This window comes from Cibotium barometz, chromosome 3 (genome assembly GCF_041138505.1).
Source record: "Cibotium barometz isolate CiBa-2024 chromosome 3, ASM4113850v1, whole genome shotgun sequence".
In the NCBI taxonomy this organism is placed as follows: domain Eukaryota; kingdom Viridiplantae; phylum Streptophyta; class Polypodiopsida; order Cyatheales; family Cibotiaceae; genus Cibotium; species Cibotium barometz.
The window spans coordinates 44143513-44215601 of NC_141048.1; the positions used below are offsets into that span (position 1 = coordinate 44143513).

The window sequence follows — 72089 nt, forward strand, 5'->3', positions numbered from 1 at the left end:
ATTGTCCTTTGTGATGGGAGGTTTGGTCCTTTGACAATCATCACAATGTTTCACATATTCTTCGGCATCCATTTGTAAGGTTGGCCACCAAAGCCCAGACCACTTAATCAACTTAGCTGTGGTATTGCCCGAAAAGTGTCCACCCCCAACACCTGCATGTGCATGAGTTAAGATTTTCAAATAGTCAGCTTCACATACACACATGCGTAAGTTGCCATCCTTGCCCCTCTTGTAGAGTTGGCCCTCTATCAGCATATAGTTTGCCGCTTCAACTTTAATAGCACGCTTTCGATGTTTAGGAATTTTTTGATCCGTATGACCATGCTGAAGATAGTCCACAATATACTTACTCCAACTTGGTGTAGTTGAAATTTGGAATAATGTGACATTATGAATTGGCTGTTGAATTTGACATGAAGCACAGTTACGAACAAATGTTTCAGCATCTGCATGCATGGTAGGCCACCATTGCCCATCCTGAGATATACGTCGCACACAAGTAGTAGCTGATGCATGGATTCCATCGATACCTGCATGTGCCCATTCCAAAATTTCCTCATATTGGTCTGGGTTAGGTATAAGCCGCAACACTCCATCATTACCCTGACGATATAATCTCCCTGAGATTAACTTGAATGGTCGCCATAGGTCCACATTAGGACCCGCTAGTTGTATCTGCCCACTTGTCAAAATTTCTAAAATGGATTCAGACCATCTAGGAGCTGTCTCTACAAGGAAAAGTGTTGAATCTAACATATCATCATCCACACCCACAGGAGCTTCGCCAGAGGTGATTCGAGACAAATGATCTGCCCTTAGATGAGTTGTTCCTTTTCGAACTGCCACTTCAAAATCAAACTCAAGAAGGATGATAAACCACCTCACAATCCTTCCAGTTGCACAAGGTTTATTCACCAAATATAGCAATGCTTGATGGTCCACAAAAAATATGAATTTGTTTACCAAAAGGTAATGGCGAAACTTTTTCACTGCATATATCATGGACAAACCTTCTCTTTCTGTTGTGGTGTAATTCTTCTCAGCATTGTTCAACTGTCGACTAGCATATGATATTGGGAAATCCTTATTATGTTCTCCCGATTGAGCCAAAATACATCCAATTGCAAAGTTTGAAGCATCAATATGGACATGAAAGATTTGGTTCCAATCTGGTGCCCGTAAGATGGGTGCAATCACTAATGCTTGCTTCAACTTTTCAAAGGATTCCTCACACTCATCAGTCCAATTAAACTTTACAAGAAGAGCATATAATGGTCTGGCTAGGACAGCGTACATGTAGATGAATCTACGGTAATAGCCACAATGTCCCATGAATGTTTGTACCCCTTTAGGGTTGATAGGCCGAGGTAATGAGACAATGACATCAATTTTATCCATATCTGTTGAAATCCCATTGCGAGAAACAATATGGCCCAAAATTTTCCCTTGTCTTACCATGAATTTGCACTTGTCAGGATTCAAGCATATACGATAAAGTTGACACTTTTGAAACACAAGTCTGAGGTGTTCTATATGATCATCACGCTCTTCTGAGTGAACACATAAATCATCCATGAAGATCTCAAGAAATTGCCTAAGGTACTCCTTGAATACATGACTCATTATCCGAATGGCATAACACGATAGGCACAGATGCCATCTTCAGTAGCAAAGGCTGTCTTGTGTTGATCCTTTGGATCAATTGACACTTGATTGTAACCGGAGAATCCATCCAAGAAACTATATGCTTTTTTCCCTGCAACTCGTTCCAGAACATGATCCGTGATTGGAAGTGGGTAATGATCATGCACAGTAGCTGCATTTACCTTCTTGAGGTTTACACATACTCGAAGTTTTCCATTTTTCTTGGGCACCACTACAATAGGGGAGACCCATTCAGTGTGTTCAATCTCATAGATAAATTTTGCCTCTAAGAGCTTGTCTATTTCTTTCTTTATCTTCCGTGCAAAATTTTCATTGTAAGTATAAGGACGTTGCTTGGAGGGTTTTGCATCCTCTCGCAATGGAATTGTATGCTGACATATGCTTGGATCAACTCCTTTGAGGTCTTTATAACTCCAAGCAAAAACATCGCGATACTCCTTTATTGTTTATATTAATAACTTCTCCTCATGTGGCAATCCACACATAGCGAGGCTCTTCTCCTGGTTTAGCAATATCAATCTTTTTTGCATCTTCTAGACCATCATATGAAACCCCTGGCACGCTTGGTTTTTGTCGCATGGGCTGTTGAAGAACAATCTTCCGATCTTGAAGAGTGTACTGTGTGAAATTGGGAGGAACATTGAGACCTTGTTCTTGTCCACTTGAGTCTTCACTCATTGAAGACCATGCGGTTTTGAGCTCTCCTTTGCCATCTTGCATCGGATTTTTTTGTTCAACCGTTGTCTTTGCACTTCCGACACTCTCTTTTGAATCGGTTTTAGACTTGAGTTTTGGTTTTTGTTTCTTCGTTTTTTTACGATTTTTGCTAACATTATTTAGCTTTTCTCCTGCTTGGAATCCATCTGATCGTTTTACTTGGTCTTTGATACTATCTTGTGCTTGGACATAGTATAGAGTGTTCACTCTTAGACTCCTCCTTTTCTTTTTGTAGTCTCTCACGTTGTTCCCGCTCATCTTGTCTACTGATTCTCTTATGGCTCTTACAACATTTACGTTTAGGTCGGCTTCGAGGGATCTCTACTTGAACCTCCCTTCCTCTCAAGAGTAGGCGTGCCTTTCCTAACTCATCCTCAGGGATTATCACATTATTATCAAAATCAGAGTCCCAGCCATCTTCCTTATCAGCATCATTAGCAGATTCGAGTGTTAAATCCTCCACTGAGACTTCCTCGACATGCAGAGCTGTTGTGGATGTATCCCTATAGTACAAATCATCTAGAAGGGCACGTGGTTGTACCATTCGTATAGGAATAATATCATATCCATCTGAGTCACAAAATTGAATTGGCTTCAGTAAAGCACATGTCGATAATGTTGCAAGGACATGACTCCATTCTAGTGGATCAATTAAATGCTCAGGGAAGGGTTGTGGAATGTATGCCTCGTCTGATACACTTCGATTACCCTTAAGTCTCTCAGTGTTGAAATCCCTACATGAGGCTCCACACATCCACAGATCTTCTCGCCCGTCTGACAATGTAACTCTTGAGCCCTCAGATGAAGCAGAATCAAACTCATCTATTGGAGACCTTGTTACATCACGATATGAGTGATTCCTTAGGTTGACTCTTGTGATGACAGAATCATGTCGGAGGTACAAATAATTGTATCCCCAATCTTGAATCATTTGAAATTGTCGCATGAATGGTCTACCCAATATCACTTCATAGTTTGGATGCTTTCCAAAATCCACTACTGCAAAGGTGTGCTCATATTCAATCCCACATGTGGTGACCAATATGTTCTCAAGCAGCCCAAGGGGATGTTCTAAGCTTCCATCTGCTAGCTGCAAACGCATCCTGGTACTCCTAATAGCTGGTTTGCCCCACTTTTCCCAAATGGACCTTGTCACAATGCCCACTCCTGCACCACTATCAAGTATTGCAGTTGAAACTACTTTTCGCACTTCTAATGGGAGGGTAGCATTTCCCTGATCGTCCTCACAAAATTTTTCTACTTTGTTGATAGGAACTGGCATAACATGCTTTGTCTCAAGGTGTATAGTACACTCATGGTGACCCTTTTGTAGTAATACCTGCTCTGACAAACATGTGGCAATATCATTCCACAACTCAGGTCGAATTTTTATCAAATCAAGCAATGGTAAGGTACAAGCCACTGGTGCTGACAAAATAGCTTGCACGATACTCATATCCTTCTCCTTTGTCAACCTTTTATGCATGGAGGGTATCCTCAAGGTTTGAGAACAGTTCTCATATTCTCCCAGATATGATGGTAAGGTTTTCATTGTATGCTTACTTCTAGGAGAAACAATTGTTTGAACTTCCTCCTGGATGCTTGGACGTCCAAAGTTGTTTTCCGTGCCCCTGGTAAAATCCACCTCAGAGAATGGAGGCGAACTAATAGAAGACATGTTCTCATTAACTTTCTCATGAACTGCGGCCCACATCTCATTCGCCATGTCCTCATTAGCATCAATAACTTCATCATTGCATGGGAAGACAAGGCTAGGTGGTGGCAGATTACCTCCTTTCAATTGGGTGTCAATTGGTGCAGACCTTTCGCTATGAGCTTGTGAAATGAGCTCACTTTTCATTTCCCGACTTGATGACACTTCTGGTATGGTTTTTAATGTTGGCTTAAGAGAGGTTGGGCCCCGAGGAATAGGTGGTGGTGGTCCCTCAAGTATTGACTGAGCTTCCCTAATGAGTTGCTGATGTACAGCTAGATTGATCTTCTCCTCACGAGGGTTTGGGTATTCTTGAAGCTTCTTGGGTAGCTCAGATAAAGCTGCAATGCGACTTCTATGAGCATCAATGATGGCATCTAGAGTCTCATTCACTTTATCCACAAAAACAGAACCCCCAGAACTATCCTTGGTCATACTAGTCTCATCTTGTTTAGCACTAGGCCCAGGTTGAGGTTGATGTTCCTCATGCACTTCTTGGGATGTAAAAGTTTTATCCCTCATGTTTTGTTTAGAGGCTTCTTGAGAACTAGTGGATGTACTTTTAGTTCGCTTGTTTTGGTTCTTTTTCCTCCTAGTGGTCTTTTTTCTATTGTCCACTAGATTTGCCTTTGCATCCCTAGTTCGAGGTGTCTCATCAGTCTGTATTTCGGCATTTCGTATCTGTGATCTAGTCATGACTCTAAGTGGCACGACATCCTCATTCTCAGATGAAGGTGGTGATGGAACTGCCCCTACAAGGTTGAGTGAGACCTTTGGTTGAGAGGTGCCTTCCTCATGTGGTTTCAGCAGACAATCCTTTGGAAAGTGTATCTTTCAATTGGTGGAAACTGTTGTACTGTTGTATTGGATCGAGATGCTTGCCTTGAGCGATGTGGACAATCACGAGCCCAATGGGGTTCTCCGCACTCATAACAGGGGCCCATTGGTTTGGCTTCTACTTTCCTTTGCTGCCATTGACCTGAGGGGCCTGGAGTCCTAGGTTGGTAGCCGCCTAGCAACATCAAAGAGTTTTGTTCCCCTGGTTGAGCCTCCCCAGTGCTTGGCTTGGGTGTGCGGGACTTTCAAAGAGATTTTCTTTGGATGAATATGATGTGTAATCCTCTTCCACATAGCCTGGGTTTACCAAGTCTCTACACATATTTGAATTATCGTAGTCAACAACCCTCACAGGAGCAGTCCCTGGAGCAGGAGGTTGAGCACCAAGAACAGGTCGTGCTTGCTCTTGTGCCATCGGTGGCTTACGTTCAAAATTAGTATACTGTTGATACATTTGTGGAGCCACTCCACCCCTTGGCTGCTCACGCTCCTGTCTCATTCTTGCAATGCGAGTACATTCCTGTATGGTGTGGGTAAAGTTCCAAGCACAGACTTGGCACCACTTCTTTGTGGGTTGGTTTGTGACTAGAGGAGAAAAGGTATTACATTCCTCTATTTTATGGTTACCGCCACATGCTCCACAAAGATGAGGACCTGTAGGGAGTACACTCCTCATTCGTTGCTGCTGTTGTTGTGGCTGCATGGGTGGACGATAGGTCTGTCCCAATCTCCTTAGTACTAGGTTAGCTATCTGGTCTGGATTTACTAGCGCGCTAGACCCTGAACTTTGGTCATCACCCCACTGATCTCTAGATTTCACCTCAGGGCCAGAACCATCTTGGAATTTGAAGTTATCGGTGAAATCCATAGCATCATGGCAACACTCATTGAAATTTGTATGCTTCTTTGCATAGAGATGTGTATGCAATGTTGAATTTTTGAGTCCTTTTAAGAAGAGAGAAATTAATCGACTTTGGGCGGGCTTCTCATCTTCTGGGCAATGATTAATGTACTGCTTCATTCTATTTACACAGTCTCTAACACTCTCATTCTCGCCTTGCTTGAAAGAGTAGATGTGTGCTACCGTGTCATGTTGAATTCCCATCAAGGAAAATGCAGCAATGAATCTCTCTTCCAAAACTCGTAAAGAAGATTTGTCTGAAGCCTCTAGTGCCTGAAACCAAGCCAGAGCTTTTCCCTCAAGAGTGAGTCCAAATCCTTCAATTTGAGTATGCTTATCAGCCACTTGCTCAGCTCGAACTGCTTGCCTAAATGCTGCTACATGGTCGTATGGATCTCCCGACCCTTCATACTTCTTTACCAGTTTTTGAAGAGTTAATGGCCTTACTTGTCTTGAATACTCATCATAGGGCCTACGGCCTCTCACTCTCAGTGGGAATTGTTCCTCTCTTTGGTAAGATGGTCCACATGCATCCAAAATTGGTATGGGTCCCCTATTACCAGCCTCACCAAACCCCTCCAAAGATCTTGTCACCCGCATTTCAGGAGGTGCATTTATGGGAGACCGAGTTGGCTCCCCCACCCTCCGATTGTTATAGTGAGAAAGATGTTGTGGTGGTGTGACCGGTGGTCGCACATTTGGTGTCGGAAAATGTCTTGGTGCTAGAGTTGGGCTACTAGCAGTGGTCCACTTGGATGTTGAAGGTCCCTCTCTAGTGAACTCTTGTAGGGGAGGGGCAACAGTTTCTCCAAGAAAGGCTGTCTCTCCTGGTTTGGCTGTATTTGTTGAGAACACTTCCATGAATAATGGATGTCCTTTCCACGTGAGCTCCCGAATCTCTTTCCAATCTAAGGTTCGGTATTCATTGGCCCATTTATCAATTATTCGGTTCATGTGTCCTGCAAGCTTCTCAACTACCACCACCAGTGCTAGAGGAAGATCTAGCTCCGGCAATTTAGTTGTGGCATAATATCCCTCTAACGAGTCCTTATAGACCTCTTGAAGTGGGTCATCTTGTAAGACCTTTGTCACTGGAATTTGTCGTACAAACTCCCATTGGTTCTCAGCCCCCTGATCCATTTTGTTCTTGCCTTCTATCCCTTTCCAAATTTAGATCTACAAGAAGTAAATCATCTATGGATGGCTTTGAGGACTGGGCATTGGAGGGTCCAGGCATGTCCGGCTCAATGAGCCAGTCATCTCTAGACTCCCTTGCGTTGGAAAGCTTCGATAAGTCAAAGAACTCGATTTTAGAGAGCTCCCCTAATTTGTCTACATTTTCTGGATGGTAGGTGACTTCGTAGCGAACACCATCTCCACCCATGTACATGTTACCCTGGTCATTGACTAGAGGTGCTCTATCAAGTTCTGAGAAAATGTCTGCGATCTTAACAAGATACCGTTATTGTGGGTCCCTAAAGATCTCAGCTCCTTGAGCATTTGTGTAGTTGGAGTCTCACATTGAGTGTTAACCCCATGGTGTCGGCTTCAAATGGATTAAAAGATCTTGTGGGTGTCCTATTTGGGGCTACGGAATGACTATTTGACGGCCCTAGATTGTCCATGGACAGTGAGCTAGTTGTTCTGGAAAAGGTATCCGATTGGGATTCGGAAAAGGTTTCAGCAATATCTGCCAAATTTCCTACTGATTAGGTCCCACTTTCCTACGTAGGTACTCTAGAAGGTGCCCTAGGCCCTATGGCAGAATCTATAAGACGTCCCGACCGCAAGTGCATAAGGTCAATTTTTTTTTTGTTTTGTCTTTGTTTTTGTTTTTTATTTTTTTTATTTTTTATAAATATATATATATATGTATATATATATATATATATATATATTTTACCCTACCTAACCACTAAATGCAACTAAAATGAGTATGTGTGGTGTAACTATCTATCCTATTTATTATTATTATTATTTTTAAAATGATTTTTTTTAAATGATTTTATGTTTTTACTTTTTTTTAAATTATAAAAATTATGAATCACGCTAAAAAAATACTAATTATGCACAAAGTTACAAAAATTTAAAAAAAATGCAAGTTACACTAATTATGCAAAAAATTAAAAAAAAATGAAGAATTACAAAATATGCAAAAAAGTAGACTCCTAAAAAACACTTAATTTATAGAATTTTTTTAATTTTTTAATTTTTTAATTTTTTAATTTCTATTTCTTTTCTTTTATTTTCTTCTCCTTTTGTTGTTTTTTTTGTTTTTTTTGTTTTTTTAATACTAATAAATTTCGTACTACACAAAATATGAATCTACTAATTATGCACGCAATTACAAAAATTCTAAAAAATAAAAATAAAAAATGCAAGCTACTTTAACTATGCAAAATTTTACAAAAAATTAAGAAACGAAAAATGGACTCAAAATACGAAAATAAAAATTGTTTTTCTTTTTTTTTAAATATTTTTTTTCTTTCTATTCTCTCTTTTTTCGCTTTTCTCTCTTTTTTTCTTCTTCTTTTTTTCTTAAAAAAATTATATATATTTTTTTGTTGTTTTGTTGTTTTTTTATTCATTATTATTATTTTTTTATTTTAAAAAATACAAAAATATTAAAAATTAATAAAAAAATAAAAAATAAAAAAAATAAGAAATGCACCAACCTTATCAGTTCGCTCCGTTTCTCGTCGCCGCACCCACACGGCTTCTGCATGCCTACCCCACGCGCTTTCTACTGCTCGCTTCTGCCAGCCGTCTCTGCTGCTGCGCCTCCACAACTCCACACCGGTCGCCTGCCTACAACTGTTTACAGCCTACGGCCTTCACACCATGCTGCAGACGCCTTCGCTTTCAGCCTTCAACGCTTCAGTCGCCTTCAACGCTTCCCAATGTAGACGCCTTCGCTTTCAGCCGCTCTCCCTCAGCTTGACACCTTCTGGCTTACTTCTGTTGGACGGCCTACAATGCTTCCCACAGCCCTTCGCTGGCTGCTTGCGCCTACTCCACACTGCTTTGGCCACCTTCGCCCCCACTCAATGCTGCCGATGCCTTCACTCCTTGCTGCCTTCCACTCCGACGCCTTCCACTCAATGCTGCCGACGCCGACGCCTTCCACTGCATTGCCGACGCCGATGCCTTCCACTCCCACTTCGCTTTCTGCCGGCGCCTAACAGCCACGCTTCAACGAAATAAATAAATAAATATATATATATATATTTATTTATTTCTTTGCTACTGTTCCACACTGTAAATATATATATATATATATATATATATATATATATATATATATATATATATATATATATTAAAAAGTCACCTCCAAAGATCTTGTTAGATGATGGAAGGAAATTTTCGCGTCACAAAGCCCTCCCAACCGCAACACAAAAACACAAATGTTAGTGTTTTAGTTGATTAGTGACACAAGGTATGCCAAAAATTACAAAAATAGAAAGCACTTAAACCTAATTAATGGTGGGATTTCTCTACCGCAATGGGGTTTTATTTTTTTTTGCTTCTAATCAAAAAACAGAAAACACACAAGGCACCCTTGAGATCACACACTCAATGCCCTTGCAAACTCTACTCTAATCTACCCTAATCCACGATTTTGCAATCAATGGACCACTTAGTAAGAAGTAATGGTTAACACCCTTCACTAACTTAGGTGTGCGTTCCTCGGCAGAGCGGTGCCATTGTTTGGGACATCATAGCATAGCGGAGGCTACACTCCAACCCACACACTTTGTCAATCCGTGAATGCAACCCGGTTAGCGCATAGAGGCTATCCCGAATGGGAGAAGATTAGTTAACCACACACTAATGACTTCTAGTCCTACTCAATCCTTCTTCAACACTCAAGCAATCAATCTAACATAATCAAAGCATCAAGATTAGGCTACACTTAAGCATAAAAATGCAACTTATGCAAAGAATCTAACATGCAAAGAGCTATCACACAAGTCTCAACTACACATCATTTCATGCACAAGCTTCATCACATGCACTCTACAATTCACAAATCAGATTTTAGCATCAAAACATCATTAAGAAATCTAGATTAGCAAGTGTGTAGACCATAACCTCATATCATTGAAAATGTAGAGAATAGAGAGTACAAGATTGAAGCAAGAATGGAGATGGAGAGCCTTGGGAGAGCACATGAGAAGGAGCTATGGAGCAAGCTCTCTCTATGAGCCTCTCAACCAAATGACCAAAGAGTGTCCTCTAGCTCTCAAATGGGCCACCTTTTATACAAAAACTCTAGAACTCCCAAAAGTTCCCATGTGGGATTATTGTCAAGCCCTCTCCCACATTCATCTACAACTTGGAATTGTTTACAAGAGCCCTAAGTGTCTTTTTTTGCTGCATCCTTGCATTGATCTTCATTCGTCACATGCAACAATCACTTAATACAATCATTATGTTGTTATGCAAGCTCTCTTGTGTTATACATCTCTCTCTCTCTCTCTCTCTCTCTCTCTCTCTCTCTCATCCATAGCTGCTCATCCACCTTCCATGGCTTAAGCTCTCCATCCTCTTCTATTCCACTCACTCCCTCCTAGACTTGGCCATGTTTCTAATAGTGTGTGTGTGTGTGTATGTGTGTGTGTGTGTGTGAGAGAGAGAGAGAGAGAGAGAGAGAGAGAGAGAGAGAGAGAGAGAGAGAGAGAAGAAGAAGAAGAAGAAGAAGAAGAAGAAGAATAAGAATAAGAAGAAGAAGAAGAAAAGAGTGTTTAGAGAGATATAGATAGAGTGAGGAAGAGATATAGAAATAAGGAGGGAGAGAGAGAAAGAGAGAGAGGGAGAGGGAGAGAAAGAGATATAGAGAGAATGTGGAAGAGAGAGAGATAATATCTAGAAAGAGGGATCCTAGAGAGAGATTGATACCTAAAGAGAGAGAGAGAGAGAGAGAGAGAGAGAGAGAGAGAGAGAGAGAGAGAGAGAGAGAGAGAGAGAGAGAGAATGTGGAAGAGAGAGATAATATTAGAAAGAGGGATCCTAGAGAGAGATTGATACCTAAAGAGAGAGAGAGAGAGAGAGAGAGAGAGAGAGAGAGAGAGAGAGAGAGAGAGAGAGAGAGAGAGAGAGAGAGAGAGAGAGATGATGATGATGATGTTTAGTATCATCCTTGGGAGGCCAATAGTAGCCTATGGGACCATATATATAATGCAAATACATGAGTCTCATTTCTCATGGGAGGGGTAAACTATGACCCATCAGTTAAGGTTTGAGAGCTAGGGGTATGGCTATGTCTATTGAGTAAGAGTTTTTGGTGCTCAAAGGGTGCTCTTACATAGATTCTAAGAGCTCTCCAATGTATCACTCTTTTCCCTCATTGAGTAGGGGGTAGAGGTCTTGACACCAAGCTAGAAATGCAAGAACATCTTTTATATCCTCTCAAGGTCATCCTCCCAAGTGGACCCCATGATATGCCTCTTCCCCATAACTATCTCTACTTCATATATATAGTAGCATTTATATTATCATGGTGTCAAATAATGGAGCTCTCAAACATGCCAACCATGCATCTCATCTCACTTTGCTTGCATTGGTTTTTTTAATCATATCCTAACTTGCCCAACTTGATTTTTAACATGTGAAATTTATTTGTAGCTTGGCCATCTCCACTACCCCTTGCAGCACAAGAGAGAGAGAGAGAGAGAGAGAGAGAGAGAGAGAGAGAGAGAGAGAGAGAGAAAGAAAGCTATATTAACATCTACTAGAGGCCAAACTCGACCTATGGGACAAATCAATGTACAACTGTCAATGTCTTCTGGATGTCCAAAAAAAAAGGACAAAATGAACATGAAATAAACTATGAAAGTATTGAGCACTAGTGGGGGGGTGTGTTGGATGGAGCACTACTGCTAGAGGCTCAGTATGCAACCTATATACATAGGGTATACAAGAATGCAATGCAGATTTGTCTAGCTCCAACCAGTACCAGCAACCTATATGAGAGAGAGAGAGAGAGAGAGAGAGAGAGATAGAGAGAAGAAGAAGAAGAAGAAGAAGAAGAAGAAGAAGAAAAGAGTGTTTAGAGAGATATAGATAGAGTGAGGAAGAGATAGAGAAAGAAGGAGGGATAGAGAGAGGGGGAGAGAAAGAGATAGAGAGAGAATGTGCAAGAGAGAGAGAGAGATAATATCTAGAGAGAGGAACCCTAGAGAGAGATTGATACCTAAAGATAGAGAGGGAGGGAGAGGGAGAGAGTTTAAGAACCCACTGGTGGCCACTTTTGGAAAATGCTCCACCAGAAATTTCTCACCAAAAAAGCATGTCCCCACCTTACCAACCCATAAGGTTTCTAAAGATGTATCCAACAAGAAAGTATACAAATATGATCCTTCTGACAATTTTTCTTAGTTCTTTTTAATAGAGGCTATATATTTTTAGGTACCGAGCATGCCATTGTTGCTTAATTCTTTATAAGAAATGTTATAACAAAGGCTATATATTTGTTTAAGTTTCTTGCCACTTCTATTATTTTTTTGATTTACAAAAACAAATTGGCAACCACGGTTTGCACCAATTAAGTGCTACATAAACAGTTTGCAAACAAGAAGTAAATATTTGGTATTACTTGGCAAATAAGCCAACAGTTAGTCTACCCACATGCAACAAGCAAATGAAACACCAAGAAAGCACATGCATGGCATAAGGATCTTACTATAGCCTTTCTACAACCATTCTTGTCTATTATTAAGCACACTACTAGCCATTAAGTGCAAACAAATGTATATAACCATTACTATTCATGTCTTGGGAGGGCTAGTTTAAAGAGTAGGTTCCAATGTTGCCAACTATACAGCTCCCACATAAATCAAGTTTAGAATACAATAGATGATGGATCCCTTTTTCCATTTAGGTTTGCAATTCTATTCACACAAATTTCTTAGGTAAAGACTTGTAAAGTAAGAAATCTTAGCCTAGCATGCATTTCTCCACCTTTGTTTATATGAATCCATGTGCCCCTCATGCGTCATCATCTCTCTCTGTCTTCTCTCTCTCATATGCACACACACATGCACATGGACACATACACATGCATATGTGCATGCATGCATACATGTACATGTGCACGTGTAAATGTATATGTGTATGCACACACACACATGCACACGTGCACATACACACACACACACACACACACACACACACACACACACACACACACAAACTCCTCCCCACAGATTTTTTAACTTTCTCTATTTTAAACCTCCTTGTTATTTTTTGCACTAACATATGAACAAAAACAAAGAGCTAGCCTCTACATGGGCTCAAACTTAGAAAAGACAAAAAATTTCTCTCTATGTAGAGTAGCACAAAGGCTAGAGGGAGACAATGGTGATAGAGAAAATGAGAAAGGTTCTCCCTTTATTTTCTTTTGCATAAAAGTAGCAAATAGAGCACATGCATGTGCGTGCACATACACACACACACACACTTACACACACATAGAAAAAAATGTTGGAATTAGGGTTGCAGGAAAGCACACAAAGCTTGGAGAAGAAGGAGCAAGAATGCACACAACACAAAGTATTAGATTGTGTCAATGTACAAAAGATAAGTTAGCCCTAGAAGGATGGGCGTATATACAAGCCGGGGGAAAAAACCTCCTAAAGAGGGAAAAAGTTCCTCGGCGGTCCTAAGTGTGTTCACACACATCACTGCCTATATATATATGGCAACAAATCCCCCCTGGGAGTGATGGTGTGAACGAGAGCTGGCACTCATGTATAGGGGAGTGCCATGCCCGAAGTAGATCAGTCCACAAAGGGGAGCAAGCCCAAAGCTTTGCGGAAAGCTTCGAACTTCTCACGAGGAAGCGCCTTTGTGAAAAGATCGGCGAGGTTGTCCTGTGTTGGCACATAGGCCAAGCTGATCTCTCCTGCTGAGAGTCTCTCCCTGACATAGTGATAATGCACCTCAATGTGCTTTGTGCGAGCATGAAAAACTGGGTTTCTCGCAACTACCAATGCGCTCTGACTGTCAGTGAAGATAGAGGTGGCAGACTCCTGTCCAACACCCAAGTCAGCCATAAGCCGTCTGAGCCACACACACTCAACCGTAGCTGTGAAAGCTGCCCTGTACTCAGCTTCACAACTAGAAGTGGCCACAGTAGGTTGCTTCTTGCTCAACCAAGATATGCATGAGCTACCGAGCATGAAACAAAAACCACTTGTGGACACTCTTGTGTCATAGCAACCAGCCCAATCTGAGTCCGAAAAAGCATGTAAATCTGGCAGCAACGATCCCCCCTTGGGATAAAACAACCCAAGATGTATGGTGCCACTCAAGTAGCGAAAGATGCGTTTAACTGCCTTCCAATGCTGAGACCCTGGGCTATGCATAAACCTGCTCACCTCTGTGAGACTGCAAACTGAATGTCCGGCCTCGTAATGCATACATAAATGAGGCAACCCCTGATAGAGTGTGACATCAAAGTGATCTCCAGCATCATGAAGACTCAACTTCAAACCTGTCTCCATTGGAGTAGCAATAGGCTTGCAGTCTTTAAGGCCAAATCTCCACAACAATGTCTCAATATACTTTGTCTGACACAAAGCAATACCTCCATCACACTACTTAAATTGTATCCCCAAATAATGATGCAAATGCCCCAAATCTGACATCTCAAAAGAGGCATTCAAATCAGCCTTAAAATCAGCAATATGACTTTCATTTGGTCCTATGAGCAGCATGTCATCGACATAGAGAGCAATGATTAGATGTACATCATCCACACATTTAACATATAAAGTGCTTTCTGTTGGACTCTTCTGAAAACCATGTGCAGTCAAATATGCATGTATCTTTTCATACCAAGCTCGTGGAGCTTGCTTTAAACCATATAATGCCTTTTTCAACTTGCACACTTTGTTTTCCTGCCCTCTTTGAACAAAATTACGAGGCTGCGATACATACACCTCCTCATGCAAATCTCCATTCAAGAACGCAGTCTTTATGTCCAGCTGATGTACATTCCAAGCATTATGAGCTGCCAATGCACAAATGCTATGAATGGTAGTCATACGACAAGTGGGAGCAAAGGTCTCATCAAAATCAATGCCCTTTTCTTGAGCATAACCCTTTGCAATAAGTCTAGCCTTATAGCGATCAACACTGCCATCTGGCTTTCGTTTCAACTTAAAAACCCACTTACATCCAATGGCCTTTTTACCAATAGGCAAATCACACAAAGACCATATACCATTCTTGATTATAGCATCATATTCACTTTGCATTGCAGCCAACCAATTTTCTGATTTTTGTGCCTCATCAAATGAAAGAGGTTCTTCTTCTTCACACATACTAGACACAGCCAAAGCATAACAATCTGATGCGTAAGAGGCATGCTGAAAACCTGAACGAGTATGACTAGATATAGGTGCATCAATTTTACTATCACGCAAGGTTTGCACCAGCCATTTAGGCATACCTCTAGCCTGCTCATTTTCAACCATAAGAAAAAAACTGTTTGAAGCACAAAAACACTTCGAACTTTGCCTTCAGTGGATATACCCATGCATGCCTCGAGTAATCATCAATGAAAGTCACGAAGTACAAGTGTTTACCAAATGACGGAGTTTGCATAGGCCCACATACATCACTATGTACAAGTTACAATTTGCGAGTGGCCCACACAGAACCATCCTTTGGAAACGCAGAACGTTGCATTTTGCCCAAAATACAGCCTTCACAAACATGTTTCAATGGTGCCTCAAGAGGGGGCAATGAAGCAACCATATTAAATTTCTGCAAACGCAGCAAACTAGCAAAGTTCAGATGACCAAAACGAGCATGCCATAGTTTTGCATCTGAAACTGCCTTTTCATTAGAAACTACATTTGCTGAATCTTCCACACACTTGTCATAAGAATTGAGCCTATACAGCCCACGAAACAAGGTGCCAGATGCAATAATCGTATCACCAGAAGTCAAAGCATGAACAGTACATCTGTCATCCACAAATTTGACTACAAATCCAAGTCTAGCAAGCGCAGAGATAGATAATAGATTCTTCTTTATCCCTGGCACATACAAAGCATCTGAAAGTGTGAAAGCGCTGCCATTTGCTGCAGTAAGCATAATTTTACCAACGCCCTTCACTGGGTAAGAAGCATTATTGGCACATGTGACAGTATTCCCATTAGAGACAGCCTCAAGACAAGTGAACATATCACGATGCGAGGTAATGTGCTTTATAGCACCACTGTCAAAATACCATACATTAGAGTCAACAGAAACTGCCAAACATGCATCATGTATAGATGGGTCATACTGGCAATACACGCTAAACGCCCATTGTGTATCCTGCACAACATTTACAGAATCTGCAGTTGTAGAAGCATCCGCTATTGTGGCTGCATTTGACTCTTTCTTCTTTGCCTCTTTAGCCTTTAGCTTAGGGCAATTCTTAATGACATGATCATTTGCCTTACAATAGTTGCACCTGGTCTTTTTCTTGCCTTTATCAAGAGCCTTCTCAAACTTATTGTTGCTACCTGTGAGAAGAAGTTGCAGACCTACTAATAGGAGAAGAAACAGTGGAAGGGACTGCCTTACCACTTCTTCTCTGCTGCTAGGCAGCAGCAATAAATGCTTGATCAACTGCACGCTGCCTAGCCCTGTTTTGCCTGGACTGCGCTTCTTACAAGAGCTTGTTGACTAAAGTATCATACTTGACAGCATCAAGTCTGTCCTCAGTAAGAAGTCTCCACGTGGAAGCAAAAGTCTGATATGTCTCAGGTAAAGCATCAAGAACAGTCTACACAAGAGAATGATCAGGAATAATCTCACCTGTAGAAATCAACTGTTCCTTGAGATCTTTAATCTCAGCAAGAAAAACATTCATGTCATCATCTTCCTGCATAATCTTCAATTCTAACTCTTTACGCAGGTAAGAGATTTTTGCCTCGTTATAACCTGCATACAAACCAGCTAGAATATCCCAAGCATGTTTTGTTGTTTTAGCTGAACGAATATGTGGGGTGATGTTACTTTTGACAGAAAGTGCAATCAAGGCATGAGCCTGTGCATCTTTACCATCCCAACGAGCTTGTTCAGCAGTGTGTAAAACAATAGCAACAGTAGAGCTGCTAGAACCTGCAACATCCTCAACAGATCCTACATCCATAGAACCTGTGGACGTACATCCATACCCTGCACAATGTTCCGCACTCCTTTTGCAACATCCTCAACAGTAGAGCTGCTAGAACCTGCAACATCCTCAACAGTAGAGCTGCTAGAACCTGCAACATCCTCAACAGATCCTACATCCATAGAACCTGGACGTACATCCATACCCTGCACAATGTTCCACACTCCTTTTGCAACCAAAACATGCTGCATCATGTATGCCCAAAGTGGGTAGTTGCTGTCTCCATCCAGTTTGTCTTCAGCAGACAACATGCGAAATACATCATTGTTGTTATCAGCCATGGCCACTGACTGAAACTGATGCAAAAGCTACCTGTAATGAAGCAAAGACTGAACAGAGAACAACTCGTGCTATGTAGCACGGTCCACAATAGAATACGTATGCCTGTTTTGCAGAAAACTGCACTGTCAAAATTTCTGCAGAAAATGACAAAAACACCTGTGCAGAACTTGAAATACAAAAACGGAGCCCGAAACGACCTCAGATGCAATTTCTGAGAACGCAATGCCCTATGGGCTCATTTGCAGTGTATAGGGACCTGCAAGCGCTCGTGAAAGCTCACCTCAATCGGAGAACGTGAGTCGGAGGGTGCTGGCAGTGTAGCCCTGAAAGCCGATGCCTGCTCTGATACCAATTGTTGGAATTAGGGTTGCAGGAAAGCACACAAAGCTTGGAGAAGAAGGAGCAAGAATGCACACAACACAAAGTATTAGATTGTGTCAATGTACAAAAGATAAGTTAGCCCTAGAAGGATGGGCGTATATACAAGCCTGGGGAAAAAACCTCCTAAAGAGGGAAAAAGTGCCCCAGCGGTCCTAAGTGTGTTCACACACATCACTGCCTATATATATATGGCAACAAAAAAGATAGGGTTAGATGGATCCTCCCTTTACTTTCCTTTGTATAGAGTAGCAAATTGAGCACACGCATCCATGCATGCACGCACGCATGCACACACAGACATGCATACACTCATAGAGGTAGGGATGGGTTGCACATCCTCCATTTTTTCTCCAACAAACATACCCACCCTAGAAACAACACCGAAAATAGATATGCTCGATTGAGAGAGAGAGAGAGAGAGAGAGAGAGAGAGAGAGAGAGAGAGAGAGAGAGAGAGAGAGAGAGAGAGAGAGAGGGGGGGCAGGGGTGGGCTAGAAAACACATATACTCCTTTTTTTCTGTAATAGACATACCCTAACAACACCAAATATAGATAGGCTTGATTTAGAGAGAGAGAGAGAGAGAGAGAGATGGTGATGATGACGATGTTTAGTATCATCCTTGGGAGGCCAATAGTGGCCTATGGGACCATATATATAATGCAATACATGAGTCTCATTTGTCATGGGAGGGGTAAACTATGACCCACTAGTTAAAATTTGAGAGATAGGGGTATGGCTATGTCTATGAGTAAGAGTTTTTGGTGCTCAAAGGGTGCTCTAACGTAGATTCTAAGAGCTCTCCAATGTATCACTCTTTCCACTCATTGAGTATGGGGTAGAGGTCTTGACCCAAGCTAGAAACGGAAGGACATCTTTTATATCTTCTCAAGGTCATCCTCCCAAGTGGACTCCATGATATGCCTCCTCCCCATACCTCTCTCTACTCCATATATAGTATCATTTATATTATCATGATGTAACGTGCCAACCATGCATCTCACTTTGCTTACATTGGTTTTTTCAATCATATACTAACTTGCCCAACTTGATTTTAGACTTCACTCAATGCATGCTCCCCATATATGAGTCACTGGTATGTTAATACCCAAGTATTTCAAGGTCTACAATATCTCTACTATCATGGCAAGAAAGCATGGCATCAAAGAGTGCACAGCTCGAACATGCCAACCACTCATCTTAATTTTCTTGCGTTAGTTTTTCAAACATATAGTAACTTGCCCAACCTGCTTCTAGTTGTGTGTTAAGACCCTACGATATCTCTAGATAATTGTTTTTTTTGGAAAAACGATCCTTCTATTAGTTAATGAGAAAACGCCATAAGGCTACAAAGCTCACCTCACAAGGAGGGATAATAAACACAGTGAACACCGGAGCTCCACCCCCGTGGGGGCTGGCCGCTCTCTGGGGGGCTACCTAGTAGTACGTGCGGGAGGTGAGAAGAGCCAAACTGGAGGCCTGTAGTGCCAAGTGACATCCTCGCCCCTCGCGATGAGGAAAGGGCCATGCTACCAAGTGCGGAGGAACGCCTTGCGGCGACCTCTCATGCAATCCGAGTCGCCCTGAAGTTTCCCCCAGTGTCAAGGTGTGAATGATGTCCACCCAGAGGGCCTGTATGACCTCTGCCGGTGGAGTCGCCTGGCGGTCTATGGCCTCCCTGCATCAGGCTTAGACTCTCCATTTCCCATGTGTGACCCTTGGATGCCTGACCCCAACCCTAACCCTTAAGGTTAGTCCTAACCCATGCTCCACTAGAGCTTGTTCCCATGCTCCCAAGCTCACAAGACTAATGTGGGTTAGCCTAACCCATGCTCCACTAGAGCTTGTTCCCATGCTCCCATGCTCACAAGACTAATGTGGGTTAGCTTCCTAGTATATGCACACATAATGTGCATATAACATTGTGCCCAATGCATGCTCCCTAACTTTGAGTCATAGTGGTATGTCGATGATGCCCAAGTATTTGAGGTTAGCACTGCTACCCCCATGTATGTGAAAGTGGGATGCTCATGTGGTTGAATGGTCTTGACAAGCATCATCATCTTAGTTTTGGCCACATTGATTGAGAGTCCATTCGCATGGAAAAACATCTCAAGATCATGCAATAGAGGCAGTGTTGCCAAGATATATTAAAAAACAACATTGTCCACATATATGAGTAATATTATAAGGTGGTATCCTAGGAGTGGTACATGGAGCCCTTCTACATTTCTAATGTTAGAGATGATCTTTTACAACTGATCTATGCATAATTTAAAAAGGGTGCAGTAGTTGGAAATCTGGTTGTAATGGCCCCCCTTAAAGATGGGTCTAATCCAATTGATTTTCTAATGGAGCCCTTTTACATTTCTAATATTTGAAATGATTTTTTTATAGCTGGTCTATATATAATTTAAAAAGGGTGCAATATTTGGAAATCTGTTTACAATGGCCCCCCTTAAAGATGGGTCTGATCCAATTCATTTTCTAGCCAGACAAAAAAATGTTCTCTGATTACTTGATCCATGAGCATTCCTAACCACTTCTTTATGCATAGCCTTGCCCATTTTGGTAATTTATATAACATGTGAAATGTATTTGTAGCTTGGCCATGTCCACTGCCCCTTTTGCATGTGAGAGAGAGAGAGAGAGAGAGAGAGAGAGAGAGAGAGAGAGAGAGAGAGAGAGAGAGAGAGAGAGAGAGAGAGAGAGAGAGAGGAAAAACGTTTCCACCTTGCAAAATTAAACCTATGAAATTAAAGATTCATAAAAACATAAGAAAAAGGGTTATTTGAACTTCCATAAACCATAGATTTCACTTAATTAATACATTAATTAATTAATTACGAAGGAAAAAATATTGGTGCCTTACTTTGATTGACTTCATTTCTACTCTCTATAGATCCACACTCTATAATCTTAAACAACATTAGTTAACACTAGTCCTATAATTGAGCCACAAAAGTGAAAGGGTAAATCAAATTAGAACTCCATGCAACTTCTTTAGAATTTTTGGTTAATATACATATACTAACCAAAAGTTTTGAAAAAATTTACTAAAAGTTTTGTATACTCGTGGTAAAAGTTTTGAATATACTTTTACCATGAGTATGCATATACTCATGGTAAAAGTTTTGAAAAAAATAATATACCTAGTAAAATCACTAAAAATAGTATGAAAATGTTATATTTTCATAATATTTAAGGATAGGTATTTAAAAAAACATAATATTCCAATGGACTAACTACGTGTTGAGAGATTTTTGTATTACATTTGTAGTGTGCTTAACATTTTATTTAAGGCATTTTTAAAGTAAATTTTAAAAATGAGAGCTTTTTGCATAAAGTGCCTAATGATGACCACCTCAGAAGACTATGTTTGTAAAACTTTTTTTGGCACCAAATGCCTAAATGATAAGCATGGAAGAATAACTTTTTTGGCACTTGATTTGTTTTTCTTTCCAACTAATATCTTGTGTTGAGAGGATTTATAAAGTTTAAACACTATACTATGATTGTTTTACAAAAGTCTCTAAAGGCCACAAAAGTGGTTTTTCTTTACAAGACTAGTGAACCACCAATAATATATTTCCCTTTGAAAGCACAGTGTGATCCACTAATAATAGCTTTCCCTTTGAAACAAAAATGTAATCCATATAGCATGCCCCTTTATGTGTAGAGGAACTTCAAAATGCTCCACAAGTCTTTTTATTTTCATCCACCTTCGATTGGAGATACTTGGGGGAACAACGATTAAATTGCATGGTAACACACTAATCAACTAACAAATTTTCTTAATCTTAGTAAATACCTACTATGATCGAATTGTGAGGTATTAGACCCATGAAAATATTTTTTTTCCATGTTTTTCAACACCTTTGTCTTTTAGACAAATGCAAACATATCATTATAGTTTTCTTTCGATCTTGATATGCATGTATTGTTGTTAAACAATGAGTTAGGGCATCTCTCCCACACCTCACTCTAAGATAAACATCACCACTGGTTGATGACTTTGAAATGATATAACTTTGGGGGTAAGTTGGGGGATCTCCCTCACCTCACTCTATTTTAAAAAAAAAAGATGAACATCAACATTAATTGATGATTTTGCAATGATATGACTTTGTGGACCATGGGTGCTTACAGAGTCTTGAAGTTGACCCATATGAGCCTTTAAATTGGCATTTTGACAATTTTCTATCTTTGCAACTTCACCATTATAAGGGCTCGTAAAGTTGCATTGTGTTATAGTGAATACATCCAAACCAACCAATGTTGGCTAAACACTCAATTACGTGCACACCCCATTCATGCATATAGGTCCCACGTACTATTAGTAACTTTTTTATGGGGGATTAATTAAGTCTTCTTATAGTCAATTGCTAACTCATGTTACTCCTTGTCTCACCCATGGTGTATAGGCATAATACCATAGCCAATCTATGGCAAGGATAGAACAAAGTGTACATGTGATCATGCACAAAACTCTAAGAGCTTAGGCAACCCTTTGCCACAAATTTGTGTCTGTTAGGTTTTTAATGTGAAAGTTCTCAACAACTAAATCAAATTTCATAGCTCTGTGAAGAGTGTAGGGAATAGAGATTGTAAAAATATGTACTCTTCTTAAAGTTATACCTTATTCAATAACTTCTTCTTTTTTTTCTTTAGTTTGTATTAATTCCTCTAACTAAAGCTATCTTCATTGAATTTTTAAGTTATGCCTTATTGTAGACAATACCTTGGGGAGACTAAATATGGTGAAACCCTATATAGCATGAAGTTCAAAGCCTACTAATAAAACCCCTAGTGTAAATGTTAACTCCTTAGCATGACCTCTTGTCTATGTACAAACTTCTAATTCTTTTTTTTTCTAAGTAATAAAAAAACCTTTATGTAAGTATAAACATGTAAGTATTTATGAACGTTTCAACAAATCTAATGCTTCTGATTGAATCCACATGGTAGGCTTATACACCATGTGGTGGTGAACCCCCAAGACTAAACGCAAGCTAAATACCCAACATGACATGCAATTTTTAACTCTATAGAATGTGAATCCAAATGTATGTTTGGTTAAAGTAAAATCAAAGAACTAAAACAATGTGTATTATGGTGTTAGATACATGATAAATTGATAGAGTGTCAAATAATGCATGTAATGCCAAGACTAATAATTGCACAATAATCATACTTCTTAAATTCAAATTTCTTTTAAATTATTTGAAAAAGGGTAAAATATGAGCATTCTAAACTTGCATGACACATCCTTGGCTTGGGAGATTGAAATGTCATAAGGGTCAATGGTTTCACAAATATGGACTCATATGGTCCTTGGGTATATCTTTTGATCATAAGTGAATAGAGGAAGATATCTCAAAAATATCAAGCCATATTATTGAACACTGAAGAGGCATGGAACAAAAACCTAGAGGAAACCGCATGCCATGCAATAGGAAAAATAATTGTTGTCATGTCAAAGTGATTGGAAGAAGTACTATCATATGATTGCAAAAATGTAGAAGGCAACACAAAGTAGTCACTTGAATTGTTTTCGTTTCAACTTCTAATAGTAAGATATGGTATGGTTGCTGCTGACATAGTTACACTATGAGTTGGTTATGTGCGCATGCTCTTATGGATAGTAGGAGGGCGTGGCTTGAAAGAGATTGAGCTACCAATAAGGACTAGGGAGGTATGAGGCAAGACACATCATGATATGAAAGCAAAAAGCAATGTTAAGTACTAGACAATTCATAGATGGTGGCCAAAAAGTAGAGAAAAGGTATTGGTAGGTGTAGGGGAATGTGCATAAGTCAAAGTACTCTGCATGATGGGGGGGGTAGATGAATGAGGAAAGGGGGGGTTTACGTGGAAATGATTGAAGGATATTATGGGGGTATGAGATTTTATTCTTGAGGATGTGTGTGTTGATTGGGGCGTGGGGTGATTTTCCAAGGTTTAGAAGTTTTTTAATATGTAATAATGACGCTTGAAATAGATTAAACTCGGAGAATGATGGTTGGTTTTGGAGTATATGAGAAATGCTGATAGAGAAGGTTCAATGATCCTATGGGCGTGGTGAACCTGGACACGTCTTCTAAAAGGGGAGGTTCTTCTCTGAAGCTATAAAGAAAGGGTACCTGCATGTGGCGAGGTCTCCCTCTAGCTAGTATGGCATACCCAGAATAATTTCTGTGTTGTGGGATATGTTGCTTAGCATGCCCTCCCTCTCTCACCATAGCTCTTCTTCGCTCTCAACCTCTGGCTTCCTGCGCGCGCTCTGCTGGCGTAAACTCGATTGTCTGCCCTATCTGTTCTTCAAGTCCTTGAAAATGTATCATCATGTGGGTTTTTAGGTTAGATTAGTTTGTATGCAGATCCGCTAATCGGCGAGGTTAATTCTAGCTTGTGGCCCAGATGACTGCCCAAATACTGCTAAGAGAGAAGCTTCTCGGCTTGGCGATGCCTCCCTGCTGTGAGAGAAAGCAGCAAGAAGCGGAGGAGGATCATGATAGCAGAGATGGTGCAGGCGAGCTTTCAGAAGAAGAAGTGTGGGAGGTGCAGGCGAGCTTTGGATCAAAATTGGAAGCTGCTAAGCTGGAGAGCTTCACACAGGTGGGAGGCAATAATGAAGCCATGGATCAAGGCAGAGTACCTCGAGTTATTGATATAAAGAGAGGCAGCAGCAGCAGCAGCGCAGGCCATGGTGGAGGGTCTGCGCCCATGAAGGTCCCGGAGTGGCGGCAGGCCAGCAGCAGCTTAAACCATAGCCGGGCAACCTTGATTCTTAGAGAAGAGCTGGAGGAAGAGGATTTATTTGGCTATGAAGGTGGTAATAATTATATTGGCCTGAGGCTCCCCCCTCATCTGGTGGTGGCTCGCCAGCATTCGAGGAAGCAGGTGGCGGCCTCCTCCGTGATAGAGGGCGCCGGCAGAACACTCAAAGGTAGGGACCTTCGAAATGTTCGCAATGCCGTGTGGAGATGCACTGGCTTCTTCGGATAAGGACAACACCTCACATGCCGTACATCACAAGAAAACATCTCCAACCTCCATATGTGGAGTACTATCACAAGAAAACATCTCCAACCTCCATATGTGGAGTACTAAGACACTCTCTTTCCTTTAATAATAGGAACTGCTAGTGTAGCATGTTACATAGTATGCCTTATGGAAGGCATTCTTTCCTTTAATAATAGCAAAATGTTAGTATAGTTGCCAAGCATGTCACATAGTATGACTTCTCCAAGGCATTCTTTCCTTTAATAATAGCAAAATGCCCCTTTAGTTCGAGTTTAGTTCTCAAAGCATGTGGAATAGTATGACTTGTGGAAGTCATTCTTTCCCTTCATCATAATAGGAAAAATGTCAGTATAGATGTCATATCATGTGGAGTAGTATGACTTGTGGAAGGCATTCTTTTCTTTGTTAATAGGAAAATGTTAGTTTGCAGAAGACATCATACATGTAGAACTTCCCCATGATCAAAAACTACTAGCTTGATGATCGCTGAAAATTTTGTAACTTGTTCCTGGAGACTCTCTCTCGAGCCTCGAAGGGCTTTGTAATGCATAGAATTGTGAATAAATATATATTGTACACTTCCAACCCAAGGCTACAAATTATGTTGAGGAATCGGGTCCTTTTAGAAAGGACGAATTGTGATATTAGTTATGAGTCATTTAGGTTTCAAACAAAGAACTCATGTAAAAGAAGAGAAAAATAAATTTCAATTACTCTACCTATGTAACCACTCACAAATAGTGAGGGGTGTGTGTGTGTGTGTTTGTGTGTGTGTGTGTGTGTGTGTTTTAGGAAATAAAAATATACCCCAACTAGTATTAAAAGACTAAGGTCATGTAAAAGGATAGGAAATGGGTGCGTGTGTGAATGGACTTATGGTCCACTAGCTCACCTATTTATGTTGAGAAATCAGGTCCTTTTAGAAAGGGCGAGTTTGTGATATTAGTTATGAGTCATTTGGGTTTCAAACAAAGAACTGAAAAATAAATTTCAATTACTCTACCTATGTAACCACTCACAAATAGTGAGGGATGGGAGTGTGTGTGTGTGTGTGTGTTTTAGGAAATAAAAATATATCCCAACTAGTATTAAAAGACTAAGGTCATGTAAAAGAGTAGGAAATGGGTGTGTGTGAATGGACTTATGATCCACTAGCTCACCTATTTAAAGGCAAATCTAGAAGGCATTATGTAGTGTGCAAAGGCCAAGTTGTATGCATAAGCAACTTAATAAACAAGATTTGTTCTTGTATTTTTGGGTCTCTCTCCTCCACTCATTTTGATCTAGCATAAGCACCACGAATTTCAACATGGTATCTAGAGCTAGGCAACTTGCAAGGTGTAGACTAGGTCAAAAAGTTGTTTCTTGAGTGCATCTTATCTACCCCCAGCCAGTGAAGGCCTTCCAGCAGCTTTTGGAGGCCGTATCTTGGCGTGCTTTTAACTAGGAAGTTCAAGAGGGCCTCCGGGCGCTCAGTTTCGTATAGGTAATTAGTGGCTTTGATCTCTTTGAGCCGCGGCGTTGAGCTCTGAGCAAGCCGACAAAAGTTTTCTACAGGCCGTCGGTGTCGTACAGCAATCTGCCGTTTGTGGGAAATGCTAAGCCACACAAGCTTAGGGCTTTTGAAGCCCATCGTCTGAAGGGTCTCCATTCAATAGATGAGCTGCAATGCATGCCCGACGTGCACGCAAGAGCCACAAAACTAGGGCAGCCCTATGAGGAAGCCATGGAAGCTTCAATAAAAGCTTCAAAATAGTGTTTTTTACACTAATCCTTGTTTAATTGATCTTAATCACTTAAGTGCTCCTTGAAAGTGCTTTTGCTCCAGATCTTCTAAAGTGGTGGGCATACACCATGAGGTGTTCATAAGCCTCATTGTCATCAAGCTTCATCAAGTGTACAAGGTTCCAAAGTGTGCTTATAAGCACTAACGGTGTTGCTAAACACCATTGGTGTGTGTAGCCATCAGCAAAGGGGAGCCTCTTGACATTACGGAGTGCTTCTAAGCACTAAGAGTGTTCTTAAGCACTAATGGTGCATCTAATCACCAATGCAAGTGTCATTTGACACTTAAAAGATGTGCCCTTAAGTACTAATAGTGTTGCTAAATACTAATGGTGATCTTAATCACCAAAGAAAGCATTTCTTTGACACTAATGAAGCTCATCTCCATTAGAATTTATGGTTAGGCACACACCCTAAGTGCTAAACCATAAGCTTCATCAACTTAATCTCTTCTTATGCAACATCCTTGGCTTAATTAAGGGTTGTTGCACTCTTATAAGTCCATTCACACACACACACCCTTCTCCTACCCTTTTACATGACTTTAGTCTTTTAATAACTAGGACTAGAGTACAAATAATAAAACAATTTGAGTTAGAGTGTGAGAGAACAAATTCAAGTTGTTGAACAAAAGGTATTGTTACAAAAAATAACTTTTAGATACAAGTGGAAAGCTCCACAGAATTGACGTAGAACTCAAACTTTGAGGGAGAAGCACTAACTTGCATACATTCACCACCATGAAACATATGTTAGAATATGCATGTCATAAGTGGGAAACTACAGGTTATGCATGTTAGAATATGCATGTCATAAATGAGAAACTACAGGTTACGCATGTAGATATTGTTGTCCTAATCACAAAGACAATGTATGACATCAATCATAGGAGCCACAAATTGCTTTTTTTTTTTTTAAAGGAGAATCTTAAGTGATTGTGGTGATATCACTAGTTTTAGAAGGCACATTGTGGGTCAACAAGGTCTAAACATATGTTACTAAACATATTATTAAAACATTAAGTAAAAATTTTAATGAACATAGGGGAAGTATTGGTGCTAGACAACAATAATACTTAAAAGGATTCAATTTTAAAAAAAAAACTTACAAAGGTTTTGAAGGTAAGCACCATATTTTTCATTGAAGTATTTATATTAGTGCAATAATAAAAGGGGACAGAAAGAGAGAGAGAGAGAGAGAGAGAGAGAGAGAGAGAGAGAGAGAGAGTTATTTAAAGAATAAGGAAAAAAATAAGATGTTACTTTAAAATAGTAATATATAGAATTAAAATATAGGTATATATCAAACAAAACATACATGAGTGAGTGTGTGTATGTGTGTGTTATTCAAGTCAAGTTCTTACCTTAGCCTTTGGGAATCATGTGTCATTGGGTCTTGCCTTCAAGTCGCAAAATGAAACTCCATAGTGTGGGTGCATTAGCTCAATCGTCCATCATAACTTCCTCACTCTTTTGTCACACTAGAATGCTCCTTTGCTAAGGGGGTGAAGGTAGGGCTCTCTATGCCTACATGGAAGCAAAAAGAAAATGTCCTTCAAGGTGTTTCTCTCTCACAAAAGGCAAATAAAGAAAAAGTTAATGAAAGGGAGCAACCTACAAGCAATCCTATTCAAGCAGACAAAACATCCTAGCATGCAAGAATATAATAGAACACATGTAAGAAAGAGTAAAGAAGAAGGGAGCTCACAAGTATTCTATTACAAGGAAATGAATGTGTATTGCTTAGTGTGAAAATTAACTTATATACAAGTGACTAGTTTCCATACTAGTCTAGCTAATCTTAAAAATGGTTTGACCACTATTACTAGTCTCAAGCAAGTATGTATATAAATCCCTTAGACTTTCCCTATTTGACATTAGCTCATGTTAAGGACACTTTATATGTGCCAATATTTGGGGAGGTTTTAGCTTCACAAACAAGCTTTGTCTACACCAAGGAGTACAACCCGTCTAGAGTGTGAAAGCACATTGAACATGGGAATAGAAACCTCAAGGGTGGTCATGCCCTCAAGATTTGTCTACACCAAGGAGTACAACTCGTATAGAGTGTGAAAGCATGGTGAAAACGTGGGAATGGAAACCTCAAGGGTGGTCATGCCCTCAAGCTCTACCAATCCATTGCTTGGACCTCCGTAATCTAATCACTCAAGAAGGAGAAGCTAGCAAGCTCTCTCTCTCTCTCTCTCTCTCTCTCTCTCTCTCTCTCTCTCTCTCTCTCTCTCAATTATACTCCACATCTAGTTAATCATAAGTAAGAATAATCAAGCAAGCTTGCCTTAATCACACACTCTCACTCAAGGACTCACACATGCAAGCAAGCAACTCAACAAGACTCCATAGCGAACAAACATAAATAAAAGGAACAAGACATGCGAGAAGGAAGGATCTCCCAACATTACTCCTCCCAATTTGTGTGGTGGTTACTCCCCCATCAAGGATCGAAGCGGTGGTTACTCCTCCCAATTGAATTGGGAGGAGTAACTACCACTCAAATTTGATTGGGAGGAGTAACCACCACCATTCCAATTTGATTGGAATGGTGGCATTCATATTATCTCCATAGTACTTTCTCACTACACACTGGCTTGTATATCTCCATTGTGGAAGGATGTTGAGATATAGAGCTCAACTAGTGCTATGGCGGACATTGATAACCCGCCTGGGTGATAGTGGGTGATATGCGGCTAGTGGGATGACAAGCTGTGTGACAACCATTTTGGATTACTAGAGACTGGCATAGTTATAGCGCTAGCTCATTTAGTCGGGTTCACATTATGGATCGACCCTTGTATGTTGTAGTAGTTAAGTACTAACCCATATAGTGTGTACTCTTATCTTTATGTTATATTGGTTGAGTAGAGAAGAAGAAGATAGAAGAAAATTCAGCTATCTATCTCTCTTGTGTCTTGCTCCCTCTTGTGTGTGTGTGTTTGCTTGCTAGGGTTTGAAGCTCTCCCCCACATTGTCTTTATGTTATATTGGTTGAGTAGAGAAGAAGAAGATAGAAGAAAATTCAGCTATCTATCTCTCTTGTGTCTTGCTCCCTCTTGTGTGTGTGTGTTTGCTTGCTAGGGTTTGAAGCTCTCCCTCTCCCCCACATTGTCTTTATGGTATCAGAGCCTAGTTCATGTGAGAGCTAAGGAGGCAAGCAAGAGGCAAGAACAAGCAAGGAAGGAAGCGGTACTACACGGGTAAGAGCACCATCATCTCTTTCCCCTTCTTGGTTTAGGTACAACACCCCCTCAGTAGCTCTGGGAGCTACACATCTCCGATTAAGGAGCTGTCTTCGTGGGAGCAGAGCTACAGGGCAGGTATAATGTACTATTGGGGACAGTCCTATTGGACATAGTTTTTTTAAGCTAGATTTGCGTTTTTGGCGCGTTACGAGCCCTGTTTCATCACTGCAAGGCTTTTCTGACAATTTTCACTGGAAGTTCTGGTAGAGAACTGTTTCTGCTTGAAATCTGGTTATTGCAGTGCAGTAGTGCATTTTGGAAGTGCAAACAGGGTTTGCACATGTATTGTTGATACTGGGTGTATGTACATGTACCCTGGTCACATTTAGTGACACACAGGCTGTGCTGAAGTACCGCTACTGCAGCAGTTACAGGAGATACTGCTGTATTACAGGTTGCATAATACAGAAGTTGTCTGTTTACAGGTTATTTGATTGCTACAGGAAAACATGTCTGATGAAATTAATCAGATTGTTAGTGAGAAGCTGGATAAGAATAACTTCCATGCATGGAAGTTCAGAATGACCAATTTCCTAATAGGTAAAGGATTTTGGGATTATGTAGAAGGAAACAATGACGAGACTCCAGAGTTATCTGAGGAGAATGCCATTCCTGTAGATATAAAGACATTCAAGGATTGGAATCAAGGTGCAAGAAAAGTCATGTACTGGTTTTCAATTAGGGTCACAGACACTATGATAGGACAAATAAGGGATGCAAAAACTTCAACAGTTATATGGCAGAATCTGGTTCAGATGTTCGAGACCAACACAAAGGCAAAGAAGTTGTAGTTAAAGCAAGAGTTGCATACTGTGGAAAAGAAAAGCATGTCCACCATCAATGAATATGCCACCTAAAAGATCAAGGGCATTGTTGAATCCCTTAGGTCTATTAATGTATCAATGGAGGATGATGATTTAATGAGTGTCTGTCCAAATGGGCTTGGCAAAGAGTACAAGCCATTCAAGACCTCCATTGCAGTTAGGGAGAATATTCCCAACTTTCGGGACTTGATATCTATGCTGATCATAGAAGAAAAGGCTTTAGGTGAGGAATCTTCTTCATAAAGCAAGAACACATCGGAACGGGCCTTCTAATCTATTTCCGGTAGAAGAGGATTTATTTGGCTATGAAGGTGGTAATAATTATATTGGCCTGAGGCTCCCCCCTGATCTGGTGGTGGCTCGCCAGCACTTGAGGAAGCAGGTGGCGGCCTCCTCCATGATAGAGGGCGCCGGCAAAACACTCAAAGGTAGGGACCTTCGAAATGTTCACAATGCCGTGTGGAGATGCACTCGCTTCTTCGGATAAGCACAACACCTCACATGCCTTACATCACAAGAAAACATCTCCAACCCATATGTGGATTACGAAGGCACTCTCTTTCCTTTAATAATAAGAAATGCTAGTGTAGCATGTTACATAGTATGACTTATGGAAGACATTCTTTCCTTTAATAATAGCAAAATGTTAGTATAGTTGCCAAGCATGTCACAAAGTATGACTTCTCCAAGGCATTCTTTCCTTTAATAATAGCAGAGAGTTATTCCTTGATGTAGTCTCAGGTATATAGAGACATGTTTTAGTATGTGAAAGTATGGATAAGGCCATCTTATTCCTTTTATACACGATTTTATTCATATTTTCCTAGACGGCATACTAAGGAGTTTTCAAATTGTTAAGGTATGTATGGCTGGTATCATGGTGGTATGGGACGCTAGTCATCCCTCACATATATTATCTTATGGGATAATTTGGGCTCAAGATTGTTGCTTTGCTTACATCACTTAACATGTTGACCTCAACATTCAAAGACAATCTCATTTTCTATATCTCACATATATTATCTTATGGGATAATTTGGGCTCAAGATTGTTGCTTACATCACTTAACATGTTGACCTCAACATTCAAAGACAATCTCATTTTCTAAATTCACTAGAAGTTATAGTGTGGGGATTCTCTAGATAAGCTTCTTTTATCTATAACATACATGTATTGATGAGTGTAATCTCGTCGGCATTTTCACTTGTTGAAATCTCTTTCTTTAAAGTTCAAGGAGTTTATCTTGCTGTGTTCGGATAAGGAAATTTAGATTTTTCCTTTGTTGGCATTTCTTTCTCTAGTTTCGTACTTTATGTGATTTATACAGTCAACCTGATGGTTTACGGATGAACATATGTGACTCATCAAGATGCTGATGACTCTCTATGTTGATATGGGTAACTCGGGACGTCAATTATTCCATATGCAGATGTGGGTATGTCGAGGCGTCGATGAATCCCTGGTTTCTGCTGTTATAATGCCATGTTTTCCTACTTTAGTCCGAACGAATGGTTTACAACGAGGAAATTACTTTGAGTATGAATTGCTCTGATCATCCGCAGTCTGGGCAAATAGAGCGTATGAATCAGATTGTAGAGTATATGCTTCGTGCATATGTCTCTGGAAAAGCATCAAATTGGAAAAAATATCTTCCAATGATGGAATTTGCCTATAACAGTTTTAAATATACGGCTATTGGTTTTAGTCCGTTCATGCTTATGTATGGGGGTATCGACCCAGGGCACCTATTGATGTCAGTCTTAAGGACATTGAGCTTGATGTATCGAGGTATTTCTTGTGTGATATGTAGGAAATGTTGACCGAAGCTCAGGATTCTATCAAGAGTGCTCAGGATAGAGCATGATTTTATGCTGATAGGGGACGCTCATCTCGGTCTTTTGAACCAGAAGCATTGATTTATTTAAAAGTTCCTAAAGATTCTCAGACTTTTTCAAAAGGAAAATACTCGAACTTATCTCCTAGATATTGTGGTCCATTTTGATTTATACATCGGATCGGCACGGTTGCGTATGAACTTAAAATACCTCCACATGTTAGAGTTCATCCAGTCTTTCATATCAATAGATTGAAAGGAAAACTGGGAGGTGAGGATAACATAGTTATTCCTCAAAAACTCATTGAAGTCGAAGAATTATTCTATGTTCCCCATAAACCTGATAAGGTACTTGAATTCAGGGAAAGGAAACTTTGTAGTTGACTAATCCCTGAGGTTAAAATTAGGTGGAAAGATAGGGAAATAGAGGATTTGACTTAGGAGTCAGTTGATATTATTCAGTGTAGTTCTTCTTCTTTTCATTGCAAGAGTGCAATGTTTTCAGAGAGGGGAAGTATGTTATATGCACATTATGTGTGCATATACTAGGACGCTAACCCACATTAGGCTTGTGACCATGGGAGCATGGGAACAAGCTCTAGTGGAGCATGGGTTAGGACTAACCTTAAGGGTTAAGGTTAGGGTCAGGCATCCAAGGGTCACACATGGGAAATGGAGAGTCAAGAGTCACTTGAGGGCCCTCCTATATAATAGGGGCATGGGGCTTGGGGGCTTGGAGGCTTAGGCTATGGTCTCTTGTGTAGAGGTCCATATCTACTCACCTACCATTTCACACTATAGCTACATGCTATTGGATTGGAGTTATACCTCTTGATGGTATGGGACATCAAGGTAGAGGTATGATGTATTTCATTTATAATTCATGTGTGCATCCCTTGGGCTCGGGGGTGGTCGGGTGGTTGAGTTTATGCATGTTTATGCATAACAATTATCTAGAGAGATCTTAGGGTTTTGACACTCTCTCTCGAGCCTCGAAGGGCTTTGTAATGCATAGAATTATATATTGTACACTTCCAACCCAAGGCTACAAATTATGTTAAGGAATCGGGTCCTTTTAGAAAGGGCGAGTTGTGATATTAGTTATGAGCCATTTGGGTTTCAAACAAAGAACTCATGTAAAAGAAGAGAAAAATAAATTTCAACTACTCTACCTATGTAACCACTCATAAATAGTGGGGTGGGAGTGTGTGTGTGTGTGTGTGTGTGTGTGTGTGTGTGTGTGTGTGTGTGTGTTTTAGGAAACAAAAATACACCCCAACTAGTACTAGAGTACAAATAATAAAACAGTTTGAGTTAGAGTGTGAGGGAACAAATTCAAGTTGTTGAACAAAAGGTATTGTTACAAAAATAATTTTTAGATACAAGTGGAAAGCTCCACAGAATTGATGTAGAACTCAAACTTTGAGGGAAAAGCACTAACTTGCATACATTCACCACCACGAAACATATGTTAGAATATGCATGTCATAAGTGGAAACTACAGGTTATGCATGTTAGAATATGCATGTCATAAATGAGAAACTACAGGTTATGCATGTAGATACTGTTGTCCTAATCACAAAGACAATGCATGACATCAATCATAGGAGCCACAAATTGCTAATTGTTTTTGAAAAAAAGGAGAATCTTAAGTGATTGTGGTGATATCACTAGTTTTAGAAGGCACAGTGTGGGTTAACAAGTTCTAAACATATGTTACTAAACATATTATTAAAATATTAAGTAAAAATTAAATGAACATAGGGGAAGCATTGGTGCTGGACAACAATAATATTATTAAAATATTAAGTAAAAATTAAATGAACATAGGGGAAGCATTGGTGCTGGACAACAATAATACTTAAAAGGATTCAATTTTAAAAAAACTTACAAAGGTTTTGAAGGTAAGCACCATATTTTTCATTGAAGTATTTATATTAGTGCAATAATAAAAGGAGAGAGAGAGAGAGAGAGAGAGAGAGAGAGAAAGAGAGAGAGAGAGAGAGAGAGAGAGAGAGAGAGAGAGAGTTATTTAAAGAATAAGGAAAAAAATAAGATGTTACTTTAAAATAGTAATATATAGAATTAAAATATAGGTATATATAAAACAAAACCTACATGAGTGAGTGTGTGTATGTGTGTGTTAGTTAAGTAAAGTGCTTACCTTAGCCTTGGTGAATCATGTGTCATTGGGTCTTGCCTTCGAGTCGCAAAATGAAACTCCATAGTGTGGGTACGTTAGCTCAATCGTCCATCATAACTTTCTCAGTCTTTTGTCACACTAGAATGTTCCTTTGCTAAGGGGGTGAAGGTAGGGCTCTCTATGCCTACATGGAAGCAAAAAGAAAATGTCCTTCAAGGTGTTTCTCTCTCACAAAAGGCAAAATAAAGAAAAAGTAATGAAAGGGAGCAACCTACAAGCAATCCTATTCAAGCAGACAAAACATCCTAGCATGCAAGAATATAATAGAACACATGTAAGAAAGAGTAAAGAAGAAGGGAGCTCACAAGTATTCTATTACAAGGAAATGAATGTGTATTGCTTAGTGTTAAAATTAACTTATATACAAGTGACTAGTTTCCATACTAGTCTAGCTAATCTTAAAAATGGTTTGACCACTATTACTAGTCTCAAGCAAGTATGTATATAAATCCCTTAGACTTTCCCTATTTGACATTAGCTCATGTTAAGGACACTTTATATGTGCCAATATTTGGGGAGGTTTTAGCTTCACAAACAAGCTTTGTCTACACCAAGGAGTACAACCCGTCTAGAGTGTGAAAGCACATTGAACATGGGAATATAAACCTCAAGGGTGGTTGAAAGATCCTTGCCCCCTCCGCGCATTGAATTCTGGGGTGCGGGCAACGGAAGTCGCACTTCTTGTGCCGGGCAGAGCCTCTCACTCGAGGCCTCGCCCACGGATATCCTGACAAGAGATGAATCCCTCAGTTTTTCCAAAACCGAACCCGAAAAAATGTCCCTCGCTCAGCAGACATATGCGATTCCTCTAGGATATTTTATTCTAACGTAGTCAAGGTCTTTCACTAACCAAACTAATTCGACCGAACCCTTAAGTCTCATGGTCAAATCAAGGAAGAGGCTTGCACTTGGATCATAGAGTCCAACACTTTTTTCCTCATCATCAAGAGGCACAGCCATTGATTCTTTTCCATAGAACAAGGGTTATCCGAGATTTACTTCAACTATCATAACTTAACAGAATTGAGTCTCATTTTAGGGATCCATTAGTCCAGCCTAACCCCATCCAAAATCCCATGGCTTAGCCAACCGCCCAACCACTGTAGTGATAGATCCATTTAGGAATTTGGTTGTGTTTTGCCTCGGGTACTAGGGAAAAGAGTTCCCAGGTCCCCGAGCCGGTGCTTCAAGCAAAGTTCATGATAGTCACACCACTTACACACCCAATATGAAATTGCCTTTTTCACAGATTCAACTGTCTTTAAAACAATCTTTTAATGAAACCATAGTATCACTGATCATAATCCTCCAAAATATCTAGCTTGAATTCTAATTTCCAATCATTCCTTCATCGTTGTACCTATGGCATCATTGGCACCAGAACACTCACCACCTGCTCACTCAGGGGCCTTTTTGATAGTTCCTAACTCATAGTACCCGGAAATATAATTAAGTATTACATTCGTTTCTTCCCCAGTGTACCTATGGCATCATTGGCAAACCAGAACGCTCACCACCTATTCACTCAGGGGCCTTTTTGATAGTTCCTAGCTCATAGTACCTGGAAATATAATCACATGAGAAAGATCTAGATGGACTCTCCGTTGAAGATCAGCAAGATCAACCAACAGATCCATATAAAAGAGCCATGGACTCATCCGTTGAAGACCAGCAAGGCCAATCAACCAGATCCATGCCCGAGTTTAGAAAACAACTCTAACTCCTTGTTCCATTTTCTTCCTCGACGCACGCGTAGGTATCTTTGGTGACCCAGAGCCCGAGCACCGTATGATCAGCACCCTCTAGGCTCCTTCGCAGGTCACCTAGCGCTTCACTCATAGACCGCTTCCTTGGTCCCTCATCCACCGTTACCGAAAGCTCACCATTTAAATCGAACCTAGGCTGGTCAAGACCTCAACCTTGCTATGCGCGAGACGTCCTCCATTGACTCTCTGTCAGCTATTGCAACTTTATCACTTAGGTCTCCATGACCTAAGTGAATGAGGTCTCCATGACCTCATTCACAAGATAGTCAAAATGCTCCCCCAGCATTCTTGACATAAGACAATCATTTAAAAACAAGCCATAAATACAGGTTCTACGAACTCTCATCTTTTCACATTGTTCCACATCATTTCTCGTTATTCCACATTCTTCTAAATCAATTCACTTTGCTTATTCCTCATCCAGTTATATCTATTCCCATCATCCTTCATCCATTCTCATCCAATCACATCATATTACATCTCATCACATCACATTCATCCACATCACATCTCATATTCAGATCCTCATCACGTCACGTCACATCCATCCTCATCACATCTCATCCATTCACATCTACCCATATCTACATCACATCATATCACATCCATTCTTATCTACCTAGATCCACATCACATCACATTCATCCACCTTACATCTCATCCATCCATTCACATTACATCACATCCATTTATATTCATTCAGATCCACATCTCATCACATCACATCACATCTCATCCATTCATGTCTCATCACATCATATTCACATCCATTTACATCTCATCATATCATATTCACATCACATCACATCCATTCAGATATCATCACATCACATTCACATTCATTCACATCTCATCGCATCTATTCAGATATCATCAGATCACATTCACATACATTCACATCTCATCACATCCATTCATATCTCATCACACCCATTCACATCCATTCATATCTCATCACACCCATTCACATCCATCACATTCATTGCATCCACATCACATCACATCACATACATTTCATCCACATCTATCCTTATCACATTACATTCATTCCATCCATATCACATCACATCCCACATCTATCCATATCTCATCACATCAATTCACATCTCATCACATCCATCCATTCATTCACATTCACATCGATTCACATCCATCCATCCATTCACATTCATATCTCTCTACATCTATCCATTCATTCACATGCACATCTATCACTTCACATCTCATTCTCACCCATTTACATCACATCACACCCATTCACATATCATCACATCTCATCCACATCTCATCACATCCACATCCACATCCATTTACATCACATCACATCTCATCCACATATCTCATCACATCCACATCCATTTACATCACATCACATCTCATCACGTCCACATCCACATCCACTCACATCTTATCACATCTCATCCACATCTTATCACATCGCATCCACATCTTATCACATCGCATTCACATCTTATTCATAGCTTATCACATCACATATCTTATCACATCACATTCATATCTTATCACATCACATTCGTATCTTATCACATCACATTTACATCTTATCACATCACGTTTATATCTCCTCTTATCACATTCACATCTCATCTAATCACATCTCATCTTATCACATCACATTTCATCTTGTCACATCACATTTACATCTCTTATCACATTCACATCTCATCTAATCACATCACATCCATTTGCATCCCGTCACATTCATTCGGACATCACATCTTATCACATCCACTTTTAGTACTGTTTTCTACTTTTGATATCGATGGAACTTTTCTAAGTTTCTGCCAATTGCTTGGCCTAGTTAAAGGTACTTTTTCTTGATGGATATTTTCATATTCTTTCTCAGATTTCTCAAGTGAAATATATTCAATATTCTACTTTTGAGTAAAAGATTCATGGGATTTACAAAAATCAATTCTACCCATATTTCCCAATAAAATTAATAATGCTCAAAATTCCACTTTTGATAAATACTCATAATTTGAATTATGCCAAAAATTCCTCTTTTACCATTTAATTACTTGGATCTCAAATATCATGGGAATTCCTTTTTTTGCATAAAAATAAATTTACCAAAATTTACTCTTTTCTCATAATCAAATAATTATGCATAATCACAAAAAAATTATTTCTCATGAATATGATGAAAATCATTCTTTTTGCATAGGATGTCCAATCCTAGAATATGGTAGGAAGTCCTCTTTTAGCATTATGCATAAAAATAAGATAAGTATTATTTTCTGAAAATTTTGCCATAGCTTTGTTGCTACTATTACTGATAATTCTCAATTTTTTTCTAAAGAATAAAAACTTGTAATGAAAATATGATATCTCGCAAACTTGGGATAATTTCGCAAGATGCACGAATATGAGACTTAGAGAAAAATTAATTAAGATTAACAAAAAAAAAAAGTCTCAAAGAGAGTAAGATTCAAGACAAGAACAAGATTTAAACTTTATTCATTCTTGAAACATATACAGTAAAGATAGAAGAACTCTTTACACTTCCATAAGCCCGTCCATCATATGATCACAAAAGCAGTACTCACAAGCTGCGCACGTATAAGGTAACTCATCTATGGGAATAATTCTGTTGGTTATTGCTGCACCTATCTCAGTGGTATGAGGTGATCTAACAAAAGGACCTCTGAGAGGCAAGCCAAAAACGGGGTAAAGGCATATCTTCTAATGAGGAAGAAAACACGCCAGTAAGAAGACTCGCTCAGAAAACCCAAGATGCCTTGATCTCATGATGCAGTAGTATCGGGGACCCAAACCCAAAGCTTCAATAACCATGGCCAAGCAGACATTGTTACGAAAGTGCTGCTGACCCCAGGGTGTTACCCTAGTTATGTCTTGATAGGTCCGCCATTTGGTCCGCGCTACAGAAGTTCCTAAGTGAGGGAAAAGTGAGCGCTCATACTGTTCTATAAAATCCTTCTTCACAGACTCGCTTGCATCTTGAAGGTGAGAAATCATCATGGATAACACTAATTCCTGTTGCCAAGTCATGAAGGAGATTAAGAAGAAAGGAGATCGATGGAAGTAAGATTACTGTGAGCGACAAGTAAAAGTTACGACTTATATGAAGGAAGGAGCTAGCGTAACTTAGAAGCCAACGGTATCTTGCCACTAAGTTTTACCGTCTTTCCATGATTTGGGTTTGGCACATATTTCTTTAGGAGGCATTAAGAACTTTGAGATGAAGAGATAAAAGAAGTTCGTAGGCTAAGTCACCTACTTTTTTTGGTTCACAATATCTGGGGGATAACTATTTATACTCCCCTAGAAATAAAGAAATTCTTTTGGTCCGTATTCAAATGAAGACTATAACTGCTTCTTTGAATTCTTTGACTATCCTCTTCTTATCTGTATATTGTTTCTGTCGATCCTGGGCAGCGTTTATATCTTTATGAATTGCCTGCATCTGTTGCTCTAAGTCGCCAAGTATTTGACTGGTCATCTCGACTCTAATCAATGGTTCGGACCTAGTTAATAGAGTTAAGCAATCTTGTCCGAGACGGACCCTGATTAGATTGGTATGAAGGAATTGGTCTCTGAATTTGGGTTCTAGACTTCCTTGTGCCCTTTTCATGGTAGGAGTCGGGCAGTCTTTTAACTGATGACCAAAACCTTGGCATCCAAAACACCGGTTCTCACTTCTGAACTCATCGTTCTGAAACCTTAAAACAGGTGGGACTCCTGAGAAGTATTCTAGGGAAAGGGTCTTCCTTTTTTAAACAAAATCTTTCTTTTATTTTAGAGAGGGAATAATTATAAGATCAAAAAGGGATATTCTTACTCCTGTATACCTCGAAGGCTGGAGGAGAATCTTACATTCTACCCCACTTAAAAATGCAAGATGTCCTCATCTCGCAAAGTAGAGGACAACTCTTTTTCTTAAGATCCAATTTATTCTGGGGTTCCTTATATTCTGGTCAACCCAACAGAATACTGGGATAAATATCCCTTATATAGAACTCATCATTAAATATAATTCATTCAAATCATAACGTTCATATTTTTAACGCGATAATGGTCCAGTAGACCAAAAATTTCTTTCTGAACATTCCTCCACGGAAATTTCAGTCAAGTAAGTTCTCAATTTGTCATCCCTTAACTTGATCTACCGGTCAAGTGTTAACAGTAGCAATCTGACAGCACGATCCACTAATCTCATAGTGATTTGCTGAATTCATTATCATCATTCCAGTTATGAATATCATCACAGGGACTCGTCCCATTCATCCTCATTGTGATTTCGTTCAGGTTATTATATTTCAACTAAATTTCAGAAATCATCATTTTTCAATCAGCATCCAAATCAATTCATCAATTCTCAAATAGAATTAAAAATCATATCAACCACATTTGAAATCATCATCTGGATAGCATTAACGCTTATAATTTCAAGTCTTAGATTTTCTCGTATATACTGTCAGTAAAGAGCTGCAGTTATACTCTCGGTATATACGGGTAGTCATGGCCCTTGGAATTATAAGGTAAATACCATCATGTCTAGGCCTCAAGCAAGTCAGGGATTCTATATAATTGCGGTACTTCCATCTGAAGACCCAATTACCAAATTACGAATTTCAGTTTGAATATCAAATTGTATGAATTATATCACACAATTACAACCTTTTTGTGTTTCTTGATAAATTTTTGACATATTTGTCTTCTCAGTTGATCTTTATTAGCCAATTCGCTCTGATACCAACTGTGAGATCCCTGTTCCCACCGAGCAACTGATTCGGGTACTAGCAGCGGAAGTAGCACTTCTCGCGCGGGACAGGGGTCCCACATTCGGGGCCTCGTCCACGGATATCCGGACAAGAGACTAATCCGTCGGTTTTTCCAAAACCAAACCCAGAAAAACTTTCTTTATCCGGAAAGCACGGGCGATTCCACCAGGATAACTTTTTACTCTAACGTAGTCAAGACTATTACTGATCAAACTGATCTGACTATACCTATAAAGGTACTCAGTTAGATCAAGGAAGAAACTTGCACTTGGATCATTGGGATCAACGCTTTTTTCCCCATCAAGAGGCACAGTCGTTGATTCCTATCCATAGAACAATTACTGTCCGAGATTTACTTCATCTATCGTAATAACAAAAATTGAGTCTCAATTTACGGATCCATCAGTCCAGCCTAACCCCATCCAATCCCATGGGTTAGCCAACCGCCCAACCACTGTAGTGATGGGATCCAATTTAGAATTTGATTTTTTTATCCCCGGTACCAGGGAAAAGAGTTCCCAGGCCCCCTTAGCCGGATATTCATGCAAAAATAAAACTAGTCACACCACTCACACACCCAATATGAAATTGCCTTTTCACAGATTCAACCAGTTTTAAAACAATCTTTTAATGAAACCATAGTATCACTGATCACAATCTTCCAAATTATCCGGTTGATTCATAATTTCCCATCATTCCTTCATCAGAGTATTTATGGCATCATTGGCAACCAGAACGCTCACCACCTATCCACTCATCAGGGGCCTTTTCAATAGTTCCTAGCCCATAATACTCGGCAAATCATCACTTATAAAAATCAAGATGGACTCTCATTGAAGATCGACAAGATCAACCAACAGATCCATATAAAGAGCCATATACTCATCCATTGAAGACCAGCAAGGTCAATCAACCAAATCCATGCCCAGTTTCAGAAAAACAACTCTTACTCCTTGTTCCAATATCTTCCTCAATGCACGCGTGGGTATCCTAGGCGACCCAGAGCCCGAGCACCGTATGGTCAGCACCCTCTAGGATCCTTCGCAGGTGACCTAGCGCTTCACTCATAGGCCGCTTCCTTGGTCCCTCATCCACCGTACCGGAAGCTCACCATTTTAATCGAACCGAGGCTGGTCAAGACCTCGGCCGACTTTGCTACGCGAGATGTCCTCCATTGACTCTCCGTCAGCGATTGCAACTTTATCAGTTAGGTCTCCACGACCTTAATCACAAGACGGTCAAAATGCTTCCCCAGCATTCTTGACATAAAACAGTCATTTACAAACAGTATTTACAAACAGTTTACAAATACAATTTCTATATTAACTCTCATTTTTCCACATTATCCCTCATCAATCCACATTACTTATTCCACATTCCATTTATATGTGTACTCATCCCATCACATCATTTTCCATCTCATCACTTCAGATTCCTTCACATCACATATCATATATTCACATCCATACATATATCCACATCCACATCCACATCCACATCCACATCCATACATCCACATCTACATCTATGCATCTATTTTCACATCCACATCTACATGCACATTCACATCCATACATCCACATCTATATGCGTACATTCACATCTACATGCATACATCCACATCCACATTCATACATCTACATCTACATGCATACATCCACATCCCCATGTATACATCCACATCCACATTCACATTCACATCCATACATCTACATCCACATGCATACATCCACCTCCACATTCACATTCATAATCTCACCCTATCACAACCCATATACATCTTATCCCATCACATACATTTCTTACCTCATCCCATATCCATCCTATCACTTCTTAACTCATCTTATCACATCCTAACTCATTTCATATGCATCTTATCACATCTTATCACTTCCCATATCTTTTATGCATACCTCTATGCATGAAATTCAATTATGCTAAAAGTAACACTTTTATAATAAAATATTCATCTCTTATGCATACCTCTATGCATGAAATTCAAATATGCTAAAAGTAACTCTTTTATAATAAAATATTCATCTCTTATGCATACCTCTATGCATGAAATTCAATTATGCTAAAAGTAACTCTTTCATAATAAAATATTCATCTCTTATGCATACCTCTATGCATGAAATTCAATTATGCTAAAAGTAACTCTTTCATAATAAAATATTCATCTCTTATGCATACCTCTATGCATGAAATTCAATTATGCTAAAAGTAACTCTTTGATCATAAAATATTCATCTCTTATGCATACCTCTATGCATGAAATTCAATTATGATAAAAGTCGCACTTTTATAATAAAATAATCATCTTTTATGCATACCTCTATGCATGAAATTCAAATATGATAAAAGTAACACTTTTATAATAAAATAATCATCTTTTATGCATACCTCTATGCATGAAATTTAAATATGATAAAAGTAACACTTTTATATTAAAATAATAATCTTTTATGCATACCTCTATGCATGAAATCTAATTATGATAAAAGTAACACTTTTATGTTAAAATAATAATCTTTTATGCATACCTCTGCATGAAAATCAATTATGTATAATATAAAAAGCAATTTCTCTTGGCTTACAATGAATATCTTTCAATTAATCTAGGATGATAATTCCTAGAATATGGTAGGAAGTCCTCTTTTCATGCTTTGAATGAAATTATTTTATGCGTAATTTTTATAAAAATTTTGCCATAGCTCCGCTGCTATGACTGATAAATCTCAATTTTTCTAAGGGATAAAGCTTATCATTAAGGAAATAATTAGAATGATCCCTAATTGGATCATTAATCCATAATGGATTGAATCATCAATATTCATGAAATACATAAACTAAAAGCATAGGAAAAGCCATTAATTTGGTCTTAATCATAGATTAATCTTGGATTAAGAAAAAGCTTTATAAAAAGCTTCATTTGGATTGAGAATAGGTCATGAGTATGACCATTTCTTGAGTGAGAGAGGGATATTACATAAAAACCATTAGAATTAAGTATAAATGGAAATTTATGTAATTCTTTACTACCATTCATTAATTACTTCAATAGCATTAAAAAAAAAACCATTTCAATTAAGCTTCTCAAGCTTGAGAGGGGTTGAGAAGAGAGAAACATTGAGAAATTATAGAAAAGATCAAAATTCACCACACTTACCTTACAAATTGCTTGATTCTTTGTTCACGGTAGAGGCCCCCAACCAATCAATTGGTTTAGTATGTTGATGGAGCCACCAATGGAGATTGAAGAAAGAATTTCTTACAAATTGGAGAGAATTTTAGAGAATAGTAAATATTAGCATTATTTCAACATAGTTCTAGAATAGTAAAATTCTCCTCCTTTTTTCAAAGGACTCATGTTCTATTTATAGGAGAGGGAAGCTCTAACCAAAGCTAACTGAATTCTAGAATTTTCTAAATTCAGTTTGGTTGAATTTGGACTAGATTTGGACCTAGTTTGGTTACTTTTTGATTCGGTTTGGTTCCATTTTGATTTGGTTTGGTTCAAGAGAGAGGAGAGATAAAAATATCACATTATTTTTGAGTTTAAAACTCATTCAAGCATGTGAAATATGCACCTGCTTTAATGAACTCCCCTTCCTTACATATGTGTCAAAATGGAATGATTATACCCAAAATATCTCATATTTTAATATTGCTCATAGTTTTTTACTAATAAACCTTGTACATTTTCAACTCTTCATCTTATGTGAGCATTTACTCATTTTTGGATACCCAAAATATCTCATATTTTTAATATTGCTCATAGTTTTTTTACTAATAAACCTTGTACATTTTCAACTCTTCATCTTATGTGAGCATTTACTCATTTTTGGATACCCAAAATATCTCATATTTTTGATATTACTCATAGTTTCTTACTAATAAACCTTGTACATAGTCAACTCTTCATCTTATGTGAGCATTTACTCATTTTTGGGTATCTCCTTTTACAAATTGGATTTATCTCCTCCCTACACATGGATTGATGCTATTGGCCCATAGGAACCTTAATTGGACCATAATCCAAAATTTTTTGAAAATCTAGACCCTTAGGCTAAGGTCCTTTATACCCATTTCCAATTAATTCCAATCGTACATTGGAAAATTCTTTTTGAATTTTTGTTTCAGGGGAATTCATCTTAATTATATGAGATATTTTTCTATCCAGAAATATTCAAAATCTGAATATTCTCTCTCTAGAATATTTTCTCTCTCTATGCCAAAACAGGTAGAGACAAGATCTCTTATATTTCGGAAAAGGGGATTGATTACAGGGGAATATGCTGGACATTTTGAGAGGCTGGGGAGGAATCTTACACATTTTTCCTAAACTCGACACATCGTCATTGATTGAAACTAACGAAGGAATTAGGTCTTGGTCAATAGTCCGAATCAGAGTTTGGGTCTGGAAAGGTTCTTCCTAAACTATCTTTCTCGAAAGGTACTATTTCAATTTCTCTTTTTCTAAATTTTGTTCGACAAATATTTGCTTATTACAGATTTCTAAAACAGGAATTTCTTATGAGGAATAAAATAATCATTTATCTCGATCTCCGACTTCGATAGTTTAATTGAATTTTCTCATTACCATCTTAGTTAATATGAAACGATAGCATTTCTTCTCAAAGATTATCTACTTATTCATTTTTCTAATTTTTGTGAAAATTAAACATAGGATTAAGAGAACCCTTATTTAAATATAAAAATTTCTATGTGCATCTAATTATGCATAAAATCCAATTCTGATGAAAGTCACACTTTTATCATCATAAAATCATTTATGATGAAAATCACTCTTTTAACATGAAAGAATTTCTTTTATGCATATGTTTATGCATACAAATCATTCATGATGAAAATCACTCTTTTAATATAAAAGAATTTCTTTATGTTTATGCATACAAATCATTTATGATCGAAATCACTCTTTTAATATAAAAGAATTTCTTTCATGCATATGTTTATGCATAAAAATCATTTATGATGGAAATCACACTTTTAATATAAAAAAATATCTTTCATGCATATGTTTATGCATAAAAATCATTTATGATAAAAATCACACTTTTAATATAAAAATATATATTTTATGCATATGTTTATGCATAAAAATAATTTATGATGAAAATCACACTTTTAATATATAAAAAATATCTTTTATGCATATGTTTATGCATAAAAATCATTTATGATGAAAATCACACTTTTAATATAAAAAAATATCTTTTATGCATAAAAATCATTTGTGATGAAAATCACACTTTTAATATTAAAAAAATATCTTTCATGCATATTTTTATGCATAAAAATCATGTATGATGAAAATCACCCTTTTTGAAAGAAAGTAACATGGGTGGGTTAGTCCCTTACCAAGGGAGTGGCTCATGAAGGAGTCACCACTTAGCATCTCATGGGAGAAGCTCACCATTGATTCTTGGAACAAATAACATTATCATGAATGAGCCATAATCCCATTTTACATTGGTATTTATACTCCACCCAAGAGTTCACACCTACTTACTAGTTGTCCGTGGCCTTGGGCCCATAATGCTTTCTTACAAACCATCCCTTCCCCAATGGTTTCGTCCTCGAAACCTCAAATGAATACCCCAAATTCGGAGAAGAATGTTCCATGTGGCTGAATTTACACCAACCCATATTGCTCTATCAATGCTTCATATCCCTCCAATGCTGAAATAGGTTGCCATGAAGCTTCTTCCTTAGGTAAACCTTTCCATTGAACAATATACTCCACCAAGGTACGAGTGCGAAGTACCTTTTTCCTTGTACCCAAGATAGCTTCTGGAATGTATTCAATCATTCCCTCTTCATTCATTGGAGGTAACTCATCAACCATTTGATCGATCATACCCACATATCCTTTCAAGTGAGAGACATGAAACACATCATGAATCTTTGTTGTAGATGGAAGTAAGAGTTGATATGCAACCTCCCCAACTCTTCGTATCACTTGATAAGGACAATAATAGCGATGAGCTAGCTTGGTGTTTGTGCTTCCCTTCAAAGACGCATATCTTGACTTTGGTATTCTCAAAAGAACCCAATCTCCCACTTTGAATTCCAATGGTCTTCGATGAACATTGGCATATTGTCTCATTTTCTCTTGTGCAACCTTCAAATTACTTTTGCATTGTTGCAACAAAGCTTGCATCCTTTAAGCTTCCTCCTTGGCATTATGGTTAGAAGTCTCATATGTACCCACCAACATACAAATTGACCTTATAACCATATAAAGCCTCAAAGGGTGACATGCCAATGCTCACATGATATGTTAAGTTGTAAGCAAACTCAGCCAAAGGTAACCAATCATCCCATGTGCTTTGAGTATCATGACAATAGTGGCGTAGATATGTTTTCACCCATTTGTTTACTCTTTCTGTTTGACCATCGGTTTCGGGATGATAGGCAGTAAGCTTGGTTCCCATATATTCAAACAATGTTCTCCAAAAAGTGCTCATGAATTTGACATCACGATCACTCACAATTTGTGACGGCATACCATGCAACTTGAAAACCCCATCAACAAATTGCTTGGCAACATTTTGGGCTGAATATGGGCCACTTTGGTCAATCTATCCACCACAACATACAAGCTATCCCACCCTTTCTTTGTGCGCGGAAGGTTAGTAATGAAATCCATTGATATATGATTCCATTTGCCTTCGGGAATGGGCAATGGTTGAAGCAAACCTCCCGGTTTATGTGTAGGATCCTTGTTCAATTGACATGACCGGCACCCACTTACATAAGCATGAATGCTCTTCCACATCCCCTTCCAAAAGAAACTTTTCCTTATTGCATCAAAGGTTTTGTAGACACCCAAATGACCAGCCATAGGAGTACAATGCATCTCTTCCATGATCTTCTTGATAAATGATGAAGTAGGAACCAAGTAGACTTTTCCTTTGTAGTAGAGGAGACCATTTTTCAGCTCATAATGGGGTAACTCTTCACATACACCTTGCTGTAATTTCTGCACTATTTGTGAGGTTTCTTCATCAAACAAGTACTCTTCTTGTATCTCCATGATCCAATCTTTATGCACCTCAGAAATAGCATACAATGAGCAGGCTCACATACGAGACAAGGAATCGGCAACCACATTTTCTTTGCCCTTTGTGTATGTGATTTCAAAATCATAGTTTTGTAGTGTTGCTACCCACCTTCTTTGCTTAGGAGACAAATTGGGTTGTGTGAGGAAATACTTCAGCACCCTATGATCACTTCTCACATAAAAATGACTCCCATATAAGTAATGGTGCCATTTCTTGATAGCATGGAGTATAGCAATCATCTCTTGCTCATACACATGGAGTTCTCTTTCTTTGTCATTCAGCTTTCTACTTTCATAAGCAATGACTGCATGGTCTTGGTAAAGTACCGCACCAATCCCTCTTCCACTTGCATCCGCCCTTATTGTGAAAGGTTTGGTGAAGTCTGGACATACCAAAATAGGTGCTGATGTGAGCATCTTCTTCATATCTTCAAAGCTTTTGTTGGCAATGGCATCCCAAAAGAAGGTTTCCTTCTTCAATTTGTCCGTCTCATTGGGGCTGCAATTTCTGCATAGTGGGCAATAAAGCACCTATAGAATGAAGATAACCCCAAAAATCCCCTCAATTGAGTAGTGTTTGAAGGAACCGGCCCAATTCCTAATACATTCCACTTTCTTTGGATCCACACAAATGCCATTCTTGCTCACAATGTGACCCAAATATTCCACCTCATGTGCCATGAAGGTACATTTTGTCTCCTTAACATACTTGTTTTGCCTCAAGACCTCCAAAACCTCTTTCACGTGCTTCAAATGCACTTCCTCATCTTTGCTATAGATAAGTATGTCGTCGAAAAAGACCAATACAAACTTGTAGAGGAAAGGTTGAAGCACTTTGTTCATCAATGCTTGAAAAGTTGCTGGTGCATTGCATAATCCAAATGGCATAACCATGAATTGGTAAAGACCCCTTTCCATACGAAATGCTGTTTTGAACTCATCACCACTTTTCATCCTTATTTGATGCTATCCGGAACGCAAATCAATCTTTGAAAAGCATGTGGCACCCTTCAACTCATCCAAAAGATCATCCACCCTTGGTATTAGAAATCGATTTTTGATGGTGATCTTATTCAAATCACGGTAATCAATGCACATGCGGAAAGTACCATCCTTTTTCTTCACAAGTAGCACCGGAGAAGCAAAAGGAGATTGACTTGGTTCAACCCATCCCATGTCAATGAGTTCTTTGACTTGCTTTGCCACCTCTTCCTTTTCAACCTTTGACAAACGATAGGGAGGCTTGTTGATTGGTTTGGCATTTGGTTCCAAATCAATAGCATGATCAACACTCCTCTTTGGCGGCATTGATTTTGGCATGGTAAACACATCTTCATAATCCTTGAGTAGCTTAACCATGTCCACATTTTCGATGCAATCCTTTTTCCTATTATCTTCCTCTTTGCAAAGCTGTAGTACATAAACATAGCCCTCTTTCTTGAAATCTTTCTTCATTTGAGTAGCATTGATCATGAAGAGCTTGGACCCTTGCATTCCATTCAATGTAATAACCCCTCCATGATGCACAAAACTCATGAAACTTTTCTGTAAGTTCATGGTAAAAGAGCTCAAAGTGGACAGCCAATCACATCCAAGTACTATGTCAATTGGTCCCAACTCAATCACCAAAAGATCAACTTTGCAAGAGTAGTTCTTGGACAACTCCAATTCTGTACTTTGACACTTCATATTGCAACCCATTGAATCACCATTGGCCACTTGCACCATGTGTTTGTTTGGTAAAGAAGTTGGTTGCATTTTGAGAGTGTTCAAAGACCTTTTATTGACAAAACTATGCGTGCTTCTAGTATCAATGAGTGCATATGCTGTTCTCCCATTCACCTTGATCTTCAATCTCAATGTGTTGGCACCCTTACTTCCCGCATAAGCATCATGAGAGATTGTACACAAGGTAGTATGTGCACAATTGTTTTCATTCCACATGCATAGAGGCATCCCATCATCCATTTTGTCATGAGCAAACTTTAGTTTCCCACCCGAATCAAAAGGAAACTCGAGATTTTCTTCATCAAAACCATCATCATGAGAACCTCCACCCTCATGAGGATCTCCCCATCCTCAGGCATCATTGCATTCAAGGAATTCCTCCTCCTCATGATTAGCATTGTCCTCAGTGATAATGTAGCTTATGGAAATATCCTTGGATTTGCATACTTTGAAGTGATCCTTGTTCCATTTTTCTCCACATTTGAAACATAGACCTTTGAGCCTCATTTCATGCAAACGGTCCTCCTTGATAACCTTGCTTTTTGAACCCCCATTTGCTGGCTTGGACTCATTGTATGTAGCTTTGTTGGACATAAATGGTGGTTTAAATGGAAGTCTATTAGACCCTCTACCATACACAGTAGGAAATCTTGGAAGATTAGGTCTTGTGTTTGCATGAGAACCCATTTCAGTCCTTGTGATCACTTCCCCTTTGATATTCCCTTTGCTAGCCCACTTTGTCAAGTACTTCTCTTCATGAATTTCTGCAAGCATCATTGCCTTCTTCAAAGTGGCGGGTTCATGAGACTTGACATCACCACCAATAGGAGCTTTCAAGCCCCTTATATACTTGACAACAAGATAATGCTCATCAAAGTCATCCAAGTATAATAGAAGCTTTAGAAACTTGTGAGAATATTCCTTCACGGTAGTGATTTGCTCTAGCTTGTCCCATTCCACAATGTGATTGTCCCTTTGCATGTGAGAAGTAAACTCTTCTACCATGTCATTCTTGAATTCTTCCCAAGTAGTGATGACATAACCATGAGATTGCTTCCTCCTCCACCAAGTGTGAGCAAAACCTTCAAGATGAAGTGAGGCGAAGTAGACTTTGGCAATCTCGCTCCTTGGGCTGATTTCGAAGTAGAGATCCATCTTGTTTGGCCACTCTTCAAAGTCTTCGATAGAATTTGATTCTCCTTTAAACTTATTAAATATGATTTTGTCCTTCACAGCATTGTCAAAATCACCATGCATTCTTGAACCCCTCTGCCGTGCTCTTGGATCATCAAATCCTCTTCCTTCACCCAAGTGTCTATGCATTTGCTCATCTTCCAATTGCCAATCACCTGCATCTTTAAATCCCTTCTGTTCATACCCTCTTCTTGCATCTTGCATAAAGGATGAAGTTCTTGGAATACTGGCATTTGATCTCTCATAAGAAGCATCACCCATAGGTCTCTTGCCCTTGTCCATGTAAGAAGAATGTGGCATCATTTGATCTCTCATAAGAAGCATCACCCATAGGTCTCTTGCCCTTGTCCATGTAAGAAGAATGTGGCATCATTTGAGGTGGCATCATTTGTCTTACTTTGTTCTCTTCTGGCATAGAAGTCTTTCCATCATGTTTGGCATCATAATGTACACCATCCATTGCATTCATATCGGCTTCTTGGTTGAGCTTGAGAGGAGCCAATTCACTAATGGCTTTCTCCAAGTCTTTTAACCCTCTTTGCATCACGTCATCCAGGTAGTGGTGTCGCTTGTCGAACCGTTCCATGAGGTGTTCACCAAATTATTGTTGCCGATTTGTTTGGTTATTTTCAATCCTTTGAAACATACTCTCCATAGCCATTAACATCATGTCCACTGTTAGCGGAGTAGTTCCCAAAGATTGAGGCATTTCCACTGGCTGAGATTCATCTGGAGATGGTGCTTTTATGGTTGAACTTTCTTCATTCCTCGTTGATGAACTTGTTGCCATCATTGCTTCCGGTTGTCTTTGATCATTTTCATTCCGAGCTCCCTTGTTTTAACCTCCTCTAGTCATTTCCATGCGCGTAATTGATCCCTCCTTGCAAAGACCACTTACTTGATTTTTTTTTCTCTATTCAAACGGTATCCGATTTGGGTGATCTTTATATCGACGCGAAGCTCTCGACGAGACAAATAAGAATCCCCAAAAATAGATCTGAAAAGTCAACAGCCTTTGACCAGTCAATTGTACCGGGGCTGAAAGTCAACTCTTGATGTTAACCGCTCAATTCTTATCCGATTTGGTTAAGCTAATTTTTCTAACTTGTTTAATTTCTAAATGTAAGGTTTTCTTGATTTTCATATCTTATTGTTGATTGAATTAAATTCAAATGCTATGCCTTTGAGGAAAAGGCCACCCCCTTCTCTTCTTTACATTCCAGCCTTTCTTAATCCTAGAAAGATTAACTAAAAGATTAGTTAAAACTTTTCTTATTGTTTACTCTCTTGAATTTTGAAAATTGTGTAGATTAGATTCCTATATATCTAATTTGGGTTAATTTAAGTCAATTAAAGAATGATAAAAATGAGAAATGGTCAACCATACAAAGGAGGTTATGGCAAAATTTTCCAAAATTTATGGAAAAGAAAGTTTGTTTTTATGTTATTCCAAAAGAGTAATTCCCACCATTTTTGCATCTAAAAGAAATATTCTAATTACTCCATGTATATATTCACCTATGAATATGCATGGATATCATTGACATTAAATATTAAAATTGATTTCTATGCATAGAAAGATGCATAATGAAATTTTTTTAATTATAAAAGTGTTATTTTTATTAAATTTAATTTCTATGCATAGAAAGATGCATAACGAAAATTTTTTTATTATAAAAGTGTTATTCTCATTAAATTTGATTTCTATGCATAGAAAGATACATAGAGGAATTTTTTTTATTATAAAAGTGTTATTTTTATTAAATTTAATTTCTATGCATAGAAAGATGCATAATGGAAAATTTTTAATTATAAAAGTGTTATTCTCATAAAATTTAATTTCTATGCATAGAAAGATGCATAATGGAATTTTTTTAATTATGAAAGTGTTATTCTCATCAAATTTAATTTCTATGCATAGAACGATGCATAATGGAAATTGTTTTATTATATAAGTGTTATTCTCATTAAATTTGATTTCTATGCATAGAAAGATGCATAAAGGAAATTTTTTTATTATAAAAGTGTTATTTTCATTAAATTTAATTTCTATGCATAGAAAGATGCATAATGGAAATTTTTTTATTATAAAAGTGTTATTCTCATTAAATTTAATTTCTATGCATAGAAAGATGCATAATGGAAACTTTTTTATTATAAAAGTGTTATTCTCATTACATTTAATTTCTATGCATAGAAAGATGCATAATGGAATTTTTTAAATTATAAAAGTGTTATTCTCATTAAATTTAATTTCTATGCTTAGAAAGATGCCTAATGGAATTTTTTAATTATAAAAGTGTTATTTTCATTAAATTTGATTTTTATGCATAAAGAAAATTTTTATTATAAAAGAGTTATTGTGGTAAAAATTAATTTTTATGCATAAAGAAATTCTTTTTATTTTAAAAGTGTTATTTTATGCATAAAAAATTCTTTTTATTTTAAAAGTGTTATTCCTATTAAAATTGATTTTATGCATAAAAGGATTTTTAAAAAAAGTGTTATTCCCATTGAAGTTGATTTTTATGCATAAAGAATTTTTATATCAAAATTAGAATTCTCTTAAATTCTATGTTTAAATTCTATGAGAAATTGATAAATGAATAATTAAATACTCTAAGAGAGAAAGTTCTATCGTTTTATACTCACACGGATTGTAAAAAGAAAATTCAAGAAATCTATCGAGATCAAAATATTCAGATAAATGATTAATTTATTCCTCATTGAAATTCGTAACTATTTTAGAAATGAGTGAAGTGAATATTCAAAGAAAGAACTTCAGTAAAATAGTAACTGAATTATCAAACCTTTTCGAGAAAGATAGTTCAGGAAAAATCTTATCAGACTCGAACCTTGAATCAGACTATGACCAAGACCAAACTCTTTCGTCAATTTTGAGGAAAGAAGATGTGACCGATTTAGAAAAATACCCTCAAAACTCCCACCACATCTGAAACCAAGTTTGAGACCCTTCAAATTGATCTGTCGATCAAGGTTACAGAATTTGAGGCATTCTGGTATGAAATTTAGAATTCCGTTCAAGAAGTTTTGGGGATACTGATTCAAGATATACTCATTGTATTCAAAAGAAAATCAAACTAAAAACTTGCATAGAAACCTTGTTTTCTTAAAGGACTGTCTTTTGCCAGAATGCTGGAGGGAGCATTTGGTATATGTTTTTCTAAGGGAAGTTTGGTTGCAACAGCTGGCGGGGAGTGTTCAAAGGATAGCTCACGAGGCAAAGCCTGACCAGCCTCGGTACGGTTAAAATAATGCGCTTCTGGTACGACGGATGAGGGCCAGCGATGCGGTCCCTGAGTGAAGTGCGAGGACACCTAAGGAGGATCCTGGAGGGTTCTGACCAGGCGATGCACAGGCTCGCGGTGCTTAGGACACCCATGCGTATGTCGTGGAAGATATGTGTGATGGACAAAATGATTATTGTAATCTATTATTGGATCTCATTGTTATGCTACTTTTACAATGTGCTTATTTTTCCTTTTTGCAATGCCATTCTGTTGACTTGTATGTAAATTGTCTCTTGATTCCCTGCTTTCTCAAGAAATCACCAAACTCATTGGAGAAATACTCTCCCCCACCATTCAATCTGAGGCCTTTTATTTGCATGCCTTTTTCCTTCTTGACTAAGGCTTTAAATTTTTAAAAGTGAGAAAATACCTCACTTTTCTCCTTCATGAAATAATCCCACACTTTCCTAGTGTGATCATCAATGAATGTAATATAAGCCCACACTTTTCTAGTATGATTATCAATGAATGTAACATAATACTTATTATAACCTATAGTTGTTTGTAATCTTAGTCAGTCCTCATACATTTGAATGCCATATGTCAATATATTCACATGACCAATGCGCTTATACCATATGTCAATATCTATAATGATACTTGCTTCATGTGCAAACATGGTTGCTTTATCTCAAGCATGTTCACATCATAAACATCCTGCCATTTTTTTCCCCTTTGTAACCAAGAAACACTGATTTGTGAAGTCTTCCACAAAACATCCTTGAGGATTAAACCTCACTCGCAAACCTTGCTCAGTCATCTATCTAATAGAAACCAAGTTCTTTGTCTTCCAGGAGGAGTTTAAAGAATATGAGATGCTTACTTTTAAAGATAATTTATCTCTTTCATTAAAGAACTATGTGCTTGTGCAAGATCTTTCACTTGAGTATAATGACATGAAAAAGATTAACAAAAAACTCAGTAAGCTATTAGATCCAACAAAAGTAGTTGTGAAGAATTATCCATGGCATGGGAGAAAATGCAGGCTTCTAGAGAGAGGTGTTGGCCTAGTATTTTATCTATAAATTTTGGCTAGACAAGGAGAAATAGAAGATGAAACAGTGATAGAGGCTGAGAAATTTTTCATGGGGCAAATTCACACGGAGGAGGAACATGAAGAGGGTGGGGATGCAAAATAACACTAGAAGAGAAAACAAAATTGGCTTTAGGTTTGGATATATAATAGAGATAAAATTCAACACAATACAACGAGCTAAAGAGGATGTTAATTTAGCATCAAAAAGTGTTATTGTTGTTCTAGTTCTTCCTTCTTTTTTAAGTTTGAGCACTAGGAGTATGTTTTATTATATGACTTCAACCAAGTAATGTTTAATATCCAAGAAGATTATACACTAGAACTTATTACCAATGCTTTCAGAGATGAGGAAGGGTTTGCTCAGCATGATGGAGATGAGTTTGCTACCCTTGAGGATGTCTTTTCAAAGTATGTTGATCCTAAGAATGCATTAGAGTTATGCTACCCTTAAGAATGTCTTTTAAAAGTATGATGATCCCAAGAATGCATTAGAGTTATGCTACAACAAAGCCAAAAGCTACAAAGAAGAGCTTCCATTTGAATATGAAATTCAAAAGTGCCTTAAGATGTTGGATTGGGGTGCACCAAAATTTATGCAAGGTGACGCTTATGTTATTGATGAAGAAAAGGATACTCGTTTGCAGGAAGTTTTATTTGATCTATGAAAAGATAATATATTGGTTTCTGATGAAAATCCAAAGGTATATATATGGTAGCAAATTTATGTTATACATTGGTTTGTTTTAAGGCTATTATATATATGGTACTGAATTTGTATGTTTTTTTGTAGCTTAGTGTTGCGCGTGATGATTTTCTTCTTTTTTTGAGAAAAAGGAATGAGAGAAAAAGGCCATGGAAAAGATGTTATAAAGGAATTATTTTTATTTCAAAAGTGTTATTCCCATTAACTTTGATTTTTATGCATAGAAAGATGCATAAAGGAATTACTTTTATTTCAAAAGTAATATTCCCATTAAATTTGATTTTTATGCATAGAAAGATGCATAAAGGAATTATTTTTATTTCAAAAGTGTTATTCCCATTAAACTTGATTTTTATGCATAGAAAGATGCATAAAGGAATTATTTTTATTTTGAAAGTGTTATTCCCATTAAATTTGATTTTTATGCATAGAAAGATGCATAAAGGAATTATTTTTATTTCGAAAGTGTTATTCCCATTAAATTTGATTTTTATGCATAGAAAGATGCATAAAGGAATTATTTTTATTTCGAAAGTGTTATTCCCATTAAATTTGATTTGTATGCATAGAAAGATGCATAAAGGAATTATTTTTATTTTGAAAGTGTTATTCCCTTTAAATTTGATTTTTATATGCATAGAAAGATGCATAAAGGAATTATTTTTATTTCAAAAGTATTATTCTCATTAAATTTGATTTTTATGCATAGAAAGATGCATAAAGGAATTATTTTTACTTCAAAAGTGTTATTCTCATTAAATTTGATTTTATGCATAGAAAGATGCATAAAAGAAATTTTTTATTATAAAAGCGTTATTCTTATAAAAATTGATTTTAATGCATAAATAGATGCATAAAGAAATTCTTTTTATTTTAAAAGTGTTATTCCTATTAAATTTGATTTTATATGCATAAATAGATGCATAAAAGGATTTTTTATGAAAGTGTTATTCCCACTAAAGTTGATTTTTATGCATAAATAGATGCATAAAGAATTTTTATATCAAAATTTGAATTCTCTTAAATTCTATGTTTAAATTCAATGAGTATTTGATAAATGAATAATTAAATACTCTAAGAGAGAAATTTCTATCCTTTTATATTCACACAGATTGTAAAAAGAGAATTCAGGAAATCTATCGAGATTGAAATATTGAGATAAATGATTAATCTATTCCTCATTGGAATTCTTAACTAATTTAGAAATAAGTTAAGTGAATATTCAAAGAAAGAAATTCAGTAAAATAGTAACTGAATTGTCAAACCTTTTCGAGAAAAATAGTTCAGGAAAAATCTTATCCGACTTGAACCTTGAATCAGACTATGACCAAGACCAAACTCTTTCGTCAGTTTCGAGGAAAGAAGGAGTGACTAGTTTAGAAAAATACACTCAAAACTCCTACCAAATTTGAAACTAAGTTTGAGACCCTTCGAATTGATCTATGGATCAAGGTTATAGAATTCGAGGAATTCTGGTATGAAATTCAGAATTCGGATCAAGAAGTTTTGGGGATACTAATTCAAGAAATACTCCTTGTATTCAAAAGAAAATCAAACTGAAAACTTGCATAGAAAAATAGATGTGATGATATGTGATGTGAATCAGATAGATGTGAATGAATGGATGAGATGTAATGTGATGTGAATCAGATACATGTGAATGAATGGATGAGATGTAATGTGATGTGAATCAGATAGATGTGAATGAATGAATGGATGAGATATAATGTGATGTGAAATAGGATGTGAGTGAATGAGATGTGATGTGAAACAGGATGTGAGTGAATGAGATGTGATGTCATGGGAATCGGGATGTAAATGAATGATATGGGATGTGTATGTGAAAATGGATGTGAATGTGTATGTGAAGAATGTATGTGAATGTGCATGTGAAGAATGGATGTGAATGTGCATGTGAAGAATGGATGTGGATGAGTATGAGAAAGAATGGATGTGGATGTATGTGAAAGAATGGATGGGGATGTGTATGTGAAAGAATGTGATGTGATGTAAAGAGATGCCATTCCATGACCATCCTACATAAGAGCACCGCCTAAGGCAAACCCACTTGCATCAGCAACTACCTCAAAAGTTTTGGTAAAATTTGGCAATTTAAGGACAAGGTTGGTTACTAAGGCTGTCTTCAGTTTATCAAAGGCACTCTGACACATTGTAGTCCATTGAAAAAGGATACTCTTCTTGAGAAGGTTAGTTAAAGGGGATGCTATCTGAGCATACCTAGGTATAAAGATCCTATACCATCCGGTTAATCCTAGGAATCCTCTGACTTCCTTTACCGTCTTGGGTTCCAGCCAAGACACAATCTGTGACGGCTTGGATCTTTGCGGGGTCAGGAGAAATCCCATCTTTTGACAGTATGAATCCCAAGTATTCCACCTAGTCAACAGAAAAAGAACACTTGCTCTTTTTTGCAAAGAGTTGGTGTTTCCTTAGGATTTCCAGGACCTTGCGCACATGATCTTCATGATCTGCAGCATTCTTTGAGTATACCAAGATATCATCAAAGAAGACAAGAACAAAATCATCCAGTATTCTCTGAGAATATCCTGCATAAGACGATTAATCATCGTCGAGGCATTAGTCAATCCAAACGGCATGACTGTGAACTCATAATGCCCATAGCGAGTATTGAATGCTGTCTTCGTCGGGATGTCATGTTCCTTGATTCTGATCTGGTAGTACCCGGATTTGAGATCTATCTTTGTGAACATTTGGGTCCCACTTAATCAATCCAGAAGTTCATCAATCCTAGGGATAGGATACTTATTTTTTATTGTTAATTAATTCAATCCTCTATAGTCAATACAGAGTCTTAACGTTCCATCTTTCTTCTTTTGAAAGAGAACGGACACACCCCAAGTTGAGACACTGGGTCTGACAAATCCCTACTCTAACAGTTGTCTTAATTGTTCCTTAAGTTCTATGGCTTCAGGGACTGGCATTTTGTATGCACGTTGGGCTACTGGCTGAGCTCCGGGGATTAACTTGATCTCATGATCTACTTCGCGAGGCGGAGGCATCTCAGTCAACTCTTCAGGGAACACATATGCATACTCACTTAACCACTCTAGTTCTTTAGCCTTGCATCTTATGTCTACTAGAATCATCTTAACGACATAAACATCTTGCCTCTTTCTAAGCCCTTTTAACAATTTAGAAGCCTTGACTAATTGCAGCACTGGGGATCCGAAAATTCTAGTTCCTTGAACTTTATTCCCGCCATGAAGGTCAAGGAAAAAGATGGTTCCTTTGTGACAATGAATGTCAGCCTGATTCTTATGGAGTCAATCCATTCCAAGGATTCCATCATAGACTCCCAAGGGTAGGACTCTGAACTAGCACTCTGTTACGTTCCCATCTAGACTGAACTGAATAAGGTTTGCTCAAGGTGTGTGAAAAGAATCTTTCCACTGGCCAATTCCACTTGCATAGGTTTCCCTAATTTTTTATTTAGGACTAACTTACGCAGACATCCTTGGGAAATAAAAGAATGAGTACTGCCTGAATCAATTAAAAGCTTGAATTTCTTATCCTGATACTCTGCTGGAGTCTGGAGGACTGAAAATTGATGGTTATTCCCTTGATGCTCTATTGCGGCATAGATATGTCCTTTTTCTTCCTCCACTTCCTCAGCTATAGTGACAGCTCTAGCTGCTATAGTCTGAGGTGGAACTCTCTCTCTTTGGTTACCCCAATTCTGGGAGGGAGTTTGGAGACTGCTTTGCATGGAGGCTGCAGGCTGAGCTAGCACTCTTTTGGGGTTGCCATGATTTTGGCACGGGGAACCTGATTGGACTGATACAAAGGAGTCTGTCTCTAAATTCTGGGACCCTAGCTTCCTTGGCGGCCCACAGAAGGAGATGGGCAATCCTTGAGCTGGTGCCTAAACCCCTGACATCTGAAGCATCTGTTCTCACTTCGAAGCTCTTCCCTCTGCATTCTTGAAAAAGAGTTGGAGTTTCTGAGAAAGAACTTCGAGGGAAAGGTCTTCCTTCATTCTTGAAACTTCTTGACTCCAGATTCTGGTTAGGATCTTGGTATCTCTTTGGAGGCAGAAGGCTGGAAGAACTTCCCGGTGTCTGGAATCTCTTGAAGGATGAGGGAGCTGACTTTGGCAGGACTTTAACGATGAAGGCTTTGGCAAAATCCTTTGCCATTCTTATAGCTTCTGCTATGGAAATTGGCTTGGCATTCTTGACCAGGGTGTTTAAAGGTTCGTTCATTCCCCGAATGAACCTGGCCATAAGTTGCTCTTCGTCTAGTGGTGGTGAGTACTTGAGGAGAAGAGCAAATGCCTGATGATATTCTTCAATGGTTTCGCTCCCCTAGTTTAGCTCTAAGAAATCATTCATCTTGGTTTCTAAAAATCCGGGGGGATAAAATCTCTTTCTTAGATAGGTTTTAAGATTATTCTAGGACTGGGTATTCCTATCCAGATGATTGTTTGGTGTCACAATGGTTTCTCCATGCCATCCTAGCTGTTTCCACAATTTTCAGCCTCGCGAGAGCCACGGTGACATCAAAATATTCCTCCATGGCTTCAACCCGCTTCTCCACAGCCTTGCCCAAGTTCTCCCCTTCAGCTTTGAAGGGTCTTGGCTGAGTTCTGTGAAGAGCCTTGTAAACATCGGGGTCAAGCTCTTCTTCATCAGTGAGAGGGTTTAGCTGTCGGCCAAACTCTCCACGGTTCCCTCGCCTCATGATTCTGCCAAAAATGATACATTATTAAATTTTTATTTTGATTTCGTCCACAAGATCCTAAGACTTAAGAGGTTCAAAAAATAATTTCTTAAACAAGATAAATGATCTTATTGGAGATCTATGACATATGTCCGAGTAACAGATTTTTCTTCATCAATTCATCATATAATAAATAATCACTTATACAATAGGAAATTTTTCCACAAAACATTTCTTTATTTAAATAAAGGTTGCAATATGTACATAGAGCATCTCGGCTCCAAAAAGTCAAAATGTCCTCAGGAGATGCATAAGACGGCAATACTGGGATGCTATAGACATGCCTTGATACAAATGTTCCCTTACTACCAAGGGAGCTACTATCTTCTCCTTAGGAATAAAGTGACTAAGAAGTCTGTAGATATAGCAGGAAAGTCTGTAGATATAGCAAGAAAGTCTGAACTCTCGAGGCATAGGGTGATATAAAATAACACCATGTATCATTTTTAGCATCATCAGTATTATGGCCAATGAGATATTCTACCTCAGCATCGCACGCTGGTCATCGCAAGAGGCATGGACATACTGCCCTACAAACCACTTGTGTTGCCGTCTCTCCGCTAGGTTAGGGAAATATAAATCCTCGAAATGGCATGCGAGTCGGGCTTGGCTCGTTCGAGTTGTAGAGCGGAAGAGATGAGATGCTCGAAGGCGAAAGCAGTCATATCTTGTGACTGGGTGAGGTCGGGAATATCGGATAAGTGTGAAACTTTCATCTATAAACCCAAATTCTTTGATTAAAAATCTTCATTAATGAAGCTTAAGGAATGAAAATACAATACGTGAATGCTCTTTCTGAGTTTTTATTATAAATTTCTGACAAGAATTCATTTTTCCTTATTAGCTTTCAACAAAGCTCTGATACCAGCTGTGAGATCCCTGCCCCCTCTGCGGTGCCCCCTCCGGGGGGCGTTGGGCGGAAGCAGTGTTAGCCTCTCGCACGGGGTAGGGATCCACACTCGGGGCCTCGCCCACGAATATCCGGACAAGAGACTAGCCCGGCGGTTCCTCTCTATGCATAGAAAGATGCATAATAGAATTTTTTTAATATAAAAGTGTTATTTTCATTGAATTTAATTTCTATGCATAAAAAGGTGCATAAAGAAATTCTTTTATTTTAAAAGTGTTATTCCTATTAAATTGCTTTTATGCATAAAAGGATTTTTCTTTTATATAAAAGTGTTATTTCCATTGAAGTTGGATTTTATGCATAAATAGATGCTTAAAGAAATTTTATATTAGAATTCTCTTTAATTCTATGTTTAATTTCCATGAATATGATAAGTGAATAAGTAAATAGTATGAGAGAGGAATTTCTATTGTTTTATATTCACTCGGATTGTAAAGAGAAAATTTAAAAAATTTAGCGAAGTCGGAATTTAAGAAAAATGATTAATTTATTCCTCATCAGAATAAATGATTAATTTATTCCTCATCAGAATAAATGATTAATTTAGAAATCAATTAAATGAATATTCAATAAATGAAATTCAGTAAAATAGTAACTAAAATATCACCCCCTTTTTGATAAAGATAGTTCAGGAAAAACCTTATCAGACTCGAACCGTGAATCAGACTATGACCAAGACCAAACTCTTTCATCAGTTTCGAGGAAAGAAGATGTGACCAGTTCAGGAAAATACACTCAAATCTCCCACCAAATCTGAAACTAAGTTAAGACCCTTCGAATTGATCTGAAAATAAAGGTTATAGAATTCGAGGAATTCTATTTTGAAATTCAGTATTACGATTATGAAGTTTTGGGGATACTGATTTAAGATATATTCATTGTATTCAAAAAGAAAGTCAAACAGAAAACTTGCATAGAAACCTCGTTTTCTTAAAGGACTGTCTTACGCCAGAATGCTAGAGGGAGCATTTGGTATATGTATTTTTCTAAGGGAAGTTCAGTTGCAATAGCTGGTGGTGGGGAGTGTTCAAAGGACAGCTCACGCGACAAAACCTGCCCAGGTCTTGACCAGCCTCGGTACGGTTAAAATGGTGCGCTTTCAGTATGATGGAAGAGGGCCGACAAAGCGGTCCTTGAGTGAAGTGCGAGGACACCTAAGGAGGATTCTGGAGGGTTCTGACCAGGCGATGCATGGGCTCGCGGTGCCTAGGACACTCGTGTGTATGTCGTGGAAGATTTGTATGATGGACCAATGATTATTGTAATTTGTTTACTGGATCTCGTTGTTGCTGACCAGCTGGTCTCAACGGAGAGTCCAGAGTGATACTATTTTTTTATGAGAAACAAGGATTGGATGGAAATTTTGAGTTATGACATCTGTAATCAATAATCGTTTGTCAATGGATTGTTTTATAAGTTAAAGTTTAAAGAAGAGTGTGTGCGTATCTGTATTCAAAAGCAAAAGTTAAGAAAGGCATTCAATTATGGGTGGGTGAGTAATTGTCTGGTTCTACCAATTCCAGTGGTTGGGCGGTGGCTAATCCATGGGCCGGATGGAATCAGTAGAGTTTTAATAATAAAATTGAATAATAGGAATATGCTTAGAACTCGAGTAGTTAAATAAAAACCTGAAGACCTCAAATGAATAGATCAACAACGACTGCGCCTAATTCAGTTAGGAGCCCGAAATGACCTCAGATGCAATTTCTGAGAACGCAATGCCCTATGGGCTCATTTGCAAAGTATAGGGACCTGCAAAGCGCTCGTGAAAGCTCAGCTCAATCAGAGAACGTGAGTCGGAGGGTGCTGGCAGTGTAGCCCTGAAAGCCGATGCCTGCTCTGATACCAATTGTTGGAATTAGGGTTGCAAGAAAGCACACAAAGCTTGGAGAAGAAGGAGCAAGAATGCACACAACACAAAGTATTAGATTGTGTCAATGTACAAAAGATAAGTTAGCCCTAGAAGGATGGGCGTATATACAAGCCGGGGGAAAAAACCTCCTAAAGAGGGAAAAAGTGCCCCAGCGGTCCTAAGTGTGTTCACACACATCACTGCCTATATATATATGGCAACAAAAAAGATAGGGTTAGATGGATCCTCCCTTTACTTTCCTTTGTATAGAGTAGCAAATTGAGCACACGCATCCATGCATGCACGCACGCATGCACACACAGACATGCATACACTCATAGAGGTAGGGATGGGTTGCACATCCTCCATTTTTTCTCCAACAAACATACCCACCCTAGAAACAACACCGAAAATAGATATGCTCGATTGAGAGAGAGAGAGAGAGAGAGAGAGAGAGGGGGGGGGGGCAGAGGTGGGCTAGAAAACACATATACTCCTTTTTTTCTGTAATAGACATACCCTAACAACACCAAATATAGATAGGCTTGATTTAGAGAGAGAGAGAGAGAGAGAGGTGGTGATGATGACGATGTTTAGTATCATCCTTGGGAGGCCAATAGTGGCCTATGGGACCATATATATAATGCAATACATGAGTCTCATTTGTCATGGGAGGGGTAAACTATGACCCATTAGTTAAAATTTGAGAGATAGGGGTATGGCTATGTCTATGAGTAAGAGTTTTTGGTGCTCAAAGGGTGCTCTAATGTAGATTCTAAGAGCTCTCCAATGTATCACTCTTTCCACTCATTGAGTATGGGGTAGAGGTCTTGACCCAAGCTAGAAACGGAAGGACATCTTTTATATCTTCTCAAGGTCATCCTCCCAAGTGGACCCCATGATATGCCTCCTCCCCATACCTCTCTCTACTCCATATATAGTATCATTTATATTATCATGATGTCAAATAATGGAACTCTCAAATGTGCCAACCATGCATCTCACTTTGCTTACGTTGGTTTTTTCAATCATATACTAACTTGCCCAACTTGATTTTAGACTTCACTCAATGCATGCTCCCCATATATGAGTCACTGGTATGTTAATACCCAAGTATTTCAAGGTCTACAATATCTCTAATATCATGGCAAGAAAGCATGGCATCAAAGAGTGCACAGCTCAAACATGCCAACCACTCATCTTAATTTTCTTGCGTTAGTTTTTCAAACATATAGTAACTTGCCCAACCTGCTTCTAGTTGTGTGTTAAGACCCTAAGATATCTCTAGATATTTTTTTTTTTGGAAAAACGATCCTTCTATTAGTTAATGAGAAAACGCCGTAAGGCTACAAAGCTCACCTCACAAGGAGGGATAATAAACACAGTGAACACCGGAGCTCCACCCCCCCGTGGGCTGGCCGCTCTCTGGGGGGGGCTACCTAGTAGTACATGCGGGAGGTGAGAAGAGCCAAACTGGAGGCCTGTAGTGCCAAGTGACATCCTCGCCCCTCGCGATGAGGAAAGGGCCATGCTGCCAAGTGCGGAGGAACGCCTTGCGGCGACCTCTCATGCAATCCGAGTCGCCCTCCCCCAGTGTCCTCTCAAGGTGTGAATGATGTCCACCCAAAGGGCCTGTCTGACCTCCGCCGGTGGAGTCGCCTGCTGAGCGGTCTATGGCCTCCCTGCATCATCGGGCTCTCCATATGTGCCAAGCCGTCATGCTGCTGATCATCTCCCATCTGTGCCCGTCCCCCTTCTGGGAGACTGCCAAAGAGAAGTCTGGCGTCGGAACCACCGCCATCGCCCTGTCAGAGACCTGGATGGTCACACTGCCAGGGACGTCCTCGTATCCAAGGGCCGGGCCGATGTCCGTGGCCCAAGCCACCGCACCCCACGTCGCCATCATCTCACCTGGCGAGCCTGCAAAAACCATCCTGAGAGCGCACTGCCAGACCTGCTGTGCCTGTGGGCAATCCCATAAGCAGTGCCGCTGCGACTCCTATGCATGGCCGCACCGAGGGCAAGACGCTGGGTGTCTGCCAAAAGCTAGCCCCCACAGCCAGTCCTCTATGCGCTGTAAGCCAGAGAAAAAGCGTCACCTTCCGGGGCCGAAAGCTGGCCCAAAGGCACTGCCAAAAGTCCCTAAGGAAGGCAGGGGAGAGCCCCTGTGTCGCCGCCAATGCTCGGCCACCACCGGGGTGCCTGCTATCCTGTGCCTCTGGATCCGCTGCCCCAACCTCGCTGTGTACTGAAAAAAGGGGGTGCCTGGGCTGGTAGGGGCCGAGTAGGGATCTCGCCAAAGCCACTCGCCTGGATCCCACTGAAATAAGAGGCCTGCTGTCCCAAGCCCATAATCTCCAAGAATAGTCCTCCCCTATCAAGGCCGGTGAGGGGTCTACATGCCACTGTCTCTGATGAAAGCCGACCACCCGCACCCTCTGAAAGATACAACCCTGGAAATCATCCAAATCTAGTCGGGTCCTCTGAAGCTGGCCTCCCTCTCCCACCTCGAAGGTGAGTGGGGCAACTCTCTCTGCTGAGCCGCAGACCGCTAGAAGGATCTCATGCTGAGTAAAGACGCCCATCCACTGTGGAGGTGGAGGGTCCTGTACTAGAGTCCGCCACTCCCGGGGGATGGCCGCCTCAATGTCCTGCCTCATCAACTCTCTGCCCCTCATCCCGATGAGTCTCCTCTCCTAAACCTCTAGAGGCAGCTGCTGAAAACATATCCAGTCGTCTAGGGACCAGAGCTCAACGGGCCCCATGACACATGAGATCGCGATCCAACCATATGACCACTGGGAAGTCGGATCAAGGGGTTCCAGATCAATGGCTGCCTCAGGCGCTCCTCATCGGTGCCCGGGGGAGTCTGGAAGAGTGACGGCCTCAGATGCTCCCAGGCCCTCAGAAGGCTAGCTGCAAAACGCTCCTCGAAGCCAAGGCCCACTCCTCTGGATTGCTGCTCTGAAAAGATCCACCTGATGCTGGGGGTCCAGGGGCCGCTATAAGAGAAGGAGTGCGGTTGAGAATCCTGGAAACAAGAAACTCCTTCCACGGCTCAGCGCCTGGTAGGAGGCCACGAACCACCAACTTGCCAAGCAAAGCTCGGCTCTGACAAATAGGATCAACTATGCCCAGGCCGCCTCTCTCCCTTGGCTGGGTGATCACAGCCCATGCCACCTTGGCCTTGGCGGGCCGCCCGTTCGCCACCACCGGACCAAAGAAAGTTCCTGATGAGCCTCTGCACACCTGGCCAATGCACGCCCGAGAGAAGGCCCAGCAAGAAGTGATGTACCACATGGTAGCAAGCAGAACCTGGTTGGCCACAACCACTCGGCCAGCCAGAGATAAACGAGCGGTACTCCGACTCCATGATCTCCTGGAATGCCAATCTGAAACCCCTATGCAAGAAACCCCAGTACCTCTGGAAGAAAGCCACTGAGAGACCGTCCTCTCCAGGGCATTTGCCCCGAGGAAGTGCCTGAAGAGCCGCCTCCAGTTCCGTATCCGAGAAGGGGGAGAGAAGGGAGTGCTGCAAATGGGCGGGCACAACCAGTCTCGTGAAGCTCCAGACTGCCTTATGGTCTAATTAAGGTTTCTATGGACCAATAAGATTAATCCAAATGTAGGGAGGAGATAAATTGAAGAATAAAAGAAAAACCCCCAAAAATGAGTAAATACTCACATAAGATGAAGAGTTGACTAAGCACAAGGTTTATTAGTTAAAAAAGAAGAGATACTTAGAAGAAATGATGCATTTTTGACACCTAAGTGTGGGGATCTCCCCTCATGAAGGAGACACCTATTTCACATGTGTGGAGGAGTTTTAAACTAAAAAATAATGAGATATTTTTATCTCTCCTCTCTCCTATTTTAATTAGATCCAAAAAGTGAGCTAAATTGATCCAAAAATGGTCAAAAATTGACCAAACTAATCTGGAAAATTTTAGAATCAGTTTACTTGGTTAGAGGCTCACTTTTTCCTATAAATAGAAGCCTCCCCCTTTGTAAAAGGTTAATAGTGTTTATGCACTGTTAATCTACTCCTACTACCTAGAGCCAATTACATTGAATTTTCTTGATAATTACATTGTTTTTGACTTAATCCTCTCTAGCTTTTGAGGTGTGAAGGTGTAAGAACCTCCCCTTCTGATCTTATAATTATTCCCCTCTCTGAAATAAAAGAAAGGTCCTGTTTTACCCTATTTTGGTCTAGAGAGAGATAATCCAAAATTGAGATATTTTTGGATATAAAAATCCTCCTAGTGTCTAAAATGGTTTCCCCTGAAACAAAAATTCAAAAGAACTTTCCAATGTACAATTGGAGTTAATTGAAAATAGGTAAAAAGGACCTTAGCCTAAGGGTCTAGATTTTTAGAAGTTTTTGGATTATGGTCTAATTAAGGTTCCTATGAGGACCAATTAAGCTTAATTAAATTCCTCCCTCTAGATTTTGAGGTGTGAAGATGTAAAAACCTCCCCTTCTGATCTTATAATTATTCCCCTCTCTGAAATAAAAGAAAGATCCTATTTTACCCTGTTTTGGCCTAGAGAGAGAAAATGTCTAGAGAGAGGTAATCCGAAATTGAGATATTTTTGGATATAAAAATCCTCCTAGTGTCTAAAATGGTTTCCCCTGAAACAGAAATTCAAAAGAACTTTCCAATGTGCAATTGGAATTAATTGAAAATAGGTAAAAAGGACCTTAGTCTAAGGGTCCAGATTTTCAAAAAATTTTGGATTATGGTCCAATTAAGGTTCCTATGGACCAATAATATTAATCCAAATGTAGGGAGGAGATAAATTTAAGAATAAAAGAAAACCCCCCAAAAATGAGTAAATACTCACATAAGATAAAGAGTTGACTAAGGACAAGGTTTATTAGTTAAAAAAGAAGAGATATTTAGAAGAAATGATGCATTTTTCACACCTCAGTGTGGGGAAGGAGGCGCCTATTTCACATGTGTGGAGGAGTTTTAAACTAAAAAATAATAAGATATTTTCATCTCTCCTCTCTCCTGTTTCAATTAGATCCAAAAAGTAAGCTAAACTCAACAAAAAATGGTAAAAAATTGACCAAACTGATCTGGAAAATTCTAGAATCAGTTTGCTTGGTTAGAGACTCACTTTTTCCTATAAATAGAAGCCTCCCCCTTTGTAAAAGGTTAATAGTGTTTATGCAGTGTTACTCTACTCCTACCCAGAGCCAATTACATTGAATTTTCTTGATAATTCAATTGTTTTTGAGTTAATCCTCTCCAAAGTAATTGGTGGCCACTCTTGATCCAAACAAGAGTAGAACCCTCAATCCCTCAAGCCAAAGGAAAGCTTACAAACTCTATGTAAGCTAAATTCTTCTTACTTTTTAATTTTAAATTTATGGTTTTCTTGATCTTCTTGTTTTTTATAGTTGATTAAAGTAAATTCTGATGCTATGCCTTGACGAAAAGGCCATCCCCTTCTTTTCCTTACAATTCAGCCTTTCTTTATCCTAGAATGTTTAGCAAAAAGATTAATTAAACTTTTCTTATTGTTTACTCTCTTTTGGAAAGTGAAAATTGAGTAGATTAGAGTCCTTTACATCTAATTGGGGTTAATTTAAATTGAAAATAGAATGTTAAAAATGAGAAATGGTCAGCCATACAAAGGAGGTTATGGAAAAATTTTCTAGAATTTTGTGGAAAAGAAAGTTTATTTTTATGTTATTCCAAAAGAGTAATTCCCACCGTTTGTGCATTCTAAAAGAAATATTCTAATTTACTCCATGTACATATTCACCTATGAATATGCATAGATATCACTGAATAATGGAAATGGTTTTATTTTAAAAGTGTTATTTTCATTGAATTTAATTTCTATGTATAGAAAGATGCATAAAGGAATTATTTTATTCAAAAGTGTTATTTTCATCAAAATTGATTTTATGCATAGGCCCCGAGTGGGAAGCTCTGCCCTCCTAGGCACAAGGTTGCTACTTCCATTTTGTCAGTACTCCAGAGTGCGATGCGCAGAGGGGGCAGGGGTCTCAGCACTCCAGAGTTCGATGCGCAGAGGGAGCAGGGGTCTCATAGCAGAGAGTGTGTATATATATATATATATAAAAATTTTGATCTTTTTAAAAATTAATATTTTTAGAAAAAATTAATTATATTAAAATGGTCAATTATAAACAACCACATTATTTAAAGGTGATAATCACCATTCTTTTGGTGTGTACTTTGTACTTGTTTGTGACATTCTTTTTTGTTGTTATGTACTTCTTTTTTCTCCTCTTTACACAATGAGCTGCACAATCTCCTTCCCATCCTAAAAGAAGAATTTATGTTTTCCCAATGGTCGAGTTCTCATGATGAGTGCAAAGTTCTTACAAGAACAAGTAGATCCACGTCTTGGAGATTCCTAGGCAATATAATGGTGATATTGGATTTAAGTTTCCACCAACCATGGGATCACACATGTAGGAATGGAATCCATGGAGCATAAGCATGATCCCTACTAGTGGTCAAAGCCGCAAACCTCCAACATTGCCTTCCCTGGAGTGTGTTGGAGAAGCCATTGCCTAGGTAATTTGAAGTGTGCGAATGAGCTTTTCCCAGGACTAAATAACCATAGGGTCTCAAAAATATCACATTTTAGTGGGAGCATGCTAAAGGCACTGTGACCAGTGGTGGTGGAGAGGAGTGCAACAGTGCATCTGGAAAGCTCCTTTGCCATTACTACTCAATTCCTACAATGTACATCGCTACATGCAATTGATACATATATTATGTGATGCCATCTGACGAGATGATGAGCCGATTAATGATACACATTGGTTTTATATCCTCCACTCATGCACCTAGGACATAGCTTGAATAACATAGGAAATAACATGCTCGAGAAGGCCAAAAACTAGGGTCGTATCCAAAGATACGGATGGCAGCACACTTCTCTATAAGCATGAATTTATATATATTATAAGGTATAAATGCATACCTTGCATACCTAGATAGGGCTTTCAATGTAAGGAGTGGAATCTCTGAATCCATGGAGTACTTGCTATGATATATAATAAATATATTTTTGTCGACAGAAGAGACGTATTGTGCAAGAGCAGCATCTTGCCCAACTCTTGCACGACTAGCACCACCTCGTCCAAGAAATCCATCGACATCGTCAAGATATTTGCATTGACAAAGAACCAGGAGGGAACAAACTAAAGTAAGAAATAATTCAAGCAGACTGAAGAAATAATTCAAGCAGACTGAAGAAATAATAATTCAAGCAGAGTGAAGAAATAAGAATTCAAGCAAACTTAAGCAATAAGAATTAAACTATACAAACTAAAGAAATAATTAATTCAGGCAACAGACTTAAGCAATAAGTTACCTTTTGGTTCTCATCCTCCTCCAACTTGGCTACATCCCAAAGGTTGATGGAGTCCTCTTCATTTTCTTGGTCAAGTTCGGGAACAGGTTCCTTGCCAAACTAAAAAATGCCCATATCTTGCTGCTAAAGGGCTTGAAGTTCTTCCTTTGAAGGAAGAGAAGCTTCATTCTCCTTGGCTTTTTTAAAGCACAAGGACATTGCTTCTGGGGCCTCTAAGAAGTTTTCTGTCACTTCTATGCCCAATGCGAGAAATTCATCCTTATGCTCATTCTCTACATTGAGAACACCGGACGCAGTTTCACAACCGTCTGCTATTATAGCAAGATAGTAATCCTCCCTAAAATTGTAGAGTTTTTGAATGTGGGAGAGGAGGAGGTAATACTTCCCATTAATTAGGAAGGACGGTAGCCCAGGGATGACAAAATTGGACGTCAATCGCTCCCCATGGATGGATGACGTTCCTTCATCAATGATGGTGGAGGCCTTAAACTCTGCCACATCAAAATTTGTGCTGAGGTCCAGGACCTCTTCTTTTGCAGAAGACTGAGCACTTGAAATAAAGGACTGTTTTAATTTATCAGTCCTTCCTTTGGGCTCCTCTTTTGTGTAATCCTCCTTATTAGCATGAAAAAAGAGATAGGCAACAAACCCAAAATGATATTCTAGCAACTTGCATTTCCTGCCATGCACTAGGCACATGTCAAAACAAATCTTGATACGTTGATCATCTGAGTAAGTGTCCCACCTCTTCGACATGCTTGAATTTTGAGACGAGGTGACTATGAGGCTTGACATGTGGACATACGTAATGGACCCATCCGAGACGATCCCTCCGTCGACCAACCTGCAATACTTTGTCCACTCTCCCTCCACCAGGGATGTCCTTGCCATGTCCTTGATAATCTCCTCTAGAGTGAAAGGAACGTTGAACATAGGCTCTACATGGGAAAGGGATTTCTCCTACCCATCCAGCAGATCAAAGAGATGCTCTGTGGCGCTGG

General features: G+C 38.9%; 1 protein-coding gene and 1 long non-coding RNA gene across 2 annotated transcripts; one reads left to right on the forward strand and one right to left on the reverse strand.

Moving 5' to 3' along the window:
- Window positions 1–23840: 23840 nt before the first annotated feature.
- Window positions 23841–24879, reverse strand: LOC147640109 (uncharacterized). The gene is made up of 2 exons (XR_015262448.1): window positions 24769–24879; window positions 23841–24728 (listed from the first exon to the last, which is right to left on the reverse strand). It is a non-coding gene; the product is annotated as an uncharacterized LOC147640109 (long non-coding RNA).
- Window positions 24096–24971, forward strand: LOC147640110 (protein S40-4-like). The gene is made up of 3 exons (XM_086777162.1): window positions 24096–24728; window positions 24769–24810; window positions 24873–24971. The coding sequence occupies exon 1, from the start codon at window positions 24096–24098 to the stop codon at window positions 24681–24683; it is 588 nt and encodes a 195-aa protein (XP_086633288.1). The 3' UTR covers window positions 24684–24728; window positions 24769–24810; window positions 24873–24971.
- Window positions 24972–72089: the final 47118 nt, after the last annotated feature.

Bases quoted from the DNA above. Each gene is read 5' to 3' on its own strand.
- LOC147640110 (XM_086777162.1), top strand. From the start codon at position 24,096: ATGACTGCCCAAATACTGCTAAGAGAGAAGCTTCTCGGCTTGGCGATG.